This window comes from Pistacia vera, unplaced genomic scaffold (assembly GCF_008641045.1).
Source record: "Pistacia vera cultivar Batoury unplaced genomic scaffold, PisVer_v2 Contig435, whole genome shotgun sequence".
Classification (NCBI taxonomy): Eukaryota; Viridiplantae; Streptophyta; class Magnoliopsida; order Sapindales; family Anacardiaceae; genus Pistacia; species Pistacia vera.
The window spans coordinates 556184-619187 of record NW_022196263.1 but is presented as its reverse complement, the minus strand read 5'-3'; the positions used below and the strand labels follow the sequence as shown (position 1 = coordinate 619187).

The following is a 63004-nucleotide window of genomic DNA, read 5'->3' as shown; positions in this document are numbered from 1 at the left end:
GGGGTTTTGTCAAGTTACCGTCTTTAAGAGGAGTCAAGCACTCGTATGAGATTTCGAACTGAAAGGGGTTTAGGAAGGCGGCGGGGTTGTCCAAAACGGTGACGTTCGTGATGTTGACGGCGCTCATAGTAAAGAACCGCAGTGAAATGAAGCCGCTGAAGGGTTAGCTCTATTCCTGTACGGGTTATCGATATCCTTCATCGAAGATTAGAAAAACCCTAGAACGGGGATTTGAGAGAAACCACCGGTGACCGAGAATTGGCAGTGTGAGGAGACTGGAGAGGGAGAAGGAGGTTCGTTGGGGAAGAGGTTGAAGGTTCTTATAGCGGTGGGTTTACCGGCTGTAGCCGGTGGGTGATGTGGAGGGAAAAGGAATTGTAAGTTGGCGGGAGTTTTTAACATTTGATGTGAAGGTGTCTGTGTGATGTTGAGATTGAATTCTTAAATTTGTCAAAACAAATTGAACGGTGGAGATTTGATTAAATCAGTTGAACAAAATTGGATTAACTTAATAAATTAAGATTTGATAGAGGAAATCACAAAGGTATATGGTTGATAAATTGTTGAACGAGAATATTATCCTATATATTTTCTTTGGTCAATTTGATGATTCTCGTAAATTGAATTAATCCAGTGATTATCGACATCGAAAGTTATATTGACCTAAAAACATAATGCTAGTATACCACATTGGGATCTCTCAGACTTACACCCACTAAGTATGGTACTTAAGGCTAATAACTCCCCCATCTATTAGATTTGTCTTTTGGGTTAAACTCTCTTTTGAGCTTAAATTCTAGCATTAGTGCTCTTGTTGAGAGTTCGTTTATAGAAGGGCCAATATCAAGTTTGTGTCAATAAAGTAAAAGTCGTCATGGACGTCGAATCTTAAAGGGAGATGGAATGTTAAAATCTCACATCAAGATCTCATACCCACCAAGTATGATACTTAAGTCTAAGAGCTCTCTCACCTATCAGACCGATCTTTTGGATTGAACTCTCCTTTGAGTTTGAGTTTAACATTGGTGCTCTCATTGAGAGTTAGACTGCGGAAAGGCTACCGTCAGGTCAGTGTCAATAATGTGAAAGTTGCCGCCTTGGACATCGGCTCTTGAAGGGGGGTACAACTTTAAGATCCCGCATCAAGATCTTACACCCTCTAAGTGTGGTACTTTAGCTTATAGGCTCTCCCACCAATCAAACATAACTTTTGGGTTGGGTTCTCCCTTGAACTTGAGTTATAACACAAATTTATAAGAATTCTTTATTCTCAAAATTGTTATAAATTTATCAATATCAAGAGTCATATTAAGGTATCAATGAATAAAACAACAAATTCACGATAATCATTAAATTGACCTAAAAAAATACAGTATTCTTGGTCAACAATTATCAATTCAATACCTTCGTAATCTCGCACGTATCAAACGTTAATTCATTGGATTAAATCTCATTCGGAGAATAGAATTTTGAGAATGTTTTGGGTGGTTTAGCATCCCCTTTATATGTAATGTTAGTATGATGTGGACAAAACAAATGTGTCCACTTTAGCATATTAAAGTTTCATTCTATTATTTTCATGTTCACTATATGAGGTTTGAGTGCATTGCTTATTACCAAACTATACTTTATGTTTATTTATCAAATAAATTTGATTGATCACTACCATATAAGGACAAAAATATTGTGTATACTATCAATTTTGTTTGTTTATGGCTTTAAGGTGGCTTATTTATCTTTGTGATTGATTGAGAATTATGTTAAGGATTTAACCTCTTTAATTTATCGAAATCTACTATACAAATTCTTCAATAAACGATATTTATTAACTCAAGCCTAGTTGTCTAGTTATAAGTTTGGGCTTGTTGGGTCTTTCCTGTAAATACAAGTAATATGGGCTTTTACGAGTTTCTTTTTGGGCCTACCAAATCATCATCCACTATTAATGAATCTTGATAAATGGTTAATAATGTTAATTAATTAATGAGTAATGTTATTGTTAGCTCTGTAACCTAATCTCATAACCCTTGACGTGGTAATGGGTCTCATTTACCTATTTACGAGCTAACCAATGACGAACTGCTATGTCGAGAGTTGTGAGAGAAGGTTGTGGATGTAACATTATTATTAATTAATAGATTAATTAAATAGTATGATATTGTTATAGAGTGATTAAGCATAACTTGAGGTTATATAATTTAAATGCTTCAATATTTTAGTATTTCTGATTTAAATTTAAAATTTATTTTTTCTTTAAGTTTGGACTTTTCATTGAGTGATTAGAGAAAATATAGGCTGAAGCTTAATTCTTCATTTAAGAATAAATGATGGCAAGAAATTTATTATATGGTTCCACAACTAGGTTTATATCTTATATAAATCCTTCATCAATTTACCCCTTAATATATTTAGATATTTACATATGTAGTTTAATACGAAAAAAAAAATTTTTTAAATTTCAAAAACCTATTTTTTTATTGATAAAATTAATCAAATCACTAAATTAACAAACAATTTTAGAGGATATTTAATCTAATTATTGAACGTAATATGTGACAAAAAAAAAATTAACAAATAACGATCATACTTTCAAGTTTTAAAATTTTATATTAAAATGTCTTTTCTCATAAATTTATTTTATTCCCAATATTAAAAAATTATCTTCATAATTCATAATTTAAAAGAAAATTCAAAATTTCAAAAAACACCAAACGACGCCGTTCCCAACAGAAAAGCAAACCAAACTAACCTGAACTAAAGCAGCATATTCCTCCTATAATCCTATTCCTATTAAAACAGTTAAACAGTAAAAACAAATATTTTATCTTTTTACGTTTTTACCAATTTACCTCACTATTTCTCAGCTTGTACATAAAGCCACTTTTCACACAAAAAACCAAACCCTAGAACTTCACTCTTTCTCTCTCTCTTTCTCTATCTCCATTGAAGCCCTACCAGATGGCTTCTCGCAGGCTCGCCTCCACGATTCTCCGCCGATCTTACTCCAAATCCCCCTTCTCTCACTCCTCCCTCACTTCACCTATCACCACGCGCCGCGCCGCTGCTCCCGTCTCTAACTTCATCCGCTCGCGCGTGGCCGAATACGCGACCTCCTCTGCTGCCGCGGCAGCTCCGGCTCCCCCCAAGCCCGACGTCAAGAAGGGCGGTGGTGGTAAGATTACCGATGAGTTCACTGGGAAGGGCGCGATCGGACAGGTGTGTCAGGTCATTGGTGCCGTTGTCGATGTGAGGTTCGATGAGGGAATTCCGCCGATTATGACGGCGCTTGAAGTCGTGGACCACTCCGTTAGGTTGGTGCTTGAAGTGGCGCAGCACATGGGTGGAGGGACTGTTCGGACCATTGCTATGGATGGAACTGAAGGGTTGGTCAGAGGCCAGAGCGTACTCAACACCGGCTCTCCTATCACTGTGAGTACTGTAGATTTTGCTGGCGATTGTAGATCTGAGTGATGTGTTTTGTTTTATGCGATTTCCCAGTTTTTTAGGTTTTTAGGACTGAAAGTTTTTATTTTTGGATATTGTTGATAATGAGTTGGAGAACACTAAAAGGGAATGGCTATTCTGTCTATATGATCGCAGGAATTTTTTTTTTCCCATTATTTTCAAGATCTGATTTTTAACGACTCTTTTATGTTTAGGTTAAATTTGATGAATGTATCGGCGATTAGTTTTCGACGTAATTTGATTTCCAGATTTTTGGGTATTTTTGAGGTATAGCTAGAAAACACTGAAACTGAAGTCCTTGAATGATATTTTTGCCTGTTTTCTCAGACGGGTCTATCCGCAAATTTATTATTTTCAAAATTGGATTTTAACGATTTTTTTTTTATTTAAAACTGTTTGTTGCTGATAAGTGATAAGTGGTTATTGATTTTTGTTAGGGTCTGGTTCTCTCCAGATGACGAGCTTATATGGTTTTGGTTATTTGAATGGCTTGATATCTCATTTATTTAGCGTTTGTAGAATATTAAGTTTCTTTTTTGTATTGGTTTCATGGGTGAAAAAGGTAGAAACTTCTACTTTTTAATATAAGTTGTAATTTGAATTTGATTTATAATTGGTTTTTATATGCATTTTAGGTACCTGTCGGTAGGGCTACCCTTGGCCGTATCATGAATGTCCTTGGAGAGCCTATTGATGAGAGAGGCGAAATCAGTAAGATTCTAAAAGCTTGTTATTACTTATAGCATTGTTCTAGAATTAGAAACAAGGACTTTTCTGACTTTTATAAGGTTTTTATTTCCAACAGAAACCGACCACTACTTGCCCATCCACAGAGAAGCTCCTTCATTTGCTGAGCAAGCAACTGAACAACAGATCCTTGTTACTGGTATCAAGGTACTTAATTCATTTGAAATTTATGTGATAAATGTATTTGAATTTCCACTACTTTTACCTAATTTTTTATAAAAAGAAAGGTGTGCTTCTATTGTTATGTTTGATGAACTTTCATGTACGGAAGTGCGATACAGACTCAAATTTTATCAAGTTGCTTCTCTCCACAGGTTGTTGATCTCCTAGCTCCATACCAAAAAGGAGGAAAGATTGGGCTTTTTGGTGGTGCTGGTGTCGGAAAAACTGTGCTTATCATGGAACTTATCAACAACGTTGCTAAAGCTCATGGTTTGTTTTTACAAATGCATTTGCCAATGTGCTCATATGAATATTCCTCTCCATGTTTTATTGAATTTTACTTGGTTTCTTTGATCAGGTGGTTTCTCAGTGTTTGCCGGTGTTGGAGAACGTACTCGCGAGGGTAATGACTTGTACAGAGAAATGATGGAAAGTGGTGTCATTAAGCTAGGGGATAAGCAGGTCAAGTTTATACTACTTATATTTACTATTTATATATACTTATTTATCTTGTTTGTATTTTGTTCGTCACACTTAAATCTTAAAATCTTATGTTTTTTTGATTCATTAGGCTGAAAGCAAATGTGCTCTTGTCTATGGTCAAATGAATGAGCCCCCTGGTGCTCGTGCCCGTGTTGGTCTCACTGGGCTTACTGTTGCTGAGCACTTCCGTGATGCTGAGGGGCAGGATGTGCTTCTCTTCATTGACAATATTTTCCGTTTCACCCAGGTAAGAAGCTCGTTTGTCATGGAGTTTTTGGAGGACCCTTATTGTGCACTGCATGTTGATAATTTTCTAAAATTTGTTCTTTCTGTCGACCTGCAGGCTAACTCTGAGGTGTCTGCTTTGCTGGGACGTATCCCATCTGCTGTCGGTTACCAACCAACTTTGGCTACAGATCTTGGAGGTCTTCAGGAGCGTATTACAACCACCAGGAAAGGTTCCATCACTTCTGTCCAAGCTATCTATGTGCCTGCTGATGACTTGACAGATCCTGCTCCTGCTACCACTTTTGCTCACTTGGATGCCACAACTGTGTTGTCTCGTCAGGTGTGAATACATCAGTATCAAGTGGTCGTGGGAACAATATTGTCATCTTTCATCTAATTTACTGCGCTTTTGCTTTGACAGATCTCTGAGCTCGGTATCTATCCTGCTGTCGATCCTCTTGATTCTACATCTCGTATGCTTTCCCCTCACATTTTGGGTGAGGACCACTACAACACTGCTCGTGGTGTGCAGAAGGTTCTTCAGAACTACAAGAATCTGCAAGATATTATTGCCATTTTGGGTATGGATGAGCTCAGTGAAGATGACAAGTTGACCGTCGCTCGTGCTCGTAAGATTCAACGGTTCTTGAGTCAGCCTTTCCATGTGGCAGAAGTTTTCACGGGTGCCCCTGGCAAGTATGTTGAGTTGAAGGAGAGCATTGTCAGTTTCCAGGTACTCTCTTCGTTCCTATGCTTACATTCATAATAGACCATAAGTACACAGTGACTCATTTCTATAACAGGGTATGCATTACATAGTGTTATGCACTATATATCCTGTTCAAATAGTTTCTCTGAAGCTGAAACTACATCTTCAGTATTTGATCATAATTTCATGTAATTTTTATTGGTGACACAATTAGTAACTAGGATAATGAAATTCTTTTTTCATGTGGGTCTAACCTTCACCTTCTGGTCGAGTGTTGAAATCTTTGTCACTGAGCCACTGTGTTCTTGAGGAATCACCGTCTCAGTTCCATACACTATCTGGGGCTTGGCTTGATGGCATTGTGATGATCTTTGATTCATCGATTAATTTTGTTTGTTGCTTTTCTCACAGGGAGTGTTGGATGGAAAATACGATGACCTCCCAGAACAGTCATTTTACATGGTTGGAGGCATTGAAGAGGTGATTGCCAAGGCTGAAAAGATTGCCAAGGAATCTGCCGCCTAAACGAAGCACCCTTCTTCCTTCACACCCCCACATTTCCATTTTGTTGATTGTTGCGAAAAATCAAATAATTTTAAGTAGGTGGTGCTGGGTGATGTTCCAGCAACAGGATGATGATGATGTTCATTTTTTGATGAGACCAAACTGTTTCTTCTTCTTCAGGAGCTACAGTTTCATATTTCTTGTTTTGAATGTTGATGTTATTGCCAAAAGGGGTGAAAGAGGAATAGAACTTTGAGGCCCTGTCCTTGCCCTTCTCCCTGCCTTCTTTCTTCTTATCATTTAATAAGGGAAACAACAAAAGATAGAAGGCAGACATGTATATTTCTTTTTGGATAATTTCAGAGAACAATCGGAAGCTTTTTTAATTTCAAATGATCTCTGTTTAGCTTCCTTGCCCTCACTAATTTGTTTTTTTCGTTAGAGGTTTGATTTGTGTTCTTGCATTAATCAGTTTGTTACTGATAATAAGCTGAGGTTTATAAGAAGGGTAATTTTATCAGAAGGATAACGCTTTTCCACTTTTGGAAACTGAACAGTGAACACCAATACCAAATGTAGTTCTTTTACTTGAATGTGCTAAACGCAATTCAAGGGTGAAAGTGTTAAAAGTCTTTATGTAGCTTTATCCTAATTTCTGCAGACTCCATTGATGAATCATGAGATTGACGATCGGTGGGAAAATGTGTTTTTCGAAGTTTATAGGTGGAAAAATGTCATTACGGTAAACCGTGGGTGAGAAATTGTTACTGGCTCTATTAAAAATGATCATTTTCAAATATAAAAAAATTATACTAAATGCTACATAATTCCCATTTTCTGTGACTCTAACCTAGTATAATGTTTATCTTTATGGACCTCACTCACTCTCTCTCTCTCTCTCTCTCTCTCTCTCTCCAATTCCATGCACCCTTATTCCTTTAACATCATCCGATTGGAATATGTTATCTTTATGAACTTAAACTTGCTTAGCTTCTAATAATTTGCTGTTTATTGATTTTTATTTATTTATTTGTGGGTATTAGTTGAATTAAAGAAATAGTAAATGACATGTTCCACCCAAGGTTTAGCGGAATCAAAGGTTCCCACCCTTAGTTTCATACATTGTTTTAAAACCCGGACCGGATCAGCTGATTCGACTGGGGCTCAGACAGATGTCCGGTTTGAATTAATATAAAAAAAAAATGCTATCCTTACAAAGATCCATACAAAGAAGGTTACAAAGTGACATCATCTAAAAGAAAAAAACAAAGAAAAAACGGAAAAAGAGAGAGAGAGAAATCATAAAAATCAAGGGTGGAGATTGTCTTTGTATACCCCCTTTGTATGTGTCTTTATAAAACTAGCATTGCTCTAATATAAAACCTGCTTATATATAAAAAACCGTTTTGACCTGCTATAAAACCAGATAAAAAGTAAAAACCATCTGATCCAACCGGTTGAACAAAACCGGTTCTCTATTTCAAAAAGAAAAAAAAAAAAAAAAAAAAATCTTTCTTTGCTAAAGTGAAGAAGAAGAAGTGAGGAGAGGGGAAGGAAAAAGTGGCCAATTTGGACCTCATTTTTCTAGATTGTGACAGCCAAGGCTTTCTTGGCCGTCAAGTGTGATGCAATATGGAAAGAAGATCATGCAAATATGGAATGAAAATTATTGACTGCTGGAATTATGCATCCTGAAATTAAGCAATTAACATGATATTCATGAGTGACTCAAAGATATTCTTCATTGAAATACTTTGTAATTACACCATTTGATTACATTCTTGTATTGACTTTACATTTTCGGTATAAATTCACACTGCTATGCAAAACTAAAATATACAAGAAATAGACTCTTTCTTCTCTCATTTTTGGCATTCTTCAGCACTCCGTTTGCTTCTTTTTGCCTCTCATTGCTCAATTTTGACATGGTATGAGAGCATTCTTCCTAATCTCTTGCTTCCGCATTACTGATCCTCTCTAGCCAGCTTTCCAAATTCTGAGAAACAAGGCACTTGGGTCTCTTTCATCCAATAAATTTCCTTTAGCCAATCTACCAAATCCTGCACAAAAAAGGCACATTGAGTCAGCCATGTTTTTCCAAATTTCCACAGCAAATTCCCTTTAGGTAATCTGCCAAAACCTGCAACAAACACATGGAATCAGCCACGGTTTTACCAATTTCCAGAATTCACCAAATCAAATTTAGTTGAGTCAAAACTTCCCTCATGGATCCAAAAGACAACAGCCATTCCACAACATCGCCAACTTCAAACCAGTCCACCCAACAAAACCAAGATCAGAATTCGGGTCAAACTCAACCTGGCTCAAACCCATTCGGGTTCATGGGTTAGGCAACCAACCCAACAGGCCAAAATCCCCAACCGCTGTTCCAAATCATCCAAAACAACCCCAATCGACCAAAACCTTGCGACCCTCTTTACTCACCAGCGTCCGATAGAGCAGAGCTAGTCCTTGTCAAGCAATCACTTGTCGGATCAAAGAATTATGCCACTTAGGCCCGTGACTTCTGGTGGTCTTTGATCACAAAAGACAAGGAAGGGTTCATTGATGGAACCTTCCCTCCACCGGTTGAACCTCACCTCCTCAAGCACTGGAAACGCTGCAACAATCAGCAATCCCTGACCCAGGAGATTGCCGCTGGACTACCACAGACAGAAAATGCCCAAGAAATGTGGGTAAACATACATGAGATGTATGGCCAACTTGATTTGGCCAAGATGTTCACTCTACGACAATCTCTTGCTGAAATCAAACAAAATAGCTTACCGATGACATCCTACTTTAACAGATTATCAACAATTTGGAACAAATTAGACGCTGTCGTTGAACCACTTGGAAGGTCGACAACTGTGATTCAACAAGTTAAAAGGGTAAAAGATCAGGATCGATTGATCCACTTTTTAATGGGTTTAAATGACAATTTCTTACCTTTCAAAACTCAGATGTTGGCCACTACGCCAGCGCCGACGCACTTACCAGTTGGCTGTGCAAGATGAGAGCCAACGTATGAACTCACACGATGGCTTCCACACCGGTGACATCGCTGCTTTCAACATTGCACAAAAGGGATTATGTGATGGAGTGAAGAGTGACAGCGACGGTGGCGCAAAAGGAGTTCTTGATCTGGCAGAAAATTAGAGAAGTGTGTTATATAGGGCATAAACCGACGGTGCAAATAAATTCTCCTCATCCAATGGCCTGAATAATTCCAAGCCCAATTCATTAGCTACATCTCATGGGCCAGGTTACTCTACATCTAATGGGCAAAGTTCTTTTAATTCTCATGGGCCATATCAAAGGTCCAATGGCTCTAGGTCAAATAAGTCTGGTAGAAGTGCACGTTATTGTGATTACTGCAGAAGAAGAAATCACGATCGTGACACTTGTTGGAAGTTGCATGGACATCCATCACATCAGAAATCTGGATTCTGGATCCATTGTCAACCAAACAAATACAACTGGGAATTCAGTACCCACATTTAGTCCTAAACAATATCAGCAAATAATTTAGATGATTAATCAGCTTTCCCAGGCTAATACGACATCCTATGTGGGTACATCTTATTGTTTCAATTTAATTAAAGATGATATCTATATAATTGATTCAGGGGCAAGTGACCACATCATTTGCAACTCTAAGCATTTCACTTAGACACCCACAAAATCAACCACACCTGTCCGTATGCCCAATGGAACCATGGCTCTAGCCACTCAAATACGGATCGTTCGACTTACCAAAACTTTAGTCCTTCATAATGTTTTATTTGTCCCAGCCTTTAGATTTAACCTGATTTCTGTATCCAAAATCTGTCAAGATAACAATTGCTGTTTAAAGTTTTTTCCTAACATATGTGAATTTTAGGACCCTTTGACTAGAAAACTGATGGGTTCGAGTTAGGTTCACAACGGTCTTTATTATTGGATAATTGATTCCATAGAAAAATCTCAAAATCTTTTGTCTTGTATTACAAATAATAAATTCTCTGATTGTAATACAAATTTTAATAAAAGTTCATTGATTTTGTACCAAAGATTGGGTCATAGTGCTTCTTTTCCACAACCCCGATGTCCAATTTGTCCTTTTGCCAAGCAATCCCGACCTACTTTTCCACACAACACATCAAACACTACCTATCCTTTCTCTCTTATTCATATTGATATTTAGGGGCCCTATCACACCCTTAACCATGATGGCTCCGGATTTTTCCTTGCCATTGTTGATGACTTCTCCCGAGGGACATGGGTTTATCTCATGAATTCAAAAATCCAAACACTTACCAAAATTCGAACATACATCTCCATGATTAAAACACAATTCAATCTATTAGTTCAAAGAATCCGAACAGATAATGCTTGTGATTTCTTTAATCACCATTGTTCATAATATTTTTCATCTCTAGGCATTATACATGAAAGTTCTTGTGTCTACACCCCCCAACAAAATGATATAGTTGAACGAAAATATAGACACCTCTTAGAAGTAGCCAGAGCCCTTAAACACCAAGCTAACATACTTGTTTCCTTTTGGGCCGAATGTGTGGTCATAGCCACTTACTTGATCAATCGGATGCCTACTAGAGTTCTGCTTGGTAAGACACCTTATGAGCTTCTCTTTGGGAAACTCCCAGACATTAGTCATCTTCAAGTGTTTAGTTGTTTATGCATTGCTACTAATCTTGGTACTCATGAGAAATTTGGTCCTCGAGCCACTCGTTGTGTTTTTATGGGATATGCATCAAAAAGGGTATCGTTTGTATCATCAGACAGAAAACAGATTCCTGATTTCCAGAGATGTGATTTTTCATGAGGATTCATTCCCTTTTATGGATACTCTGATCAATCCAACATTGCTTCCAGCGGCCATCTTTCCTGGATGATCACCAATCTCCTTCAGGGCCATTCATTTTGGTACCACCTATAGCAGATATGGGTACTTCTTCAACAGCCCCTGACTCCGCTACAGTTCCCACAGATCCTCCTACAGAGCCTTCCCCATCAGTAGATTCTTCCCCTCATTCTCCCGCCAGTCACACTGATCATTTAGAATCAGCCCTTCGTCGATCCACACGGTCCACCAGACCACCTGTTTGGACGGTTGATTATATTTGTCTTATTGTTCAGACAACTTCATGTATCCTTTATCTTACTACTAATTATGTCAGTTATGATCGCATTTCTTCTGCCCACAAGATCTGTATCAGTCAGATCTCTGTAGATCAAGAACCTTCTTGCTATTTAGAAGTTGTTCCTCATTCACAGTGGTGGCAGGCCATGGCTGATGAATTCAATGCTCTGGCCCAAAATCATACTTGGGACATTGTACCTAGACCCTCCCATCGGAAACCTATTGGCTGCAAATGGATGTATAAGATCAAACATCGTGCAGATGGGTCCATTGAACGCTACAAAGCTCGTCTGGTTGCCAAAGGCTTTACTCAAAGGGAAGGCTTTGACTACCAAGAAACCTTTTACCCTGTTGCTAAACATGTTATCGGTTGAGCCTTTCTGCCTGTTGCTGCTATCTGTGAGTCCCTTCACCAAATGGATGTTCACAATGCCTTTCTCTATGGCGACCTTCATGAAAAAATTTATATGGATCTTCCTCCGCGCCTTTTCCGCTTGGGGGAGAATATTGTATGTCGGCTACGAAAGTCCCTCTATGGTTTGAAGCAGACATCTCGCCAATGGAATGCAAAAATCACAGAAACACTTATAGACATAGGATTCGTTCAATCCAAAAATGACTATGCTCTATTCACATGGCATAAAGGTACCTCATTCATTGCTTTGATCATTTATGTAGATGATATCCTTATCACAGGTAAGGCTGTGCAAAACCGGGTACCTGAACCGGTTTTGCCTGAAATACTAGGTACCCGCAAACTGAACCGCTTTTTAGAGTACCCAGTTTTTTGGGTACCCGAATATTCGGGTAAAAAATCAGATACCTGTTTTATGACCCAAATTTGCATAACTTTGCATGAAATTTAAATTTAATTTTTTACATTTCAAATTTCAATTTGCAGATACAATTCCTTCCATATACTACATCAACTTTTAATTTAATAATTTAAATACTTAAGATTTAATATACACCAAACATCAAATGTTTCGCAAACAAATACAATTCATAATTTACAAAAAAAAAAAAAAAAAAAAAAAAAGAGTAATTAAAGTCTTTTACATTTGTTCCACCAAAAAGTGAATAGAAAATAAGAAATGAAAAATGTCTTTTACATTTAATCCACCAAACATAATACTGCAACAACAAACACTTGTAAAAAATGGCAAAATGCCCCAGAATTACACTAGCAAAGAGCAAACTTCTCCCATAAATCAATTTTCTTCTTGACATCTACATTCTACACAACTTATTATAATTAAAAGTAAAACAAAAATCCTCTCCAAAGTCCAGATTTAATCAACCGAACCCAATATATATAACTGACTCAGATCTTTACAATTTACATCATAACTAAGAACTTAAAACAACATAAGAAATTAAGAATAGTGATGAATAAAAGTATAAAACCAAACCTTGAATTAGAGACTGGAGAATGAAGAAGCCAAAAAGTGAAGAAGATGTCTGACTTGATCCCAAAAAAGTGAGAAGAAGGTCTCCAAAATGAAGAAGCCAAGCAAGAAGACTCTGACGTGATGGCAAAAGTGACTAAGTGAGAGGAAGATTTGAATTCTGAAGAGGAAATCAAGTAAGATGCAAAGTGCAATTGAAGATTTGGAGTATAGAATTTGAGAGAGATGTGCGGGGCATGCGAGTTATTGGGCTAAAATTTTAGGGCAAATAGATTTGGGGCTTTTGCCTCTTGCTCTTTGAAAGTTAAAGGAAAATAAGTTTAAAAACTAGGTTTTTTATTTTTTAATAAAACTGAGTACCGGTTACCCAGTTCTCTTAAAATAAATACGCGATACCCGAACCGAAAATTCGGGTATCACATAATAAATACCCGAAATCGACCTAAATTTTTGGGTACCCAAAAATTCAGGATCGGTTCGGTTCGGTTCGGTTAAATGTTTTTTTTGCACACCCCTAATCATAGGAAATGATGCACCTGCCATTCAAGCCTTAAAAGAACACCTTAACAGACACTTCCATATAAAAAGATCTAGGAGAACCTAAATATTTCTTGGGAATCGAGATTGTAAGGTCCCTCATCAGCATATCCTTTAGTCAGAGAAAATATGTGCTTGAGCTAGTATCAGATTCTAGATTACATGTAAACCAAGCATGATTCCGGTAGAACAAAACATCAAACTCACAAGTCAGCAATATGATAAAGAAATGTCATCCTCTTCTTCTACCTAGAGACGGAAACCTAGACATAACAGCCTTTTGTGATTCAGATTGAGGTACATGTCCAATAGCAAGGAAATCACTCATTGGTTACTGTATAAAGTTTGGGGGGTCCTTGATTTCTTGGAAGATGAAGAGGCAGTCAACAGTTTCATTATCTTCAGCAGAAGCTGAATACAGAGCGATGGCGAAAACTACATGTGAGATCGTTTGGATTCTCGAGTTACTAAATGATTTGAAGATACAAACAGGTAAACCCGTCATTCTACATTGTGACAACAAAGCTGCAAATGATATTGTGGCAAATCCTGTATTCCATGAGAGGACAAAGCATATTGAAATTGATTGTCACTTTGTTCGAGACAAAATTCAAGAAGGGGTGATCAAGACAAAGTATATTCGAACTTCAGAGCAACCAACAAGCATTTTCACAAAGTCATTATGTAGTCGACAACATTCATATTTGCTTCACAAGCTTGAAGTTTTTGATATCTATAAACCACCAGCTTAAGGGGGAGTGATGCAATATGGAAAGAAGATCATGCAAATATGGAATGAAGATTATTGACTGCTGAAATTATGCATCCTAAAATCAAGCAATTAACATGATATTCAGGAGTGACTCAAGGATATTCTTTATTGAAAATATTTTGTAATTACACAATTTGATTCCTTGTATTGACTTTACATTTTCTATATAAATTCACACTGTTATGTAAAACTAAATTATACAAGAAATATACTCTTTCTTTTCTCTTTTTTGGCATTCTTCAGCAACTCCGTTTGCTTCTTTTTGCCTATCATTGCTCATATTTTGACAAAGTGAAGTAAGGGGAAGGGGAAGGAAGAAGAAAGAGAAGAGGAGACGAAGAGAAAGAGGAAGGAAGAAGAATGAAAAAGAAAGAAAAAGAGGATGGAAGCATAAAGAAAAAGAGGAGACGAAGAGAAAGAGGAAGGAAGAAAAGAGGAGACGAAGAGAAAGAGGAAGGAAGAAAAAAGAGAAGAGGAAAGAAAAAAGTTGCATAGAGAATGAAAAGTGATAGAAAAAAGAAGAAAGTGATGGGGAGAGAGAAAAATAAATAATGAATAATAAATATAAGAATTGCGTTGTATCCTGGTCAAACTGACCAGTTCAACCGGTTGAATCGGGAACCAGTCTCTTGACTGGGTCAAAGAACGGTTTGGTTTTTAAAACAATAGTTTCATAGATTCCCGATTTTTACCCTTAAATTAACACTGTTGGTGATTTTTGGGTTTTGGCACAATATAAAGAGTGTTATTATCGAACTGTCCTTGAAAAAAAATTATAAAATTACTTTTTAACCCTTAGATTTTGGCCATTCTTGAAATCCTTTTCAAGCCGCGCGACTTTCTTTTCAGGTTGATTTGGCCGTTTTCTAGAGCTGGCGACCTTCACCAACACCACCCAAAGCACCCCTGTCCACCCACCACCAAAACCTCACCTTTTTCCCAGCAAATTAACCCACCATCACCCGACATCCTTCACCATCACCCACACACAAGCCCTACTCCCCCTCAACCAATATTATTCGAAGTGTACGAAATCGCACAAGTAATAATGGATAAGTATCTAGATATCGAACCCTAGGGAATCACTATTATCAATTATCAAAATTGACCATCTTATTACTATTTGATTAATGAAAACCTTGTGAAATTTTTTAAACTAAATTAAACAATGAAAAGCAAATTAAAAACTGGAAAATAAAGACAAACAAAACTCTAATTGTAATGCAAGATAACTAAACCTAGGGCATAAAATTCACACAAACTCTATTCCGCTCAATTGATAATTATTGCTAAACTTATTAAACTTCTTCTATAGGCCAAATTCCCTAAAATTATAATAATTTTCTCTCGAACAATTATCAAATTAACCTTCAATTACTACCCCATACTATCTCTAAATCAGATTTAAGTATTAGTAGGATCATTACGTTCTATGAAATTTACCGGAGCCTCATAGCTTGCGGTAACCTTTGTCTAGCATTTGCTCAACCTATGGTTTTATTACCCTAGACCAACTAGATATCATCTCTTGATCTCAATCTAGTTCATGAATCATTCAACTCTAGGGCACTTGAGAATTAAAAACATCACGCACAAATAATAAGACTTAGAATACTTGCTCAATAAAATTTACAACATACATCAATGCATATTCATAAAGATTGAGCTACACTCTAGCCCTAGTAAACTAAATTAGTTCGTAATCATCATGAATAAAACAATCATTATTATTGAAATAATAAACATGAGTTTAGAATAGAATAAAGATGAACCCCTTTATGATGAATCAAGCTCCAAACTTTGTTTGTCTTGATCTCCAAGTTGCGAATCCTCTCTCTAATTCTATCTATCTCCCTTAGGACAACTTAAAGACACCTCTTTGTATTGCTAGTGTACCAAGACTTTATTTAAAATAATCATATTTAGATTAGACTTCATAATCTTTTAAAAATAAACTTAATAAAGTCCTGCAGAAGTAGGAGTCGTCGTCATGCAGCAGCATGGGTTGACTTGGGCCACAACATGTGCACAATCTTCAATTTCATCTGTCGTTGTGCCGTGACATAGGTAGACTTGTGCTACGGCATGCGCACCCTTCGTCAATTCCATCTTTGTCATTAACTTTCCTGGTCGTGGCATGAGTAAACTTGTGCCGTGACACACAAAGATGCTATTTTTATTGTACGAAGTGTTATGAATTTGATGAAGTCTTCAACATACAAATTGTTTATCTTTTCATTAGCTTTCCAATGCTTCAAGAATCATCCTCAAACGAGGTCTACAGACTTTAATGAATTTTCAACGCCCTTTGTATTCAAAACTTCATAACTCCCCCGTTTCAACTCCGATTCCTGAACCATTCGTTTGCTCATGTTGCTCTTCACATACATGTCTTTTTAACGTCATTAACTTGAAAACATTCAAAACATACACATGATCACATAAAAGATAATAATGCAACAATTAAGCAAAATAAGTCTAATTCAAACAATTATTCCATAAATTATCTCCATAAATCACCAAATAAAAGTGTGTTTCCAAGCTCTTATCACAACCCCCAACTAGCTTTTTTGCTAGCCCCAACAAGCTAAGCGATAAAAAGTGTCTTTAACTCAAAAATTAAACGAAACAACCCTAAACCGAACTATCCTAAATCACTTTTGTAAATTGATACAGTTGCATTTAGCATATGCGATAAGCCTTTAAACCCCTAGGCAGCCCTAGTTGGTTGAGTTATAGGTTGTGAGGGTTTCCTGCAATGATACCCACAAAATCTACACTAACCCTATTCTAAACTCAAAAGAAAAGCAAAGATAATAATAAAAGAAAACTAAAACTTCTTGGATCACTATACAATTTTGTCTCAAAAATTGCCTGAACATAGACAAGCAGAAAAAAGTTAAACATTATGCGATTCTAAAAACAATGCAAACACCAACTCCATTTTCGTTTTACACTCTCTCATCTATCAAACCACAAACCGTTAATCCCAAGACCCGAATGTTTTTATACGCAACACTAATGGGCAAAAGAATTGATCCCTAAAGACTACAACTTTACTAGAAATCGTTAATTCAAACTCTATAAGCTCACTTTTCAATCCACTCTCCACTAGTGTAGAATCATAACACCATTTCGAATCAATAGGTCTTTCATAAGGTTGTAATGTCAGCCAAGGTATGGGGTCATGAAAGAAAAGAAAACAAATAAAAGAAAGTAAAGACTTACTCTTTTAGTTCAATTCCTTAACATTTCCCCAACTTTAATCAACTCTTCCCTCCACCATTAGCACACCCTGTTACATTTTCACACAGTCAACTAGACGTCTTCTATAATTACTTCTTCTAATAGAATATTTTTTATGATTTATATTATTATTTTTTTTTCATTTGGAAGAAAATAACACAGAATAATAATAATCCTTAATTTCCTATTCTCTCTACAACCCCCAACCTATTTACTTGTATAAATTTAGATTGTGACTTGCATTTCTGCTATATTCCTCCTTCTCACTTGTTTCCCTACCAAGACCACAATAATTCAAGTCTCTTAACACTCAAGGGTAGGTATGTGTTTATGGTTCATTGTTAAGGTAGGATAATATAAGTTTTTACCAAAGAAAAATAGGTTGTCAATGTGTGTATAACAGCTCAAAAGGGTTAACTAGAGACAAAATAAAATGGGTTGGCTTGATAAGCTTAATCGATCCAAAAATAACCTAAATTATATCCTAAGCAATGCAAATTCTAGGATTTTGCCTCAAGTGGTTCTCAAATGAGTGCTAGAGTTTTGTTGAGATCTAATATTCAAATGACCACAAGAAAATCACACATAAAATATCTCTAAGTGTTTAGATTAATCAACCAAACATTCCCAAACCATGAGAGTCATAAACTAGATGCAGTTGGCACTTTATAACATCCAACACAAACACAAAATAAAACAACATAGTAGGAATAGTAAAATAGTCAACCGTACAATGCTGAAACAAAACAAAAAGACCACTAAAAGCAAAGAAATAACAACAAAACAACAGTGGCCCAACCATCCACTCCTCCATGCTATCTTCAAAGTCTTTGTTAGGAACTTCATTGGCATTCGTAGAAGGTGTAAAGTGAAACTCATGCAAGGAAAAACCCGAAGCTTCTACCTGCTCATTCCCAAGATGTATTCGCAGCAACTCAAAGATGACATGAAACTGCTCTTGCAACTAGACTTGTTGTTGCCCTTGAAAGTCCATCAACTAATCAAGTTTTGCACTAATCATGTCAAACTTAGTTTGCTTGGGTGCTTTTGACATTGTAGCCCTACTCGAACTTGCACCTTCTGGTTTATGCCTGACGGAAAGGTTGTGCATAAATTGAGTAGTCAAGCCCGACCCTGGTTGAACCAACACCTCACCCAAACTATGAGCCATCCTTGCCTTTCGACATAATGCAGTAATGGGTTGTGGCAAGTGGTAATTAGTTTTGGGATTCCTTGTACAGTGCATAATTTGAGAAAAGATGATGTTGCCTACATTCATTTGCATCTTCTGAACAATATCATAAATCAGGATAGCCCTTGCTTTCTCTAAACTACTAAGATGGGTCGTGGGCATCAATCTCGATTGGACAAAGTATTGACATATGTGAGCAAACTCGTAAAGATATTTGCCATCAAACTTCTTTTATTCCCCATGAGTGATTAACCATTTTGCTTTGTTATATGCTAATGCCCTAATTACCTTATCATGGTTCACATGTTGCAAATACTCAACATAGGCATCATTCTCCACATGTGGTAATTCATAAAATCTATTAATCATCGTAGCATCTGTTGGTTCAGGGAAGAAAAGTTCAGAGTAAAAATGAGAGGTTGCAATGAAGGAGACGGCAAGAAATTGAGAGTTTTTCTCTCTACATTTTTCATTCATAAAATAGAGATAAATATACAAGTTGTATCACTGTTTTTACCTATTGCAGTATATTAAAATATTACAATGAACTTCAGCAAAAAGTATACACCAAACCAAGTCTAAATCTCAACTAAACAAATCATAACATCTTAACTTGATGGCCTAATATCTGCTCCACAACCACTACAGTCTTAACAAAATATTAACTGAAACTTTGGCTCCAAAAATCCAATTTGAATCTTCAATCGGAATTTGTCCCATTTCTAGCAGGTTATCACCTACATCATCAGCATCGAACTTAACTTCCCTTCTCCTAACCATAGTCCATCCATTGTAACTCTCCTATGCATTGGCATAAAACTCCATTACAATGGGTGCAATTGTCGTTTTGACTTTTGGGTTCCTTACAAAATTGGGACCATCCTAGTGCTCTAATTGATTATGTAATTCCATATACCTCTGTATCTCCAAAACACATCCCGCGCTCCTCAACAAAATTTCTCATTCTTTGGGATTGTTTCTCATATCTTTCTTTGGCTTCAATACTTACAAATCGATAAATGTTCAACCTGATTCCTGTGGTACTCTTGCCTTTTGTCTTTCAGTCACTCCTTGATCTTTTAGGACCCATTGTTTTTCCTGCACCCAAACTACAAGAACTTCACTTCACTTCACAATGTGGATGCACACAACACAACTCAACCAAACTACAAGAAATTGCAGTAATATATGCAAATATTCACAATGTGGACCCACTGTTTTGTTGTTATTTTTTTTTTTTTTTATCTGTATCTTGTGAGCATCTGTTATATGATAGTCAGTCACTTAATTGGTCCCAAAGAAAAGGAAATTCGTCACTTATTTTTTAACTCGGATTACTGGTATGACAATGGTGTCTCTAGTAGAAGACAAAGAAACTTCGTTCGTGTATTGGTTTACACGGGAAAAAATTGTTTACAATAATTAATTTATTAGAAAAAATAAAAGAAAAATTGTATCTTTTGTGGTAAAAAAAGGAAAATAATTTAAATAATGAATCCTAACCATTGAATAATATAATTGACGTGTTAGATTATAATTGTAAGAATTAATATGAAAAATCAATTTAATAAATGATATGGCAATGCATGAGTAGTTTCATATTACTTTGTATAAAGTCTTTTGTAAAACAAACTGATAGGTGATTAAGTCTAATATTCACCGGAAAATTCTAAGGGTAGGGGGTGTACTTGGTATTTTCTGCAGTTATGGGTGACACAGGTTATTTTAGAAGTTAAAGGGGGTGTAATTGTCTTAAGCCTATTGCCAAAATTATACCACTACCTAATTTGAATGATAGGCTGCCGTTTCAGTGGGACCAGAGATAAATACTTTAGGTCTGCCTGCAATTCTGAACTTACCAGGGTTTTACCTTCACGGCTTCAGCTGTCCAAGATTTCAAGTTTAATGGCGAGATTTTAAAGAAATTTTCTCAACTCTCAAGCATAGGTGAGTTTATTGAATCACTTTTGCAACTATGATGTTTAATTTTCTCTTCAGAAATTTACTTCATAGTCATGGAAGATACGCTAACTTAGCTTTATTAAACACTAATAAATTTCAAGATTTTTCGTGTCCAATTTTTGTCAAATACATCTCAACCAACTCAAATCAACAATCTTTTACCGTCTCATACCTTATTAATTCATGTGGGTTGTCTTCTGAATCTGCTTTAAAGGCATCCAAAGAAGTTGAATTTGATACTTCAGAAAAACCAGACCTAGTGGTAAACGTTTTCAAGAGCAGTGGCTTCTCACAAACCCAAATCTCAGACCTCATCAGAAAACGCCCAAATCTGCTTTTGTGCAATCCTGAGAAAACCCTTTTGCCAAAACTTGAGTTTTTTCACTCCAAAGGCATTTCAAGTCAATGACCTTGCGAAACTTTTATGTCGGTGCCCTAATATCTTACAAGGAGCTTAAAAAACCATATAATCCCTTCCTTTGATTACCTCAGTAACTTGCTTCAATCTAGTGAAAAGGCTATTACTTCTATTAAAAGCTCTCCAAGCATTCTTGAAACTTATATAGCCACTAAGATTGACATTTTGCGTTTATTGTGTGCCTGAGGCCAAGATTTCCACGTTTTGTGTGTCATTGGCCTCACTCATTCTTAGTGAAATCAGATCAGTTTAAAGAAATTGTGAAGGAAGTCAAGGAATGGGTATCAGTCCTTTGAAGATACGTTTGTTCTAGCCGTTGTCGCGAAAAGAATAATGAGCAAGTCGCTGTGGAAAGAGCTTGATGTTTATAAGACATGGGTGTGTCTGACAAAGAGGTTTTAGCAGCATTTTCAAAGTGCCCATGGTGTATGATTGCATCTGTGGATAAGATTACGCGGCAATGGACTTTTTTGTGAACAAGATGGGTTGGGATTCCTCCATTATCTCGGTACGCCCAGTACTTATTACAATGAGTTGGGAGAAGAGGCTTATACCTAGGGCTGCTGTATTCAGTTTCTGTTATCGAAAGGTTTGATCATAAGAAGATAATAGTTTGACTTATATGTTTGAGTGCCCTGAACACCTTCCTGCAGAAATCTGTGAATTCTTATGATGAAGCTCCCCAGTTATTGAAGCGTTACCAAGAGAAGTTGAATCTTTAAGAAAAGGCAAAATGATCATTGTGTAGAAACACGGATGCATTTTGTAGAATCCTTACATTGTAAAATCCAAATGTGCAATTTTCTATAGAAAAATGGGGTTTGCCTGAGGAAAGGTTTTTGAAGCATTTGGGAGATCCATGGTTTATGATGGCATCTGAGGATAAGATTATGGCAGTAATGGATTTTTGTCACTAAAATGGGTTCAGAGCCTTCATTTATTGTCAAACGCCTAGGACTTATTACATTGAGCCTGGAAAGAGAATTGTTCTAAGGGCACCTGTTTTCTAGTTTCTGTTGTCAAAAGATTTGGTAAAGGAAACCTTCACTTGCCTAAATTGTTTGAGACTCGAGAAGTTGTTCCGGGAGAAGTTTGTGGACTGTTATAAAGAGGAAGCTCCTGAGTGTTGAAGCTGTATAAGTATAAATAGAACTTCACAAGATGACTAAAATGGGGGTTGTAAGCATGGTTTAGAGTGATGCAAGTATAGATCCATACGTTATGATTTTGGTTTTCATTTTTTTTTCTTAAATGTTCTGTGGTTTGATTCCAGAACACACACCACAAACACTTTTTTTTTTTTTTTTTTTAATTAGTAAATGGTCATTTCTTTTTCTTTTTTTTTGGCAAATGAGTTAAACTACTGCTCATGATCATTTCTTACTGCTATCATAACTTATTTTGTTTTATTGTGTGTACGACTGCACAATGTGTTCTTGAATTCTGATGTTGACAAAGTCCTTTTAAGTGCCAGATCATTGTTCTATTTTACTGAATCTGAATATTGCTCCGTGTTTCCTTTAATCTTGTTTATTATTGCAAGACATTAAATTTCCATATGTTATTCCTTTTTGTCATTTTTTAAATGTATTTAGACCGCGAACAAAATCATCCGATGGTTCTCTGCCACCATGAGATTTGATTGTTCAGGTATGCTCCTAGCATTTTGCTGCAAGTCAGTGATGTTTACTGCTGAATACACCCAGAAATTCATTGGGATGTTCATAAGTTTGATTCACAATGCTTCAACAACATCATTAAGCTAAAAGTAACTGAACAGCAAATATATCAATTTGAATTTGCGCAGAATGAGGCGGCAGTATTTTCCTTATTCCATCCCATAAAGTTCCATCGACGGTAGACACACTTAGCAACAAACACAAGTTTGTTATGAAAGTTTAGCAGTAAGATCTAATACTATTATATTTGGTTAACAATGGCAGATTGGAATGGTGCTGGAGTGGTTCTCGGTTTAATTCAACTGATCATATATTCATACTCCAGATCTGAGACGTGTGCCTGAGGATATGAAACGCCTATCTAAGTAAGGGCATTTGACAGAAAAGTGAAAGGGAAAGTGAAACAGAGACCACTGGGGATATTGTTATGAAAGTTTCTGATCACATTCGAGCGAACATGTCCAGTTCAAATAAAGCTCCATATTATGAAGATGAATTGGCTCTGATTTATAAAATGGTTAAATATAAAGGGATGAGTGTTATGTATGTTTCTTGTCAGTTGTTGAATTTATGCCTCTACAAGAGCGGTAATTGTACGTACACTCAACCGTGACAACGGCCGAGTTCGAACTGGAGAGCCGTCTCATAGGAGAATAAGAAATTGGTGACAATCGATGACATTTGGGTGTTAGGAGAATAAGAAATTGGTGAGGATGGATGACAAGGCATATTGGGTTTTAGATGTAGTTGCCGTTGTTGTTGTGGGGTTGTAGATGTGGCGTTTTATGCAGTAGTGGTGGTGGTGGTTGATTTTGTGGAGGCCGAGACAATTCCAATGAGATCCATGGAGCAATTCTTAAATAGCAAGCTCTAGCTCCCGGTGGGACTTCATAAAAAGCAAACAAAGATAAGATTGAAGAGAATGAAACGCACGTAGTGGCCATTATAGTGGAGGATTTTGGGGCGTGCATGGCCGAGGTTAGGGCACAGAAAGAAAATTGGGGGTGGAGGATTTTGGGGCGTTGGGAATTTGGGATGGGGAAGAAAGATAAAAGGGTATAAAAGGCCGTTTGGGAACTTTTTAGGGTTTAAAAATTATTCTATACTTTTTCAGTTAAATAATAAAGCGAATTAATCTTTCAAAATTGAGGGGGAAAGTGATATCACGCTAAACCTCTGGGTGGTAGTGAAACATGATTTTTTTTAGATTTGATTAAACTACTTTGAACAGATTACCCATAAAATTTATCGATCCAACGGCTACGATCAACTCAAACCAAATCCTCAATCAACCATTGATCAAAACCAACTTATCCTCCAGATTAACTGGATCGAACCTCAACACGACACGTGGATCTCATCTAAAAACGTCCACTCAACCCATTATTTTGACCAAAACCCGCCACCTCATCACCCAAAACTCTCCCGACCACCTTTGCCGCCGCCACCAAACACTCAGTTCGTCATATAATCTTTCTCTTCCAACCGACCCAAACATGTCCTTAACTCTCTCTCTATCACCCTCCCTCCCCCATGCGCACCTTAGCCCCTCCCGCCATCCCATGTCTATCCTGCGCCGCCTCCCGACCTTCCCTCACCACCTAAAACCTCTACACCTTAAACCTCGCCGTCGTTACTTCGCCACAGTCGCTGCCGCAGCCGTACGGCAGGACACCACCGTCTGGACTCCAGTCCCGCTCTCCGAAGTCTCCCCTGCCGCCGAGTCGCTGTTCCACATATCGATAGACGTATCTGGTGCGCCGGATCTCGCGGAAGGTCACACGCACGCGGGACAGTACCTCCAGCTCCGTCTCGCCGACGTAGCCAAGCCGACCTTTCTCGCAATCGCCTCTCCACCGTCATTTGCGTCCGCGAGTGGCTCGTTTGAGTTCCTTGTGAAGAGTATAACTGGTTCGACGGCGGAGGTGCTGTGTGGATTGAAGAAGGGAGATGTTGTTGAGATTAGTCAGGTCATGGGAAGAGGTTTCGATATCGATCGAATCCAGCGGCCTGATGCGTATCCAACGGTTGTAATTTTCGCTACCGGATCGGGAATTAGGTCAGATTCGTAATTTCAGTTTGTTCGAAAATGAAAATTGTGGATTTTTCAGTAATATTACCGCTTAATTACTTAATTACATGATATCTATGCTAGAACTTTGCTTAAAAATATATATATATATTTTTTTTAATTTAGATTATTTGCTACTAAACGTTTGTAAATTACTAAAACCCTGTATAGGGTAAATGAAACTCGTTGATTCAACTAAATATAGTTAATTTATAGATATTCGGTTATTGTCAAACGCTAGGACTTATACATTGAGCCTGGAAAAGAGAATTGTTCTAAGGGGCACCTGTTTCTAGTTTCTGTTGTCAAAAGATTTGGTAAAGGAAACCTTCACTTGCCTAAATTGTTTGAGAATCGAGAGAAGTTGTTCCGGGAGAAGTTGTGGACGTTATAAAGAGGAAGCTCCTGAGGTGTTGAAGCTGTATAAGATATAAATAGAACTTCACAAGATGACTAAAATGGGGTTGAAGCATGGTTTAGAGTGATGCAAGAATAGAATCCATTCATTATGATTTTTGGTTTTCTTTTTTTTTTTTAAAATGTTCTGTAGTTTGATTCCAGAACACACACCACACCACTTTTTTTTTTTTTTTAATTAGTAAATGGTCATTTCTTTTTTTTTTTTTGGCAAATGAGTTAAACTACTGCTCATGAATTTCTTACGCTATCATAACTTATTTGTTTTATTGTGTGTACGACTGCACAATGTGTTCTTGAATTCTGATGTTGACAAAGTCCTTTAAGCGTTTTGACTTTTGGGTTCCTTACAAAATTGGGACCATCCTAGTGCTCTAATTGATTATGTAATTCCATATACCTGTGTATCTCCAAAACACATCCCGCGCTCCTCAACAAAATTTCTCATTCTTTGGGATTGTTTCTCGTATCTTTCTTTGGCTTCAATACTTACAAATCGATAAATGTTCAACCTGACTCCTGTGGTACTCTTGCCTTTTGTCTTTCAGTCACTCCTTGATCTTTTAGGACCCATTGTTTTTCCTACACCCAAACTACAAGAACTTCACTTCACAATGTGGATGCACACAGCACAACTCAACCAAACTACAAGAAATTGCAGTAATATATGCAAATATTCACAATGTGGACCCAGTATTTTGTTGTTATTATTATTTTTTTTTTATCTGTATCTTGTGAGCATCTGTTATATGATAGTCAGTCACTTAATTGGTCCCAAAGAAAAGGAAATTCGTCACTTATTTTTTAACTCGGATTACTGTATGACAATGGCGTCTCTAGTAGAAGACAAAGAAATTTCGTTCGTGTATTGGTTTACACGGGAAGCAATTGTTTACAATAATTAATTTATTAGAAAAAATAAAAGAAAAATTGTATCTTTTGTGGTAAAAAAAGGAAAATAATTTAAATAATGAATCCTAACCATTGAATAATATAATTGACGTGTTAGATTATAATTGTAAGAATTAATATAAAAAATCAATTTAATAAATGATATGGCAATGCATGAGTAGTTTCATATTACTTTGTATAAAGTCTTTTGTAAAACTCACTGATAGGTGATTGAAGTCTAATATTTACCGGAAAATTCTAAGGGTCGGGGGTGTACTTGGTATTTTCTGCAGTTATGGGTGACACAAGTTATTTTAGAAGTTAAAGGGGGTGTAATTTTCTTAAGTCTATTGCCAAAATTATACCACTACCTAATTTGAATGATAGGCTGCCGTTTCAGTGGGACCACAGATAAATACTTTAGGTCTGCCTGCAATTCTGAACTTACCAGGGTTTTACCTTCACGGCTTCAGCTGTCCAAGATTTCAAGTTTAATGGTGAGATTTTAAAGAAATTTTCTCAACTCTCAAGCATAGGTGAGTTTATTGAGTCACTTTTGCAACTATGATGTTTAATTTTCTCTTCAGAAATTTACTTCATAGTCATGGAAGATACGCTAACTTAGCTTTATTAAACACTAATAAATTTCAAGATTTTTCGTGTCCAATTTTTGTCAAATACATCTCAACCAACTCAAATCAACAATCTTTTACCGTCTCATACCTTATTAATTCATGTGGGTTGTCTTCTGAATCTGCTTTAAAGGCATCCAAAGAAGTTGAATTTGATACTTCAGAAAAACCAGACCTAGTGGTAAACGTTTTCAAGAGCAGTGGCTTCTCACAAACCCAAATCTCAGACCTCATCAGAAAACGCCCAAATCTGCTTTTGTGCAATCCTGAGAAAACCCTTTTGCCAAAACTTGAGTTTTTTCACTCCAAAGGCATTTCAAGTCATGACCTTGCAAAACTTTTATGTCGGTGCCCTAATATCTTACAAAGGAGCTTAAAAAACCATATAATCCCTTCCTTTGATTACCTCAGTAACTTGCTTCAATCTAGTGAAAAGGCTATTACTTCTATTAAAAGCTCTCCAAGCATTCTTGAAACTTATATAGCACCTAAGATTGACATTTTGCGATATTATGGTGTGCCTGAGGCCAAGATTTCCACGTTTTTGTGTCATTGGCCTCACTCATTCTTAGTGAAATCAGATCAGTTTAAAGAAATTGTGAAGGAAGTCAAGGAAATGGGTATCAGTCCTTTGAAGATACAGTTTGTTCTAGCCATTGTCGCGAAAAGAATAATGAGCAAGTCGCTGTGGGAAAGGAAGCTCGATGTTTATAAGACATGGGGTTGGTCTGACAAAGAGGTTTTAGCAGCATTTTCAAAGTGCCCATGGTGTATGATTGCATCTGTGGATAAGATTACGGCGGCAATGAACTTTTTTGTGAACAAGATGGGTTGGGATTCCTCCATTATCTCGGTACACCCAGTACTTATTACAATGAGTTTGGAGAAGAGGCTTATACCTAGGGCTGCTGTAATTCAGTTTCTGTTATCGAAAGGTTTGATCAATAAGAAGATAAATAGTTTGACTTATATGTTTGAGTGCCCTGAAAACACCTTCCTGCAGAAATCTGTGAATTCTTATGATGAAGCTCCCCAGTTATTGAAGCTGTACCAAGAGAAGTTGAATCTTTCAGAAAAGGCAAAATGATCATTGTGTAGAAACACGGATGCATTATTTGTAGAATCCTTACATTGTAAAATCCAAATTGCAATTTTCTATAAGAAATGGAGTTTGCCTGAGGAAAAGGTTTTTGAAGCATTTGGGAGGAATCCATGGTTTATGATGGCATCTGAGGATAAGATTATGGCAGTAATGGATTTTTGTCAGTAAAATGGGTTCAGAGCCTTCAGTTATTGTCAAACGCCTAGGACTTATTACATTGAGCCTGGAAAAGAGAATTGTTCTAAGGGGCACCTGTTTTCTAGTTTCTGTTGTCAAAAGATTTGGTAAAGGAAACCTTCACTTGCCTAAATTGTTTGAGAATCGAGAGAAGTTGTTCCGGGAGAAGTTTGTGGACTGTTATAAAGAGGAAGCTCCTGAGGTGTTGAAGCTGTATAAGATATAAATAGAACTTCACAAGATGACTAAAATGTGGGTTGTAAGCATGGTTTAGAGTGATGCAAGAATAGAATCCATTCATTATGATTTTTGGTTTTCTTTTTTTTTTTTAAAATGTTCTGTAGTTTGATTCCAGAACACACACCACAACCACTTTTTTTTTTTTTTTTTAATTAGTAAATGGTCATTTCTTTTTCTTTTTTTTTGGCAAATGAGTTAAACTACTGCTCATGATCATTTCTTACTGCTATCATAACTTATTTTGTTTTATTGTGTGTACGACTGCACAATGTGTTCTTGAATTCTGATGTTGACAAAGTCCTTTTAAGTGCCAGATCATTGTTCTATTTTTCTGAATCTGAATATTGCTCCGTGTTTCCTTTAATCTTGTTTATTATTGCAAGACATTAAATTTCCATATGTTATTCTTTTTTGTCATTTGTTGAATGTATTTAGATTGAGAACAAAATCATCCGATGGTTCTCTGCCACCATGAGATTTGATTGTTCAGGTATGCTCCTAGCATTTTGCTGCAAGTCAGTGATGTTTACTGCTGAATACACCCAGAAATTCATTGGGATGTTCATAAGTTTGATTCACAATGCTTCAACAACATCATTAAGCTAAAAGTAACTGAACAGCAAATATATCAATTTGAATTTGCGCAGAATGAGGCGGCAGTATTTTCCTTATTCCATCCCATAAAGTTCCATCGACGGTAGACACACTTAGCAACAAACACAAGTTTGTTATGAAAGTTTAGCAGTAAGATCTAATACTATTATATTTGGTTAACAATGGCAGATTGGAATGGTGCTGGAGTGGTTCTCGGTTTAATTCAACTGATCATATATTCAGACTCCAGATCTGAGACGTGTGCCTGAGGATATGAAACGCCTATCTAAGTAAGGGCATTTGACAGAAAAGTGAAAGGGAAAGTGAAACAGAGACCACTGGGGATATTGTTATGAAAGTTTCTGATCACATTCGAGCGAACATGTCCAGTTCAAATAAAGCTCCATATTATGAAGATGAATTGGCTCTGATTTATAAAATGGTTAAATATAAAGGGATGAGTGTTATGTATGTTTCTTGTCAGTTGTTGAATTTATGCCTCTACAAGAGCGGTAATTGTACGTACACTCAACCGTGACAACGGCCGAGTTCGAACTGGAGAGCCGTCTCATAGGAGAATAAGAAATTGGTGACTATCGATAACAATTGGGTGTTAGGAGAATAAGAAATTGGTGAGGATGGATGACAAGGCATATTGGGTTTTAGATGTAGTTGCCGTTGTTGTGGGGTTGTAGATGTGGCGTTTTATGCAGTAGCGGTGGTGGTGGTTGATTTTGTGGAGGCCGAGACAATTCCAATGAGATCCATGGAGCAATTCTTAGATAGCAAGCTCTAGCTCCCGGTGGGACTTCATAAAAAGCAAACAAAGATAAGAGTGAAGAGAATGAAACGCACGTAGTGGTGATTATAGTGGAGGATTTTGGGGCGTGCATAGCCAAGGTTACGGCACAGAAAGAAAATTGGGGCCGGAGGATTTTGGGATGGGGAAGAAAGATAAAAGGCGGTTTGGGAATTTTTTAGGGTTTAAAAAATTATTCTATACTTTTTCAGTTAAATAATAAAGCTAATTAATCTTTCAAAATTGAGGGGGAAAGTGATATCACGCTAAACCTCTGGGTGGTAGTGAAACATGATTTTTTTTAGATTTGATTAAACTACTTTGAACAGATTACCCATAAAATTTATCGATCCAACGGCTACGATCAACTCAAACCAAATCCTCAATCAATCATCGATCAAAACCAACTTATCCTCCAGATTAACTGGATCGAACCTCAACACGACACGTGGATCTCATCTAAAAAGGTCCACTCAACCCATTATTTTGACCAAAACCCGCCACCTCATCACCCAAAACTCTCCCGACCACCTTTGCCGCCGCCACCAAACACTCAGTTCGTCATATAATCTTTCTCTTCCAACCGACCCAAACATGTCCTTAACTCTCTCTCTATCACCCTCCCTCCCCCATGCGCACCTTAGCCCCTCCCGCCATCCCATGTCTATCCTGCGCCGCCTCCCCACCTTCCCCCACCACCTAAAACCTCTACACCTTAAACCTCGCCGTCGGTACTTCGCCACAGTCGCTGCCGCAGCCGTACGGCAGGACACCACCGTCTGGACTCCAGTCCCGCTCTCCGAAGTCTCCCCTGCCGCCGAGTCGCTGTTCCACATATCGATAGACGTCTCTGGTGCGCCGGATCTCGTGGAAGGTCACACGCACGCGGGACAGTACCTCCAGCTCCGTCTCGCCGACGTAGCCAAGCCGACCTTTCTCGCTATCGCCTCTCCGCCGTCATTTGCGTCCGCGAGTGGCTCGTTTGAGTTCCTTGTGAAGAGTATAACTGGTTCGACGGCGGAGGTGCTGTGTGGGTTGAAGAAGGGAGATGTTGTTGAGATTAGTCAAGTCATGGGAAGAGGTTTCGATATCGATCGAATCCAGCCGCCTGATGCGTATCCAACGGTTGTAATTTTCGCTACCGGATCGGGAATTAGGTCAGATTCGTAATTTCAGTTTGTTCGAAAATGAAAATTGTGGATTTTTCAGTAATATTACCGCTTAATTACTTAATTACATGATATCTATGCTAGAACTTTGCTTAAAAATATATATATATATTTTTTTTAATTTAGATTATTTGCTACTAAACGTTTGTAAATTACTAAAACCCTGTATAGGGTAAATGAAACTCGTTGATTCAACTAAATATAGTTAATTTATAGATAGTATGAAATCGTATGAAGTTTTTGGTTGTTTAAGTTGAATTTCGAAGTGCATTTGTGCTTCCTAAAGCGTTTGATAAATTTCCCGAGAAAAAAAATGAGCTTTTGACAGTAGAGTAGGACTGCCAATTGTACCATTGATATATGGCTATTTTGTGAATTTGCTCATGACTTGTTATTTTGTATGTGCAGTCCAATCCGGTCGCTTATAGAAGCAGGATTTAGTGCGAATGACAGACCTGATGTGAGACTCTATTATGGAGCTAGAAGCCTCAAGAGAATGGCTTATCAGGTTTGTTCACTACGCTGTTAGAATTATGTTTCTTGTGTGAGTTGAGTTGGGTTTATGACCTTTTGTTTGTTTGTTTTATAGGATAGGTTTAAAGAATGGGAAGCTTCTGGTGTTAAGATTGTGCCTGTTTTATCGCAACCTGATGGGAATTGGTCTGGTGAAACTGGCTATGTACAGGTAGATTCTGTGTGTGCTTGTGTACACTTTCATGTTGTTATACAAGCAGCTTTTAGAATTATGAGCTGCTAACACCTCGGTTTTTATAGGCTGCTTTTGCTAGAGCCAAGCAGATTTATAGCCCTGAGGGCACTGGTGCTATTCTATGTGGGCAAAAACAGATGGCTGAGGTATGCTTCCGTTTGTGTTGAAATCTCTCACTATTTTTTCATGTCAATTCTTGATTGAACTTGGTTTTTGAGCTGCTGTGAGGGAGTGAGACTTTTCCTATGGCAAATTTGTTGCAAACAGCATGACTTGTTTACTGAGAATACTAGGTTTTTAAATGGGGATTCTGGCACCTTTCGGAAATTTTAGAAGGATTATGTGATAATTTCATAAGCTCACAGATTAAACAACAATACAAAGTTCATGGATTAGGTTTTTATTTGGAGATGTTGGTTGCTTCGTAAGCCACTACTGACTGTCTAGTTGAGAATAATGGAACAGTTTTTGCTAAGAAATAATCATCTAGATAAATCATATATGCTAGCTGGGTCAGTTTTCCTCCAATGGTTCTGCCCATTACATGAAATTCTGATAAATAATTCGCTTGTTATCTTTATATAGTAAGTTTTGTGTTCAATTGGTTAATGTAAGTATTAGAATTGTTAAATTCTGGAAGAAGTAATATCCAAGTTGTTTGTCGTCTACTTTGCAGGAAGTAACTTCAATTCTTGTAGAGGAAGGAGTGTCGAGTGAGAAGATATTGAAGAACTTCTAACAGAAATTCATAGGGGATTACTATAAATTGTTGTATTATTGTTGAGCTACAGTTGGTAGTGATTCTTTCTTCCAAGTGCTGCTGAGGATCAAATTTCTCTCCCAGCTAATAAAATCCAATTTTGCAGTTTTTGAGCATCATTGTATATATATGTTGTAATCGTCAAACCAGAGCTGTCTCCAGCAACTAAATTATAAAATTATATTATATACAAGTATGTTAGAACATACCTTTTTATGTATTAAAAGCTTATTTCATGTAATGTTTTCACATCTTATAGATAATGTTTCAGAAACCAAAACCCATATACCCACACAAAATGAAGGATAAACATTTAAATTTACAGCACACCATAATGTGAAATAATATGGAATGACGACCATATACAAAAAACCTACTCAATAAATAGACGAATTATGCTTGAAGCCACATTGCCACAACAATCTATATATGAGATATAGAGCCATAAAATTCAATAAGATAAACAAATATGAGATGATTTCATTTTGGATCATCACAGGAAGCACAAACTGTTCAGAATTTATGAACCCTACTAAGAGTAAATGCTAAAAATTTAATCTAGATAATAAATGGCATCAGGCCTCCACAAGTTGCAGTAACAATCATATAAATACTTTGTCCAAATCAATGTTTTACGATACAAACAAAGGAAAAGGTAACAATCCAGTAACATGATGAGCCATGACAATGAATATCCCTACATGGTTTAACATTCAGAAGCACCATTATTACTGCTTTTGTACGTGTGTTCTGTTTGGTGCTTTCCATTGGATTCTGCAGAATTGGAGAGCAACTGAATTTTCTTGTCATCTGAGTTGTTATGTGGACTTTTGTCGGTATCTGAGTGATGGTGATGGTGATGGTTACCCTCATCTAAGTGACTGTGACGGTGTTTGTGATGGTGGTGGTGATGATGCTGGCTGCTTCTGTGTCTTGTTTGTTTATCTGCTTCTCCATTGTTATCATCTGATGACCTCCCTAGGGATCTGCTTCTGCAGTCATGCTTGTTGCCATCAGAATCAGATGATTTGGAGTCCACACTGTGTGACCGTCGGTGACGCTTATGATGTTTTGTATGATTTCTCCTTCTCACCGAGCGAGTGTCCTCATCTGCCAAAGAATCTGTAGCACTAGACTCAGATCTGTGATGCCGTTTGTGTTGCCTTGGACGACTTCTCCTTCGGATTCTACCATCCTCACTAGAAGAATCAGAAGCATCAGAATCTGAACTCGAATCATTATGTCTGTGTCTTCTATGGTTTTGCTTCTTTCTCCTCTCTTCTTCAGATTCACTCTCAGAATCTGACCTTGAATCATTATGCCTGTGTCTTCTATGGCTTCGTTTTCTCCTCCTCTCTTCTTTAGATCCACTCTCATATTCATCGCTGCTATCATCACTTGAGCTTGAGGATCGTCGCTTTGGCTTTCTTTTCGATTTCTTCTCCCTCCTCTTCTCATTGTCACCTGAATCAGAGTGGGCATGCTTTCTGTGCTTCCTGTGGTCTCTTCTTCTTCTCCTTCTACCCTCATCACTGCTATCACTATCACTGTCAGTATCAGAATCAGACACAGATCTTTTATGCTTTGCAGTCTTTGACTTCTTTTCCTTGGCTTCAGCATCAGCCTTCGCCTTTGCAGCAGCTTCTAGCTTCTGCTCCCATTTTAGAGGGGCCTCTTTCCTCTCCAAAGCTCTCTTCTTTTTCTCCTCAACCAACTGGATGAACTTCTTGCAGTCCATTTATATATAAAAACCAGCTCAATTCCTGCATGTTGGTATGATGATGATTGAATGTACATCTCACAGAAGAGAAAAAACAATGTTAGCTCTTCTATCATCAAATTAAATCATAATAAAATTGACAGCTGTATGTAATTAGTAAGAGTACACATTTATACATGTCAAAAACAATCTTGTGATCATTATGAGATACTAGGATCAAACCAAAATTAAAATTAACATGAAGCTACACTACCAGCCATTAGGAATACTTCCAAAATACATGACAAAGATTATGAAAACAAAAGGCATTTAAAAATTCAGACATAAAATAACCAAGTTAGACTATTTCATCTCATAAAATGCCAAACACTAACCATTCCGTCAAATTCAAACAAAAGTCTCAGTGATTAACACAACTTAGGATTAACGTTTTCTCTATTCCACAAGTTCTATCCTCCATAATACTCCACTATGATCGTGTCCAAAGCTCAGATGAAAGAGAAAATAATCTAGAAGTTTCATACAATCTTGTCGCTTCATGAGTAACTATTTCAAACTTAAAGAGAAACTGAAAGAACTCTAGCTCCAATTTAAAAAAAAGAATTCACCCATGTTTTCTGTTATAAAAAATTGAATCACATATATCTTCTATAAAATTAAAACATGTGATGTATTCCACTTATCAAAAAGAAAAAGCTAAACAACTCATTGCATGAAAATACTATGCATATCTACGGTATTTAGATAATTAATTAGCAAACTACAAGAAGGAAAGAAAAAATAAAAATAAAAAAAGAAAAACAGATATCTAATTAACAAACAAGATTAAACAAATTTGATTCAACTTTCTTACCTTATATGAACTGGCACAATCTTGAAACGGAAGACCTAGCTCAAATGCCCAAACTCAGAATGTTCCAGACCAACGAAACAGATCTGCAAACAATGAAATAAAATTTTTATGGTCCGGTCCCGAATCTTGCTGATCTAAGCTAAATAACAATTATACACCTTAAAGATCAAGACAATCGAAACAACAGAAGAATACGAATTTAAGAGGCTCTAAATGTCCAAAGTTAAATTGTAAATCAAAACATAAATTCGATCAAAATGCCCTGAAACTAAAAGTAAAAAAAGTTTATCAAAATCCTTTCTTCACACTAGAAATCAAAACTACACAAAACCCTAACGAGTAAAACACAATCAACAAACTAAATAAATGTTTTTAACAGCAACAAGCAAAAAGAAGAGTCATGACAGAATAAAGCGATGATCTCTGATAACAGCCTAAAAAGGGAGTTTTCTTTGTTAAACCCATGAACCGCATAAACCCTAATGGCAAAACCGATTGAAATTGACACCTTCAAATAACAAGAATAACAAATCAAACCATATATAACAATTATAAAGGAAAAAAAAAAAAAAAAAAAACCCTTAAAGATTGGGCTTTTATCACCCAACTCATTAACACAATAAACCACGAAATCAAAAGAAAAAAAATAAAGCTAGAAGAAGCTCTAACATATAAAAAGCAACTAAAATAAAAAATCTAGAGATTACAAAATATATTAAGCTAAAGCCAAGAACTTTGCAAAAAATATAACAAAGAAACCATAAAACCTATCTTTCTATCACAAACCCATTAAACAATAAAGCTTAAAATCACAAATTAAACCCAAAAGGACGCAAAAAATTAGCTTCCACTAAAAAAAAAAAAAAAACCCTAAACGGCATCAATTGACAAGCAAACAAACACTACAAATTACAATTTAAATTCAAATCAAAACCCTTAAAGGCGAATCGAAAACGAAAAGTACCTTAATTGGAGATCAACAGAAGAGCTAGAAAGATCTGGCCAGTCGGGGGCTTCTTTGCTTTAAAACTAGGGCTTGACTTCGCTCCCTTCCAGAAACGTCTATGGTTTGGTCACTAATTTATTAATTTCTTATTAAAATTTACACGCGCACATGGTTATGTTGGCGCGTTTTTTTCTGGTACTTAGTCCTGGGCCTGGGCCAGGCCTTGTTGTTTACGCTCAGGCCCAGCACGCGTTTAGTCAACTGCCGTGGTCTTCATTCTAAACGTGGTCGTTTCGTATTGTGAGCTTCGGTCACAATATATTAAAAAAATTAAACTTAAAAAAGAAATATTAAATAATCTTTATATTATATTATATTGTATTGTTTTTAGTTTACTTCGCTAATAAGAAAAATCAAATAAATAAAACCCAAAAACAAAATTAAAAAAAAAAAAAAAAAAACCCCGAGTCAATACACTCTTTACCTATACATCATCTTCCTCTTTCAATCTTTCTCCTTCAACTTCCGATTTTACTATCTTCAATCATGTCCACGTCATCGCCTACCACCGGCTCCTCGGCCGGCTCCCCAGCCACCACCAACATCATGCTCGCCATCTTCGAAAAGAAGACCTCATCAATCGACCTCTACCGTCCCTTACGCAACTTCATTTCCCTCACTTACTCCGAGCGCGAAGCCATCAATCTAGAGGACGATCTCCTCACGCTCAAGCAACTCCGCTCCGACATCGAGCGCGTCACCGACCCCACGCCTTCCACGCGCCGCGATCTCTTCATAAATTACTTCAAAGCCCTCTGCCTCGTAGAGACGCGCTTCCCCATCTCCCCCGACAAGGACCATATCAATACGCTGACGTTTTTGTGGTACGACGCGTTTAAGACCAAGCAGAAGGCCAGTCAGCAGAACATTCATCTGGAGAAGGCGGCGGTGTTGTTTAATTTGGGGGCAGTGTATAGTCAGATTGGTTTGTCGTTTGATCGCACGACCGTGGAGGGGCGGCGTCAAGCCTCGCACGCGTTCATCACGGCGGCTGGGGCGTTTGCCTATTTGAGAGATAATGCGTCGACGAAGGCTAGCATGGGGAGCTCCACGACGGTGGACGTCGGCCTCGAGTGCGCGGGAATGTTGGAGAGGTTGATGTTGGCTCAAGCTCAAGAGTGTGTGTTTGAGAATACGATTGCTAAAGGGAGTACGCCTGGTGTTTGCGCTAAAATTTCTAGACAAGTTAGTGCCTTTTATTTAGCTTTGATTGATTGATTGGTTAATTAATTAATTTAATAATTTTTTTTATATTGTGAATTGTCGTGAATTATGGAACAGTTTGACGAAAGTTTAGATGTTGTAAATATATAGATTAAAAGTTTTATTAGTTTATTGATTTGTTTGTTTTAATGGTGAATTGTGTGTAATGTTAGAAGTGTGATTGCTGTGATGATTTAGTGGTGAATTGTCGATTTCTTTTTTTGAAAGGAATAGATTTAGGAAGATTAAGGGTTATTTTTTATATGGTGATTTTCTATGTAAATTTAGATATTAAGATTGTATATTTATTTGGAATTTGTAGTGCATGACTTGTGAGGTTTAAGGTTTTATTAGTTTATTGATTTGTTTGTTTTAATAGTAAATTTTGAGTAATTTTAGAAGTGTGATGATTTAGCTATAAATTGTGGAAGTTTTTGTTGAATTAGGACTAGTGTGGTTATGAAGTTAGATAGAAGTTTTGATGGTGTTTGTTGATCTAAGAATGAAAGTTTTCTAGGAAGGATGAGGGGATATTGGTGTTGGGTTTTTGCAGTGTGATTTTGTATGTAATTGCTATTAGAAGGATTACAAATTTCATGTGGATTTTTGTGATGTATAACCTTGTTAGTTTTAGTATGTTAAGATGAGAGGTAATGATAAACAGTAGTATATGTAGAATGTGAAATTCTGCGTTTAGCCTTGCGATGTCAGGGCTTTTTTGGTTAAATAATTTGTTATATACTGTCATTTTTTAATAGTGTGATGGTTTAGCTATGAATTGTGGAACTTTTTTGTTGAACCGGCATTGCTTGGGCATGAAGTTGACTTAAATTTAGATGGCCTTTTTGGTGATTTAAGAAGGAAAAATTTTAGCAAGGGTGGGGGATATTGGTGTTTGGTTTTTTATGTTGTAATTTTTATCTAAATTTATTTACAAAAATTGCATATTTATGTGGATTTTGTAGTTAATAACTTGTGAGATTTAGTATATTAAGATGCTATGGAATGTAAAGCGAATTTGAAATTCTCAATAACTAGTTATCCAAGCTTACTTGTGGTCCAAAACTTCTTATTTTTTATTTTGATTTTTATTGACTCATGTTTGAGACTGGGGCCTCTAGAAAAGGAATGGATTTTAATCTGTATGTGATCTTTAGGAATTGAATCTAGAACTTGTGAGAGCAAACCATGGGCCTGAATGATTGAGTAAACTCCCATATTTATGCGACTCCTAAACTGTTGTTAAAATTGTTGATCACTTTGAATTTTATCAAATTTGAGGTGATGTTTTTTGTTGATTGTGTCGCCATAAATATTGTAAGACTGTCTCTACTCAGGGTTTACTGGTTTGATCACTTGTTTAACTTGTTTTATGATGTGTTTAATTGCAGGCTGGGCTATACTATGAGGAAGCTTTAGCAGCATTGATTGTTGCACCCCTGAAGGATCATTTTGATAAGGGATGGATTTCTCATGTACAGCTTAAAGCTGCTCTTTTCTATGCTGAAGCTTGCTATAGGTATAGTTTAGAGCTGCATGAGAAAGAAGAGATTGCAGAAGAAATTGCACGGTTGAAGAGTGGCATTAGTGCTTTAACTGAGGCGAAGAAGTCCTCGAGGGGTGCTGCAGCGCAACTTTTGGATGCAATGACCAAGTTAGAGGCCAATCTTAATCGCAATCTTGAGAGAGCTATGAAGGAAAATGATAGAGTTTACCTCATGAGGGTACCCTCCCCCAGTTCTTTACCACCTCTTCCAGCATTTTCCATGGTGAAGCCAATGTCAATGAATGAGGTGCTCGATGCGAGCAAGGAGAAGATGTTTGCAAGTCTTGTTCCAGATAGTAGTGCAAAGGCACTTTCCAGGTATACTGAAATGGTTGACAATGTCATCAGGACACAAGCTGAGAGATTGCAGCAAGGGAGCGAACTAACTCGAGTGAGGCTGAAGGAAATGGACCTGCCAGATTCTATTCTTGCCTTGGAAGGGAATATGACTCTCCCTACGGATCTTAAAGAGGATGTGGAAGCTGTGCAGATCAGTGGTGGTCCGGCTGGTTTGGAAGCTGAGTTACAGCAACTTAGGGATCTGAAGAGGGTGAACCAGGAATTGCTTGTCCAAACTGAGGAACTTTTGCAGAAAGAAGCAACTGAAGATGCTCAATTTAGAAGCCAGTTTGGAACAAGATGGACTAGGCCGCAGTCCAGCACTCTGACGAAGAATTTGCTGGATAGGTTAAATAGATTTGCAGGTAACTTAAAGCAGGCTGCAGAAAGTGATGCTCGAATTGAGCGTTCAGTCAGAGATAATGCTGCACTCATGTCAATCCTTGATCGTCGTCCAGTATGTGTCTCTAACCATTTGCTGTAGTTCTAATGTGCGTAATTAAGGTTATTTAGTTCTGTTCCATCCTTATACTATAGGTCTTGCAGGGTGCAAATAATCATTTGGCAATATTTTTGTTTCAATCTTCATTTTTATTTAATTTAAAATTTTGAACAGTGTTAGTGCATATGATGAAATTTGCATGCTAATAAGAACCTTGAAAGCAGTTACTCTCTGTCTTTCTTGGTTACTCACTAACCATTTTCAAATATTATGCTTCAATTGGATATTTGATCAGCTTAAGGGTTTTCGAGTTGGCTGTTTTAATTGGACATTTTCTTTATAGGTTTAAAATTAAATACAATAAATTTTCTTCCTGTGGCTTTATTACGTGTGTCCTGACATATTTGGATTTCTCTCTTTTCAGATAGAATCTGCTCTTCCAACTCTGGCTAAGCCAATAATGTCTTTGGATGCGACTGAGGATGCTATTGTGGGGGGATTGAAGCAGAGCTTGGTAATTTCTAATTTCCATCATAAATCTTGGGCTCATGTTCTAAATTTGTTATGACTTCTGTATTATTAATATTACATACCATATTTGTAGTTTTCCTCCCATCTTTCCCACCTCAACCAAAAAAGAATAGGGTAAAAAGATTAATCACTGGGCCCATTAATTTTGATTGTAGAAACCATTCATTTTAGTCCACTAGCAATGAGTGATATTAAGATTTCTCTGTTTACTACAATTAACTTCAGGACTGTGCTTGATGTTTGCAGAGGCAATTGGAGACTCTTGGGGCTCAAAGGGCAGGTCTTGAAGACATGCTCAAAGAGATGAAAAGAAAGGTCTGCTTAATTTATTTGGCAATAATGTTGTTGCTAACTTCTTGATTGAATGTAACCTTCCTCTTTTTTTTTCTCCTGAAGTTCCTTAAACATCGGCATACTCAGTAAATCTGCATGAACCTGTAATCTTCGAGTCAATGGCTTAATATCTATTCTTTTGTAACATTGAACATTAATTTTGTTGTATCTTGGTGACTTGGGTAATACTTGCAACTGCTTGGAGATTATGTGTAACTTGCTGGTAGAATTGTTCTCTAAATTTTAATTTATTAAAGTGAGACTCCTTGATTCTAATGCTCCCTTAGTCCAACATGCCATATGGGTAGGATTGTCTTATTGTTCATTTTCTATTAGTAAATTCATGTGGCGTGCCTTCCTTCATGATACTTGATCATGGGTGATTATTTCTTTGTTGCAAATTAATTGTTGCATTTGTTTCTATAGTACATTTCAGAGGCTTCTTTACATGTATGAAGCGAAAATATCATACGTTGATTTCTCTTTTTATTAACATCTCTGTGCCAGTGATGTTACTTCTAGTGTATACTTGGCTTGGCTTATGTTATTTATATATATGGTGGCTTCAGGATGACATACTAACAAAGTTGATGACAATCACTGGATCATATGAGGATCTCTTCAGGAAGGAGATATCGAAGTATGATCGTATTTGTGAAGACATTGCCCATAATATCGAGGCACAAGAGCAATTGTTGTATCAAATTCAGGTTATTTCTGGCTTCTACCATGGTTTTCTAAACTTGCTTTGCACTCATTTCAAAAGTTCAAAAAACCTCTACATTTGCCTAGATTTATATCTGATGTTTTCATGGGAATCAATGCCTGTTGACGTAAAAGATTTTAATGGTGGCTAGAATATATAATCTGGAAAAGCGTGATCTGTAGACATAATAAGTGGCTAACTGCAGGGACTGTCTTTTCCATGTCATAATTTTCTTCATGTATTGGTAGATGTTAGAGCTTCCTCATTTGTATCCTTCGAATCAATCATCCTACAACAAGTGAATGGCATTCTATTCCCTTTCTATTTGCAAATGTGGAATTTCTGTTTCGCATCTTTATTTTTTAGTAGACCTAATTCTAGAATCAGCATGTGTAAACAAATGGTTTTTGTATTTTTTGTCCAGGCTCAAAATGAGGAGTTTTCTGCCATTTTTAATCTTGAAGACTACAAAGGTAGGTTTCCTTTGCTTCTTATTTGGCACTGTGCTTATTTATATCCTGATTGAGAATTCTGTGAGCTTCTTTTTAATATTCATCAGCTTGTGTGTTAATACGATATTGCCAAAAATCACCTTTATATCTCCTTCTTTCAAATGTTTGAGGTTTTTTTTGCCTCCCTAGACGTCAGTGATATACTTAGAAGGTCTTTATAGTTTGGTTTATATCCGAAATTGTATTTTCCTTGTCTTACTTATGCTGTTAGTTTGCGTTTTCTCATTCAAGTGCTGTATTCATCTATAGCGTAAGTACTGTTATTTTCTTTTGATTTTGTTCATTTCTCTCTTTTTGTCTCAGCATCCCGAGAGAAGTGTTATAAGCAAATTCAAGCTGCCATAGCCAAGTATCGTGAAATTAAGGAGAACATTAACGAGGGATTAAAGTTTTATGTTACCCTTCAGGTAAGAAATTGCTTATTGCTTGCTTAAGGTTGTAATATTTGGAGTCATTGTATCCTCAAATTGTTGAAGTGGATGTTATTTTACTTCCTCTTTTCACTGTTGATGAAAATAATCGGGTGTTGTGTGAACCCGCTTACTTTTGTGGATATTTCACATGTCTTCACTTGATGAGCAGGACGCAATTACAAATGTCAAGCAACAATGCAGCGATTTTGTTATGACCAGAAATATCCAGTGTCGAGAAATGATCGATGACGTACAGAGACACATGGCAGGTCTCAGTTTCCAGGACCGCAAGACCTCTGTTTCTTACGATGGCAGCTACCCTTCAGTAGGACCACCTCCTCATCAAATTCCGAGGTCGACTGCACCGCCGCAAACAGAACCTCCAAACACACCACCCATGCCTCATCCCCAAAGTCCTTACTACCGGCCTCCAGAGCAGCCAACTATGCCCGGGTATGGCCACCCCCCTCCCCCTTATGGCACCCCACAGCAATCCCATCCTTACCATGCACCCCCTGCACCTGCTGCTCCCTACCCGCCTCAACATCCACAACAACAGCCACCGCCAAGCCACGACTATGGCCAACCTGCCTACCCAGGGTGGCGGGGGCCTTACTACAATGCCCATGGACAACAACCCGGATCTCAGCCACGACCTCCTTATACAATTCCATCTCCATACACGTATCCTAACCAAGGTGGGTACTATAAGCAATAATTGTGTAGCATCTATTATTATTTTTCTTTTTCTTTTTCTTTTTCGGAGATATAATGTTTAATTTTTGGACGATGAACTTAGTTCCACCACCAGTGGAATGATTCGGGTACAGCACTACAGCTAGGTTCTACATTTGTGTATGGTGTTGTTTCTTTTTTGGCTGTTGATATTGCTTTTGTATAGCCTGAGGAGTGAGGACTTCATAATATTCAGATTTATGCATGATACAGATTTTTATTTTCTGTGAATGAAATACTGTTTTTTTCTCAATCATTTTGTACATTCAGCAGCAAAAACCCAATTCATATTAAGTAATATTACGTCAACAACCCATTCTTACAAATTTCTCTTACAATTCCGCTCTCTTATAACCTCGATATAACCTCGATATGACACTTGACCTAATACTGTCACAGCAGTCCTATCACATCTAAGAAACAGTCGTTCTTTCATAGAGAATGATCGTTCTTTATAAAAGAATGATCGTTCTTAAAGAAATTACCTTTTCTTATAAAAGAATAATCGTTCTTTTAATAAAGAATGACTATTTCTGAAGAAACAATATTCCTTCAAAAACAAAATTGTCTGTAGAAGAAGAGAAAACAAAATTGTTCGTAGAAGAAGAAGAACCATGTTCCACAACAGCTGTTCCTTATGGATGAAATAAATACATCTTCAACTTCCATAGTCCTCCATCTAATAAATCAGAAAACCAAAAATCAAAGAGTTATGCAATATTCCTTTGGATGGGCATAAAATGATGATTATGGCATACAATTGAAGATCTGGGTAATTTGAATATTCCATTGAACAAGACATGTTCTTGATTTACAAAACCGAATACTCCGTCAACAAGTTTTGATGACATCTAATTCTAAGTAAGAATTAAATCTCTAACCTTGTAAGTAACCTAAATTTCACTAACGAGGGACCTTCTCACTTCCTAGAAGGTCCCTCTCACAAAATCTACGCCCCATCATCTCCTCAAGTGATGAAGCCATATTGTCTCTCAACTCCTCCATACAAGCCCTCCTTCTCTCTAGTTCCTCCAACTCCAAGCCTTCTATGTCCTCCTCCCACCAATACTCCTCCTCCTCCTCTTCGTCTTCTTCTTCTTCGGCGGAATTCTCTGATACACAATCAAAATTCTCTTCTTCGTGTGATAAGGAAATGATAGACCCTCTTTCATCACCCACATTGTATTGATTTTGATCTTCTGGTTGTTGTTGTTGTTCTTCATCTTCTTCACTCAGAAACTGGTCAATAACACGGTCAACAGACGGGTAGCCACAACTATAAACTCTCCCTTTCGGAGAAAACACAATTATAGCGATCATCACATCACATAACTGGCAAAGTTCACTACCCTTTTTGAATAAACCTTTTCGTCGCTTCGAGAATGCAACTTTTCGACTTGAATTCTTCTCTATTTTCTTCATCTCAATCTTCTTCCGTCCTGTACCATTAGGTTTCTTCTTTACTCCAGTCTGCTCTGGCTCCCGCTCCGGGGAAGACGAGGACATTGTAATAGACTTATAGTACAACTGTTAAAAAGAAAAGTATGTAGCGAGGTTTGTTTGCAGAGAGAAACATGCACAAAAATGAAAAGCGCACCTTTTGGAGAGTGGAGATTCTCTAAATGTATTTAGATATAGAAATTGTGAGCCTTTATGGGAATTGGTTTAGTATATAAGAATAGGGAAGTTCGAGAACATTAAGATAAAGAGTTTTTTGAGAACAAGGAAATAAGGATTAATTGAAAAAAAAAATGGAAAAAGAAAAAGAAAAACAACTCGTTAAATGTTGCCACTTTTGTTATCAAATATCAGTTAGGAAAAAAATTCTATTGATTTCCCTTTTTTAAACCCTTTTAAATTAATCGCCGCAGCCGTCGCCGCTGCTGTCCTCGCTTCGCGATCATCTGTTTTGCGGGTTTCGTCTTCGCCAACCACCCAGATTCAGTTACGCCGACGCTGTTTTCAGCCGCCCGCTCTCTTCCAGTCACCGCCGCTGCTAATTGCCGCGCCTGTTTTTGTATCGCTGTTCTCTCTAACAGCCGCCCCATCTCACCTTTTTCCGTGGGTACCAGCTCTGCCAACACATAGCTGCCTTTCTTCCGTGAAAATGGGGAAAACAACGTACAAGAGGCTAAAGGGAAGCCAGAGCTTCAGACAGAGACTGGTATTGGCTACGCTCACCAGCACTCCCGTTCTTATAGAGGACATCCGCGCCCAGGAGAGGTGGCCTGGCCTTCGCCCTCATGAGGTCTCCCTCCTCTGCCTCCTCGAGAAAGTCTGTGACGACTGTGTTGTTGAAATCAATGAAACGGGTAATTATTAATTTGCACTGCGAAGTCTGTTGGATTTTTTTTTTTTTTTGGTATTATAGAGTGGCTTGATATGATTGAATGTTTATGGGCAGGTTCAAAAATGAAGTACAAACCGGGAACAGTGATGGGAGGGGGAAATTTAGTGCATGACTGTAGTGTTAGTAGGTCTGTTGGGTATTTCTTGGAGCCCTGATTGTAATTGGGTTGTTTGCTAAGAAACCGATTTTGCCTATTTTGTTTTTGAATGTTTGTTATGCTTATGATTTAATCGCTAAATATTAGAATGAATGCAAAGGTTACTTTGGAGATGGGAACTTTTGCTTTGACTTATACGGTGATAGAGAACAAAAGGAAAAACTAATTTACTTCCATATATTTGTGTATGACGAACTATATATTGCTTTCCATGCTTTTTACTCTAACTGATGTCCTCAAGTTCCAGACATGGTGAAGTTACTTGCTGCCTAGGAGGAAGAAGTTCAATTATGATCGAATTTTTCGCAGACAATTTTTTTTTTTTAAAGTTTAAACTCTATTCTTTTCTTTGTTGTGAAATTTTACAATTTAGTGATTATTTGTGTAAAATATAATGAGTGAAAGAGATAGATTATGCATTAAATTAGATAAATTCTGTGGATAGCAGATTGTTCCATGATTTTTTAAGACATTGATTCCATGTAATTTTTCATGATCTTTTAACAATCCTAAGGCATTTAAGAACTATAAACACATGCTCTTTAATGAAATTAGAGATTTTGCAGGTGTCTATATTGTTTTTTTTTTTCTTTGTATTTTTCATTGAACAAATTTGTAGATGTTGCTTCATATATCAAGGTTAACTTACAAATACATCCACCCTAGACTTTATCTCATTTATGGATGCAGTAATCATATCTCTTTAACTCGATATTCTAACACAAATAATCAAACACTTCAAAGTTTGTCAAAAAGTAAGGGGTAGAGTTTAAACTTATAGAAATTTCAAGACCTAAAGCACCATTTATATTAGAAGCTTCTGCTCTTAGCCTTTAAATGGAACTTGAATCAATGTATGTGGATATATATCTCTTGTTGTAAATCACTTGTAGAGTGATATTTGTCACTAAAAGGGTGTTTCTTCAAGTATTATTATTTTTTGTTTCAGGAATCACAAATGATTCTAAGGACCCATGTGTGGATACTTTCCATTCAACTACCTTACCCATGTTGAAGCGCTTTGGAGTTCCTTGTGAAGGATTGGGGCTGAAAATAGAGAGTCGTGGATCTCCACCTCATGGTGAGGGACCAGTTATTGTGACTATTCCAGTTATTGATAAGTTAATGGTGAGCCTTTGAATTTTAATGTAGTACACTGTAAATAGAATGTTTTCCAAAAGATTACAAGGTATAACCTTGGTGCACAGTACATTGAAAACAGTAACAGCAAAAGACAAGATAGAAGAGGGTAAAGGAAAGTGCATGAAATTAAAAAAAGACTGACAAAAAAAGATAAGAATCTATGGGAGGCTATCTATTTTGTATATTTTTCTTATGCTTTTTCTTTGTACAGGCAGTTAATTGGCTTGATGAAGGAATGGTTTAAAGGATTAGAGGGGTCACCTACTCAACCAGAGTGTCTTCTCAGTTTGAAAATAACATGATTCATGCTGCTCGTGGAATCTTCAATCGTGCGCTTCCAGATGTTCACATCTTTACTGATCATAAAGCTGGTCCTGAAGCTGGAAAGTATGGTCTCATTTGGCTTTAGATATTATCCTTTTTTCTTTTAGGGTATACATATATTTATTTATTGTGCTAAGTACAACTTATCTCATCAAGAGGAGCAATTTGATGGCAGGTCACCTGGTTATGGAATTTCACTGGTTGCAGAAACTACTTCTGGTTGCTTCATTTCTGCTGATACTGCAGTATCTTATGCACAAGGAGAAGTAGGTGAAATTGATAATGATGAGAAGGAGGAGTTGATGCCGCCGGAGAATGTTGGTGAGGACATTGCTTCATTTCTTCTTGAAGAGATTCAGAAAGATGGAGTCATAGACTCGACACACCAGGTTGTGTTATATAAATTACTCCCGTATCTTTACATCTTTTGACTTTTCTCATTATTTTGATGAAATATTCTGAAGGATCTCTTTCCATTTCTCTATTGATCGGAATTGAATGATTTGAATTATAAGTTGACTTAGGAATTTAGCACTTTAAGTCATCATTTGTGACTTTAGGCTAATTCTCAACTTCTTCCATCCCTCCAGTCCTGTGGTCTTTTGATGGAAACCATTTGGTTTACATACCTTTTTAACTCTAATTTATGTTGTCTCCCCTTAACCTTTATAACTAGTTGTTTTTTTCCAAATTTTGGCTCCATAGCATTCCAAGAAGCAAGGCTAATGTGATGTAACCCCCCTTTCTTTTTTCTAATAATTTTTCAGCCTGTCTTGAATTGTTTTTATTATTGGAGGACTTCTCTTGAAGGATGCCATAGTAAGAACATAAACCTTATTTTCCCTTCTTTCTCATTATATAATGTGGAATAGCTTTATCCTCTCAAAATATTGGGAATAGCCATATTGCAAAACTATTATCCTCTCAAAATACTGGGAATAGCCATAATGCCAAACTACCTACCTTTGTAGTAGAAGTGCACCCTTTTTTCGGACGCAATACAAAGGTTTTTCCCTCAGCTCCTTTTTTCATAAACTGGGTTCTTTCATAAAAATATATACCTTAAAAACATTGTGTTCAGCTTGACAATTACTATGGCTATTAGTATAAAGTGGGGTTCTCATATATATCTTCAGCAGTGCTTATCATTTGCAAAATAAAGCTGAAATATTATCTAGTTAAGCCAGCATTTTAATACTTATGTGGTGCCTTCAACATCATAGCAACGTGATATAAGGCTTGCATTAATTTGTAGGATTAGCTCACATTTTAGCTTTGATTCCTGTTATTGACACAAAGGAGAGAGAAAAAGAGAAACCGGACGAAAAAGAAATGAAATGCTGTCAGTGATGTGTTCTGTTAGTTATATTTCCGTTACAACACCTGACCATAATAGTTGTTATATTCTGTTTGTAGGGTTTGTTATTTCTTCTCTGTGCGTTGTGTGAACCAGATGTTTCGAAGGTTCGTGTTGGAAAGCTGTCACCATATGGAATAGAAACACTTAAAAGCATCAGTGATTTTCTTGATGTTACATTTGACATTAGGCCAGATCCATCAACAGGGACAGTTATACTTAGATGTGTGGTATGCGGATATAAGAACCTAGCTAGAAAGGTTTCATGATTATTTCACATAGCAGAAGATGTTATTGATTTTACAGTTGATGGTATGCTTCTTGCTGTGGATAGTTATTTTCAACAGTCGTCTTAGATGCTTCAATTGGTGAGATTAGGATGCTTCATTGGCTTGAAATTTTGATGTGATCACGTCAGAAGAGTAATGAAGATAAATTTTAGAATGATGGAGCTCCTAATATGATTGGTGTTCCAGTCCTACATTACTATCAAATTTTGATTCGATAAAATTGTATTATAGAATCATGTTCTGAGAAAATTAAGTTAACCAAATTCTTTTATGGGCTGTTAAAGGGTGTGACATGATAACTATTCTTGTTTATGAATTTGCCTTCTGCGAAAAATTTGACAATATTACCTCTACCCTTGTGGTTGGATGACAAATCCTTTAATCAGTGAGATTAATTATACTCAGAGGTTTTGTGTTCAAGTCCCAGGAAAGGTATGCACTATATTTGTGTAATTATCTTAGTCTATTAGGCTTGCAAAGTATTCCATGGCTCTGAGGATTAGGCAGACTTCAATATAAGGTTGGATACCTCAAATACCCATAAAAAAAAATTTGATAATATCCATGCGAGGAAGAAAAATTTTCAATGATTTTTAAGATTTAATATAAGTGGAACGATAACATTTGAACGGAGAGAAAGTGAAGAGAAAATTAAAAAAAAAAAAAAATTGAGGGAATTATTTTAACCAAAATGAATTAGATCCAATTTAAATAGATCGATCTATTTTTATAATCTTCAGGGCCGTGCAGGGAAAATCTCAAAAAGGTTCATTACATATCTTATTTTTAAGGTCACACTTCCTCCTCAATAATTAAATCTCCTTCTCATGTCTAATATATAGTTCCTCAATTATTTATTGTATATGAACCCTTTTTTTGTTTAATTTCACTTGAATAACCTTATTTGTTTTCTCAGTTTACCTTGTGTCACGGGTTGAGAGTTTCACAGGATTGGGTGGGGAAGAATATCACGGATCTCATATCGGAAGTGCATTGAGAAAGTCTTGAGCTTATAAGAAGGAAGTCTCTCCACCTAACGAGTTAGCGTTTTGAATGTGAAACTCCCAATTCGTGACACTCAACTAACTTACTATATTAGGTCGAATCTTCGTCTCAAATCTAGCTTCTATACATATCAATTAAGTATACGTATATTTCTCATTGTTTTCTCTCTCGAACAAGAAACAAGAGACAAAAGGAGATTAATTAAACAAAGAAATAAGTTTCTATCATGGAGGTGGTGGGAAATTGATGTGAAATATTATAAACAAATGGATTCTCTTTCATTAATATAGTGGAAGAGGACAAACATTATTCTTTGATTTGAAGATCCACAAATTAAGATGGGCATAATCCCTGCCATGTTGGGACTTGGCTCGGCCCAACCCGAACGGGACGGAGATTCCCCGAATTGTTCAGTTTGGGTCGGGCCTAGGCTGAAAAACAGTCGACGAATTCGAGGACGGGATTAGTCTCGCCCCGACCCCCACCTGTTTTGTCCCGTCACCGAATTATCCTTGCCTTGACTTCCCCGACTTCCCCGGCCCTATATATATATTGTAGTAAGGTTTAATTTTAACCATTTAATCCTATATTAATTTGAATAGCTGAAAATCAATCAATGAAGTCATAAATTATACAAGAACAAATTATAATTGTATGAGTATTTTATGAAACCATTTACAAATGAGTAATAAATAATAATAGATTAAAAAAAATATATTTTTAATACATAATAAATATGTTATATATGTATAATGTATCTTTTCATATATATAATATATGTGTTATATATATGTAATGTATTATTTAATATACATAATACATATATGTTATATATGTATAATGTAAAACAAAAGTTATACATTATACATTATACATTATATATAATATGTTATTATCTGTACAGATGTGGGGTCCTTTTGGCTTCTTATGTTTTGATTATAAATTTGTAATATAATGTAATATATTATAAATTTATTATGATGGTCTTCATGTTTAATATATACATTATAAATTTAATTTCTTTTTGGATGATATACATTATAATTCGAAGAAAATGATAAGATAGGCTTAAGATGCAAAATCCCCAAACGGGGAATTTGGGGATCGGGCCTAATTCAGGGATTTCTCGAATTTTCTGTTTGAACTTCGAGCCGAGACCAGAGAATCCCCTTGGACTTTTGAGTTGAGGTCGGAAATAGGGATCCCCGACCCCAACCTGGCCCGTGGCCATCCCTATCCACAAAGCACCTTTTGTTTTGTTTTCAAGATATTATTCAACTTATAATATCATAAATATAAATCCATAAATTTGCTTTTTAGAAAGTATTGTATTTCGATTGGTATTTGGTTGTAATATCAATATAATATTGATGGTAATGATTAATTAATTACATATTTAAATCCTTAAATTACGTGCTTCAATTTAATTGTCCACAAGCACGTTTAACAACCAAGAAAAGCTTTATGGTTAAATTATTTAATTAATCGTTTAACAACCAAGAAAAGCTTTATTGTTAAATTATTTAATTAAACGTATTACATGTGTTGAGATTGTGGAGTCAAATTCAATCTAAATTAATATTATATTAGGACATGAATTTTTCTAATATATTTCTATGTAAAATTGTTTTTCTTTAGAAATACAATTAGGATTATGAATATAATTGTATTAGGGATTAAAATACAATTCTTATTAGGATATGAGTTTTAAGTTCTATTAGGAATAGTATCTCATGTATTATCTATGAAAAGTGTTTAAATCCTAGAATTAGATAATTGAATAGAATAGAAGGTAAAACCACAATTAAAAAATAAGAGTTAGTAAAAAGATGTTTAGTGAGAGAGAGTCAATTTATGAGGCTTGCGAGAAACTTTTGTAATTTTTCTTCTTCACAACAACAACAAAGTGGATCGTAACTCTTATATAAATCTTGTGTTTGTGTGTATTATTTTTTTATTTGTTTTATTTTCGTTTTTATGTGAATTTACAATTTGTTAGCATCTTATTAAATCCCCATAACAACACGGCGTGGTATTATCTATTTTTGCAAAAGAAAAAAATAATTAGCCCTGACTCAAGGAACACAAAACAAGACTACGGAAAAAGATTATAAACTGATAATAATAACTGCTCTATATTTACTTGACAGTAATTCACCCAATCGAGCGAGCTAACGTTCTTGCATACTTAAAGAGAGTGGATTACAATGGAATTAATATACAATACTTATTAAATAAGCATTAATTATATGAAAGCTAATTATAGATGTCAAAAGAAAAAGTTGCTTATGGCCCAAATTAAAGATCTTGATTGACCATCAAATCGAAGTATTTTGTCCTTTTCATGAATGCGAATCCAATTGGTGTAAATTAAATATTTCACGTCTCCATGATTGAAGCTTAATTTATCTCTAAATTAGTTGAACTTTAGGGTCTTAATTATTAAAAGAGCTCGCTAGAGAAGAAGAGATTAAGTAAGAGAAATATGGAAGCTAATTACAAAGAGACAAACTCCATTTCAGCTTCACTTAAATCTTACCCCATGAATGGTGGAGAAGGCCCTTATAGCTATGCCAATAATTCCAGCTTATATCAGGTATCAATCTCTCTATGAAAAACGTTTTTACACTAAACTTAAGACGAATAATATCTACTATTTTCAATTTTGTAGAAAAGAGGACTGGATATAGCCAAGACATTTTTATACGAAGAGATCACCAAGAAGCTTGACGTGAAGCTGCTTTGTTCTTCTTCAAATTCCTTCAACATTGCAGATTTGGGATGTTCGGTTGGACCCAACACATTTCTGACCATCCAAAATATTATAGAAGCCATAAAATTCAATTTCCAATCCCAGAACTTGAACCCTAACACCATAGAATTTCAAGTCTTTTTCAATGACCATACTTTGAATGATTTCAACACTCTCTTCAAGTCTCTTCCTTCTGACAGAAACTATTTTGCTGCTGGTGTGCCTGGCACGTTTCATGGAAGCTTATTTCCCAAGGCCTCATTGCATTTTGTACACTCTTCTTATTCGATTCAATGGCTCTCTAAAGCTCCGGATGAAGTTCAAGACCAAGGCTCTCTTGCATGGAACAAAGGGAGGATTCTTCAAGATGGAAGTGAGGATGTTGAAAAGGCTTATGCATCTCAGTTTGCTGATGATATGGTGTCGTTTTTGAGAGCTAGAGCAATGGAGATTGTCCCTGGAGGTTTCATGGCTCTTCTCCTTCCATGCATACCACATGGAGCAAATCCTTCAAATTGTTCTTTGATTGCAAATTTGGAACTTATGGGCTCTTGCCTAATGGACCTCGCCAAGAGGGTATGGATATATAATTAGTTGTTCAATAATTCTACTCATGAAACTTGTTTCATCTTCAATTGCATGGCCTGGAAGTATTTATTAAACAAATCATTTGAGAAGTTTCAAAACCTTTTTTCATTACATATAATGATAAGTGATTAAAGAATAACGATTTGTCTGAGGGATCTCAAATTTTCACCCAAGAAAAAATAAATTTTATGAACTTTACATTATTTTTGGGCAGGGTTTTGTGGAAGAAGCAAAAGTGGACTCCTTCAACCTGCCCTTCTACTTTGCAACTAAGCAGGAGATGGAGCTATTGATACAGAGAAATGGGTGCTTCAAGATTGAGAGAATGGAGCAAATGGAACGCCCCATGGGAGACATAACAAGACCAACTGTCGAGAAGTTTGCGTTGCTTATGAGAGCTGGATTTGAAGGGATTATTAAGCAACATTTCGGAAGCCATGAGTTCATTGAAGAGCTCTTCAACCATTACACAGACAAACTCATCGACCATGGCCTCTTCTTGGATTCTAGTTACATGCCGATGCTTGACTTATTTGTCTTTCTCAACCGCATTAAATGATCATTGAGTATTTTGTACAAATATCTATAATAAATTTTTATGTAAAATAATATTACAACTACCAAGTTACCAAAATGACTCTAGAAATAACTAATCCAGAATCAAACAACTCACAAACTCACACAAATCAACAGATCACACACAAAAACACCAAGGTTCACCCTAGTTCACTTGCTCAAGATTTGAGCAAGTTACATCCACGTTGAGCTTTGGAAATGGGAGAGCTTATTGCACTAATATTAAGAGTGTATCAATGATTACAAATCTTACAAGAACTCACACAAGAATCTTTCTCTTCAATTTGAAGCTACCTGTAACTTGACCCTTAGAGAGACTAAAACTCGGAATCCCTAGAATAAGAGAAATTACACCCTTATCGAATGACTAATGCCTAATCACTCAAGATCCTCACAAGTTACAACCAAATTTTAGAACACAATTGCAAGTAGAGAGCAACTGAGACAATAAGAGAAAAGCTTCGAATGAGAAATTGGGTGATTCTGATATTTGTCTCTTTTTATACTGTTAACATGAAGGTGAGATTTCAGCCATTGGATTGGTGTTGGATCAATGGTCAGGATCCAATTCAGCTAAGCCCCCAAAACGACAACGTTCCACTAACTCTCCAATGCGAGCCTTTACTTCAACAATTTCCACCTTGAAGGCTTGAGACTCCTTTAATGCAGCAAGCTCATAACCAAGTCTCTCATAGCTCCTGCCACCCCTGCCTACTTCATAAACAATAAGTTCAAGCAGTGCTTGAACTTGGCAAGAGTGACAATCTTTGTGCCCCTATCTACAGGATTGTCTTCGGTGGCAACCTTTTTCAAATCAATCACTCATTGAGTGACTAAATCCCTTACAAAATGAAAGCGAACATCTACATGCTTTGTCTTTTCATGATAAACTAGATTCTTAAATGGATTGCGCTTTGGCTGTCAAAGTAGATGATTACCTTCCCCTCAATCAAACTTACCTCTGATAATATCCCTTGCAACCACAAGGCCTCTTTGAACACATCGGCAATGGAAATATACTCTGCTTCAGTCGATGAGAGGGCTACTACTGGTTGTAGCTGAGACATCCAGCTTATGCAGTTTCCACTGATAGTGAAATAATAGGAGGTAGATGATTTTCTTGAGTCTTTATCACCTGCAAAATTTGAATCTACAAACCCAACCAAATCAAGTGAAGCATGTCTTTTATAGAATTCTAACCCAACATCAAGTGAATTATTAATATATCTTAAAACCCAATTTAGAGCAGGCCAATGCTCACTACCAGGGTTAGCCATAAATTGGCTCAGCATAGAAATGGCAAATGATAAATCTGGCATAGTGCTTATCATAATATACATCACAGATCCAACTACATTAGCATATGGGACAGATTCTATTCTTATCAATTCATCTTCAGTTTCGGGGCATTGGGTTTTACTCAACACAAAGTGGTTGGCTAGAGGTATAGAAACCAGTTTGGAATCAACCATTCCAAACTTTTCTACCAGTTTCTTAAGTTATGAATGTTGACTAATTTTTAGCTCACATTTTTTCCTATCTCTGGTTGTAACAATTCCTAGGATTTCTTAAAATTTCCTAAATCTTTTATGTCAAATTCATACCTGAGTTTATTTTTCAGTTCATATATTCTAGACTTAGACTTACTAACCAGCAACATATCATCCACATACAGTAATAGATATATAGGCATGTTCTCATTCAAGGCAAAATAAAAACAACTATCATATCTACTTCTAGCAAACCCTATGCTCACAATAAATGTGTCAAACCTCTTGTACCACTGCCTAGGGGCCGGACTGTTTCAACCCATATAAGGATTTATGCAAGAGGCAAACATGGTTAGGCACTTTATAATCTATAAAACCAATTGACTAGCACATGTAAATCTCTTCTTCTAGGTTTCCATGTAAGAAAGCAGTTGTCACATCCAATTGTTCTAGTTCTAGGTTGTGGTGGGCAACAATAGAAAGCATTAGTCTAATGGTCTTATATTTTACTGCTGGAAAAAAGACTTCATTGAAGTCTATTCCCTCTCTTCGGGTATACCCCTTAGCAACTAGCCTACCTAGAGGGATCAGTAGATAAAATACCTTCTTTTACCTTAAACAGCCACTTACACTAGATCAATTTCTGGTCCTTTGGTTTGGGAACCAAAGACCATGTCCTGTTTACCTCTTACAACCTCATTTCCTCTTCCATTGCTGCCCTCCACTTGTCTTTCTCCTTGGACCTCATAGCTTTTTCATATGAGTATGGTTCTGTTCACTACACCTCTATACCTTCAAGCAAAGCAGTGTAAATTAGTTCAACATATGGAAATCTAACAAGGGGTCTTACCTCTCTCCTAGTTCTGTCCCCTGCAAGTTGGTAATGCTTCAATTCATCTTGTTGGGGTTCTAGTGTGTCTTATGCAGCTTCTTCATCTTCTTGTTCAGGACCATTTGGTCCTAGTTCGGCTTCTGGAGGTTGCTCAACTTCTAGTTGAGGTGGATCAGCTTGCTATGCCACAGGCTCTACCTCAATTTGTGTAATTTCAATGGAGTTAATAGGATTTTCAAAGATATTAGGGTTGCCTACATCATGGTTAGTAGCTTTGCAAGGGAAAAGCCCTTCATTAAATACAACATCCCTACTTACAATGATTTTAACACTTGGTGATTCTCTATCCCATAATCTATAGCCTTTGATCCCTTCTTGATATCCTAAAAATACACAATTAGTGGACCTAGGTTCTAATTTTCTTCCTATTGTGTGTGCATAGGCTGCACACCCAAAAACCCTTAAATGGCTAAATTAAGGCCTTCTACTAGACCATATCTCTTTTGGGCATTTAAAGTCTATGGCAGTAGATGGACTTCTGTTTATTAAGTAGGCTACAATAGCCAAGGCCTCTCCCTAGAAAGTGTTTGGTAGTCCTCAGGTGAATAACAAGCATCTTACCTTTTCCAGCAAGGTCCTATTTATCCTCTCAACAACCCCATTTTATTGAGGAATTTTCCTTACCGTTCTATGCCTTAGGATACCCTGCTCACTACAAAATTTGTCAAATTCAGCATTGCAAAACTCTAACCTATTGTTAGTCCTTAAGGCTTTTACTCTCATGTCTAATTGCTTCTCTACAAGCAGTTTCCATTCTTTAAACCTAGACAGGGCTTGGACCTTAGTTTTTAGAAGGTAGACCCACACTTTCTTGCTATAATCATACACAATAGACAGAAAATAGCTATTACCACCATGGGACCTTATCTTCTCAAGCCCCTATAGGTCAGAATGAAGATACTCTAGACAGCTAATGGCTAAGTGAATTCCCTTTGAGAAACTCACCCTATGTTGCTTACCTAAGACACAATTCTCAGATAATTCTAAAGTGGAAACTGAATCCTTACCAAACATTCCTTGGTTACTAAGGATGTTCATCCTTTTCTGACTCATATGACCCATTTTGAGGTGCCATTTTTTAGCCACAGATAGGTTAGCAAAGAATAAAGCAGTGTTAAAACATTCAGAGCAGAAATCACCACATAGGATATAAAGACAATTCCTTTTTTCTCCTTTTAGAACTAAGTTTTGGTTTCTATACACATTCAACCACCCATTTTCAGCCCTGTAGCAACAACCAACTTCATCTAAAGTTCCAAATGAGATAAGTTTCCTTTTTAGTTTAGGGATAAACCTAACCTTAGTCAATTTTATCAGTTTCCCCCCACTAAGCCTTAGAGTTATACTGCCTATGTATTGTGTATAAAGGTCCGTCTAAGGGATCAGAGTGTCATATGTGAGTAGAATAAGGTTAGGAAGAACTTTGCCAATATGCTGCGTTTTACTAAAAATGCAGTATATATGTGCTTTGTACTGTAGCTTTCGTCTTTAAGCAAAACAGAAATACCCAGATTACTTGACTGAATTTGTTACTCTCTTAACCACTTTCTCTTCTTCTTTTCTCAAAGATTTTTGCTGAGATTCTTTTCTCTTCATGGTATCAGAGTTATAGACAAACGTCTTTGGTTCAATTTTCTCAGATTTTTCTTCTTTTTCTTTAAGAATTTGTAGCTCAATTTCTGAAATTAGTAAACATGGAAGCTGGATCCAGTACCTTGACAGCTTCAGGAACTCCACCTACTCTACCTACAATCTCTATAAAGCTTCTTGACAGGAATTACTCATTTTGGCGTTCACAAATTCTTCCAGCCTTAATTTCGCATGGTCTTGATGGATATGTGACTGGGGAAAAAGAATGCCCTCCAATGTTTGTAATGGAGTCCGACAAGGAGTCTGGCAAATTGGTTAAGAAAGGAAACCCTAGCTACTACAATTGGAAGAAAATTGATCAATTCTTGGTAAGTTGGCTCTTATCTTCACTTTCAGAGTCCATGTTCCATCATGTAGCTAAGTGTGGCACTTCATATGAAATATGGAACACTGTTGAACTTCATTTCCAATCACTGTCCAGAGCTAGAACTTTACACTTGCGAAACTTATTACAAACCATTAAGAAGAATGCACTTAGTATTAGTGAATATGTCTTGACTATGAAAGGTTTAGGTGATGAATTGATTGCCAGTGGAGTGTTGATTAGTGATGAAGAGTTGTTGTACATTTTAGATGGATTAGGTCCTGAGTATGACGCTATAGTGGCTTCATTGACTACCAATAGTAATAACATGACCTTGCAAGAAGTGCAATTCTTCTTACATAAACATGAAATGAGGCTTGAAAGACAGAATAGTGCTCTGAATATGTTTCCTGATCAACTAGCCTCTGCTTTGGTAGCCTTTAAACAGAACTCTAGCGATGGCAGCTCTGATCCTAATTCTGGAATGAGTTATCATAATTCTGGTTTAAGCTCTGAAAATCTTAGTTTCCAAAAATATGTGAATCCACAGACTTTGTCACAAACAAGTCAAGGTTCTATTCAACCTCAGTTTAGTCAGGGGGCTGTTCAATCAGGTTCTGTTTCACCTCAGTTTTCTGGTTTTTCACAATTCCAGTCTTTGAGTAGCATTCCTGGTCAATTTACTCAATTTCAGCCACAATACTCTACTTCGCTGGATATGCAAAATCAGTTCCTCCATCCTGGGATGATGATGTTTCACCCTCATATAAGACCTAGAGGAAAAGGTAGAGGTTCTTTTAAGCCTAAATTGATATGCCAAGTATGTGGCAAAGTTGGACACTCAGCATTGCAATGCTACCATAGGTTTAATCATGCATATCTAGGATTTACGGATTCTTCTGATGTGGTTGCTTCTCAAGCTCAGTTTCCAAATCAAGCTACTAAACCTGCTGCTCAAGCTTTTCTTGCAACAAAACTAACGCATGCACCACAGCAGTAGTCAGCCAATTATTCTCACACTGGTTTCAATCAAGAGCTTCCATTGTATCCTCAATCACTTCAGTCTGGAGGTTTACAATAGATTCAATATTCCCAGCCATCTTTGCAATAGTTTCAACACTCTTACCCATCCTCGCAAGTGAATTCATCACAACCTCAACAGACTGTGTTTAAAGGATCAAATGTGTTTGCACCTATGTCTACTCAGCATCTACTTGTTGCTGCTCTTCAAACAGTAACAGATCAGACTTGGTACATTGATTCTGGAGCTACGAATCATATGACAGCTGACAATAGTAATCTGATGGTTAAAAGTGATTATCAAGGTGATTCTCAGGTGCAAGTTGGAAATGGGCAGGTAGTTCCCATCACTCACATAAGTATGTCTTATGTTCCATCTAACTAAACTAAGAGACTTTTGGAATTAAAGAATATGCTTTGTGTTCCTCATATTAAAAAGAATTTACTTAGTATTTCTCAAATAACTAAGGACAATGATGTTATTGTTGAATTTCACTCCAATTGCTGTTTAATAAAGGATAAAACCACCAAGGAAGTCTTGCTACAAAGAGGCTTGCGAGATGGACTTTATCAACTGTAGATTTTACCTAGTCTGCTTTAGTTTTCTACCTTCAACAATAACTCAGATTCTGTTCTCAGATCTGTATCAAGTGGTATCAGTACAAATTTAGGTCCAGGAGCTAATATTGCTTTAGCTACTACAATGTCAGCATGTAATAAAAATGTTTCTGCTAATTCTGATGTTAGTACTACTATGTTGTGGCATGCTAGACTTGGTCACCCCAATGTTAAAACCTTAGATAATGTACTAAATAAACTGCATATACGTAGTGTTTCAAGCAATAATATGACATTTTGTGAAGCATGCCAATTTGGAAAATTGCAACGGTGTGGTTTTCCTAGTTCAAATTCTGTTTCAACTGCTACACTTGAATTGATTCATGCTGATTTGTGGGGCCCTACACCAGTGGTATCCTCTGAAGGGTAGAGATATTATAGTGCATTTGTGGATGATTATAGTCATTACACATGGGTTTATCCTCTGAAGTTGAAATCTGATTCCTATGGTATTTTTACATAGTTTCACCGTTTTGTTGAGAAGCAGTTTGATTTTAAAATTAAGTTTTTGCAAACTGATTGGGGAGGTGAGTTTAGATCATTCTCCAGATATCTTCAGCAACATGGAATCAATTTTAGGCACCCTTGCCCTTATCTCCATCAACAGAATGGTAGGATAGAGAGAAAGCACAGGGCCACTACTGAATTTGGTTTAACTATGCTAGCTCATGCTGAAATGCCCTTATGCTTCTGGTGGCGAGCCTTCTCAACAGCAACCTTTCTTCTAAACAGGCTACCATCTACTGCCATAGGTTTTGCATCACCTTTTCAGAAACTGTTTAATAAAGATCCTGATTATACACAGCTGAAAGTTTTTGGTTGTAGTTGTTTTCCCTATATTCGGCCCGTCCAACAACACAAGTTCTCTTATCACACTGAGAAATGTGTGTTTCTAGGATATAGCTCAGAGCATAAGGGCTATAAATGCTTGTCTTCATCTAGAAAAGTTTATATAGCTAGACAGGTTAAGTTCAATGAATCTGAGATGGCTTTTAAGTCTGGTTTTCAGTGCTCTCTAGTCTCTAAAGTTGAAGAAGTTGTGGATCAAGTTAATAGCATCAATGGATCTTTAACTCCTTGGCAGTTGCCTATGCAGATTGGTAATTCTGTCACTCCTCAGTCCGTTCCTATTTCTTCAGTCTGGACCAGTAGAGATACCTCTACACCATTTCTTGTTCATACAACTCAGTCTGATCAATGCACAATAACAGCTCACTCCAATGCTCCATCTGCAACTAATGAGGTTCAACTTGAAGTAGTCTTACCTACTCAACCTCCTAAGCATCAGTTCTCTGAAACAAGTACTGAAAATGTCCAAACATCTCAACTTGATCAATGCCTAGTCACAGCTCAATCTAATGACCCATCTACACATAAAGGGATTCAACTTGAAGTAGTTTTACCTATTCAACCTCTTAAGCATTAGACTTCTGTCAAAGGTACTGAAAATGTCCATCCTATGTTAACAAGGTCAAAAAGCTTGGTATAACCTTATGCTCTTCTCTCCACAGAAACCATTCTGCCTGAGCCCAAAACTGTGACAGAAGCACTTCATTGTCCAGAATGGAAGTCAACTATGGAAACAAAATTTCAAGCTCTCATCCGAAACCATACTTGGGAATTAACTCCTTATAGTTCAGATATGCATTTAGTTGGTAGTAAACAGGTGTTTAAGACTAAACTAAATGCTGATGGATCTCTTCAAAAATATAAAGCAAGGTTGGTAGCTAAGGGTTTTCAACAAACACCAGGATTAGATTATTTTGATACCTTTGCTCCTGTGGTTAAAGCTGCCACCATCAGGATTATTCTCTCATTAGCTGTTCATCATGATTAGCCTATTCAACAGCTAGATATAAATAATGCTTTTCTAAATGGGGATCTCACTGAAAATGTGTTTATGGTTCAGCCTACAGGTTTTGAAGTTGAATCTAATCCTAGGCTTGTTTGCAAATTAAAAAAGGCCTTTGTATGGCCTAAAATAGGCTCCTCGAGCCTGGTTTGACAAATTGAAGAAAGCTTTGCTGACTTGGGGATTTGTCAATTCTGCATCAGATATCAGCCTCTTCTTTTACAAAAAAGGTAGTCAAGTAGTGTACCTATTAGTATATGTTGACGATATTCTTGTGACTGGTAATGATCCTGAGTTAATTTCTCAAGTTGTGCATGATTTGAATCAGCAATTTGCTTTAAAAGATATGGGGGCTGTAAATTATTTTCTTGGCTTTGAGGTACATAGGAATGATTCTGGTTTGCTGGTAACACAATCTAAATATGCTCAAAAGCTTCTTCACAAAGCTGGGATGTCTGATTCTAAACCTTGTCTTACACCCATGTCAACTGGTGTTAAACTTAGCAAAGAGGATATTGCCATCTTTGATCAGCCATCTCTCTACAGGAGTATTATTGGGGGCTTACAATACCTTACATTATCCAGGCCTGATTTAGCATTTGCAGTTAATAAGTTGAGTCAGTTTTTGCAGCTCCCAACGATGTCTCACTGGACTGCTTGCAAAAGAATGCTGAGATATATTAAAGGCACCCTTCAACATGGGCTATATTTCAAGAAACATCAGCATTTGGTGCTTGAAGGGTACACAGATGCTGACTGGGCCAGTGATACCAGTGACCGAAAGTCTACTACAGGTTATTGCATCTATCTTGGAGGAAATCTGGTACAATGGTGTTCAAGAAAATAGAGGTCTGTAGCATTGTCATCCACCGAAGCAAAATATCGAGCACTAAGTCAAGCAGCTACTGAACTGGTCTGGATTCAGAACCTATTTCAAGAGCTTGGTATAAGGGTTAATGTAACACCTGTCCTTTGGTGTGACAACATGAGTGCCGGTGCTTTGTCATCCAATCCTGTCTTTCATGCAAGGACCAAGCACATTGAAATTGATGTGCATTACGTGAGGGAACTTGCAGCAGAAAAAAGACTTAGTGTTCAGTATGTTACATCAGAATATCAGATTGCTGATATTCTAACAAAACCTCTTCCAAGTCACAGACATCAGCTTCTGCGTGACAGATTGAATGTGTCCAGCGGCTTGGTTGCCTCTTCAGAATTACTAAAGGTTAATCAAGATGTTTTAGCTGATGAGTACAAGAAAGATGGCTATGCTGAGAAGGAAGATGATAATGCTGCAGTTTGTGATTGAATGTAGTTTTGTGAAGAAATGCAGTTTTTGTGATGATGAGTCTGCAGAAATGCAGTTGGTGAAACTGTTGTTTGAATGTAGTTTTGTGAAGAAATGCAGTTGGTGAAGCTGTTGATTGAATGTAGTTTTGTGAAAAAAAAAATATTGGAGTTTTTTGTGGTTGAATGTAGTTTGTGAGCTGTTTTTTTTTTAGTCTGCAGATTTGTGAAGATCCTGTCATGAAACTGCAGTAGGTTGTGAAAAAAAAAATGTTGAAGCTTTTTGTGGTTGAATGCAGTTTGTGAAGAAATGCAGTTTGTAAGTTTTTTTTTAGTTTGCAGATTTGTGAAGATTCTATCATGAGACTGTAGCAGTTTGTTAGAGTGTCATATTGTGTATAAAGGTCTAAGGACCAGAGTGTCATATGTGAGTATAGTTCAGTTTCAGGGAGAATATTGTGTATAAAGGTCCGTCTAAGGGATCAGAGTGTCATATGCAAGTAGAATAGGGTCAGGAAGAACTTTGCCAATACGCTGCGTTTTACTAAAAATGCAGTATATATGAGCTTTGTACTATAGCTTTCGTCTTTAAGCAAAACAGAAATACCCAGATTACTTGACTGAATCTGTTACTCTCTTAACCACTTTCTCTTCTTCTTTTCTCAAAGATTTTTGTTGGGATTCTTTTCTCTTCACTATGCCTTTCACCTTACAAGCATGGTTGTTCCCCATAAACATAGTTTCATTTTCATAGTTTTCAAACTCTTGAAACCAGTCTCTATTTGGGCTC

General features: G+C 36.8%; 7 protein-coding genes and 1 pseudogene across 11 annotated transcripts; 5 read left to right on the top strand and 3 right to left on the bottom strand.

Moving 5' to 3' along the window:
- Nucleotides 1–2902: 2902 nt before the first annotated feature.
- LOC116143946 (ATP synthase subunit beta, mitochondrial-like) lies at nucleotides 2903–6715 on the top strand. The gene is made up of 9 exons (XM_031429390.1): nucleotides 2903–3429; nucleotides 4101–4176; nucleotides 4271–4359; nucleotides 4527–4644; nucleotides 4733–4836; nucleotides 4946–5104; nucleotides 5201–5425; nucleotides 5507–5818; nucleotides 6206–6715. The coding sequence occupies exons 1-9, from the start codon at nucleotides 2959–2961 to the stop codon at nucleotides 6317–6319; spliced, it is 1668 nt and encodes a 555-aa protein (XP_031285250.1). The 5' UTR covers nucleotides 2903–2958; the 3' UTR covers nucleotides 6320–6715.
- Nucleotides 6716–24055: 17340 nt separating this feature from the next.
- LOC116143944 (fruit protein pKIWI502) lies at nucleotides 24056–32325 on the top strand. Of its 2 annotated transcripts, none has more exons than XM_031429389.1 (5): nucleotides 24056–24718; nucleotides 31160–31259; nucleotides 31341–31436; nucleotides 31526–31606; nucleotides 32137–32325. In XM_031429389.1, exons 1-5 carry the CDS (start codon nucleotides 24156–24158, stop codon nucleotides 32197–32199), a joined length of 903 nt encoding a protein of 300 aa, XP_031285249.1. In that variant the 5' UTR covers nucleotides 24056–24155; the 3' UTR covers nucleotides 32200–32325. The 2 variants fall into 2 exon arrangements, with proteins under 2 accessions (XP_031285249.1, XP_031285248.1); XM_031429388.1 differs by lacking the exon at nucleotides 24056–24718 and adding an exon at nucleotides 30028–30739.
- A 345-nt stretch (nucleotides 32326–32670) lies between these two features.
- On the bottom strand, nucleotides 32671–35869 carry LOC116143949 (sarcoplasmic reticulum histidine-rich calcium-binding protein). Of its 2 annotated transcripts, none has more exons than XM_031429394.1 (3): nucleotides 35758–35869; nucleotides 34794–34876; nucleotides 32671–34017 (listed from the first exon to the last, which is right to left on the bottom strand). In XM_031429394.1, the coding sequence occupies exon 3, from the start codon at nucleotides 33956–33958 to the stop codon at nucleotides 32927–32929; it is 1032 nt and encodes a 343-aa protein (XP_031285254.1). In that variant the 5' UTR covers nucleotides 33959–34017; nucleotides 34794–34876; nucleotides 35758–35869; the 3' UTR covers nucleotides 32671–32926. The 2 variants fall into 2 exon arrangements, with proteins under 2 accessions (XP_031285254.1, XP_031285255.1); XM_031429395.1 differs by having other exon boundaries at nucleotides 32671–33983.
- Nucleotides 35870–36173: 304 nt separating this feature from the next.
- Nucleotides 36174–42812, top strand: LOC116143939 (vacuolar-sorting protein BRO1). The gene is made up of 8 exons (XM_031429382.1): nucleotides 36174–36984; nucleotides 38394–39344; nucleotides 39754–39843; nucleotides 40107–40175; nucleotides 40763–40903; nucleotides 41324–41372; nucleotides 41715–41818; nucleotides 41994–42812. The coding sequence occupies exons 1-8, from the start codon at nucleotides 36286–36288 to the stop codon at nucleotides 42540–42542; spliced, it is 2652 nt and encodes an 883-aa protein (XP_031285242.1). The 5' UTR covers nucleotides 36174–36285; the 3' UTR covers nucleotides 42543–42812.
- A 650-nt stretch (nucleotides 42813–43462) lies between these two features.
- On the bottom strand, nucleotides 43463–44278 carry LOC116143997 (agamous-like MADS-box protein AGL61). Its single transcript, XM_031429445.1, has one exon. The coding sequence runs from the start codon at nucleotides 44063–44065 to the stop codon at nucleotides 43463–43465; it is 603 nt and encodes a 200-aa protein (XP_031285305.1). The 5' UTR covers nucleotides 44066–44278.
- A 252-nt stretch (nucleotides 44279–44530) lies between these two features.
- On the top strand, nucleotides 44531–48190 carry LOC116143980 (annotated as a pseudogene).
- Nucleotides 48191–51648: 3458 nt separating this feature from the next.
- Nucleotides 51649–53144, top strand: LOC116143975 (loganic acid O-methyltransferase-like). Of its 3 annotated transcripts, none has more exons than XM_031429424.1 (3): nucleotides 51649–51781; nucleotides 51857–52513; nucleotides 52824–53144. In XM_031429424.1, the coding sequence occupies exons 1-3, from the start codon at nucleotides 51671–51673 to the stop codon at nucleotides 53082–53084; spliced, it is 1029 nt and encodes a 342-aa protein (XP_031285284.1). In that variant the 5' UTR covers nucleotides 51649–51670; the 3' UTR covers nucleotides 53085–53144. The 3 variants fall into 3 exon arrangements, with proteins under 3 accessions (XP_031285284.1, XP_031285283.1, XP_031285285.1); XM_031429423.1 differs by having other exon boundaries at nucleotides 52803–53144; XM_031429425.1 differs by having other exon boundaries at nucleotides 51662–51781; nucleotides 51862–52513; nucleotides 52803–53144.
- Nucleotides 53145–53651: 507 nt separating this feature from the next.
- LOC116143996 (secreted RxLR effector protein 161-like) lies at nucleotides 53652–54573 on the bottom strand. The gene is made up of 3 exons (XM_031429443.1): nucleotides 54061–54573; nucleotides 53850–53905; nucleotides 53652–53808 (listed from the first exon to the last, which is right to left on the bottom strand). The coding sequence occupies exons 1-3, from the start codon at nucleotides 54571–54573 to the stop codon at nucleotides 53652–53654; spliced, it is 726 nt and encodes a 241-aa protein (XP_031285303.1).
- Nucleotides 54574–63004: the final 8431 nt, after the last annotated feature.

Bases quoted from the DNA above. Each gene is read 5' to 3' on its own strand.
- LOC116143946 (XM_031429390.1), top strand. From the start codon at position 2,959: ATGGCTTCTCGCAGGCTCGCCTCCACGATTCTCCGCCGATCTTACTCC. The intron at 4,177-4,270 runs GTAAGATTCTAA...TATTTCCAACAG, and splicing joins TGATGAGAGAGGCGAAATCA to AAACCGACCACTACTTGCCC. The intron at 4,837-4,945 runs GTCAAGTTTATA...TTGATTCATTAG, and splicing joins TTAAGCTAGGGGATAAGCAG to GCTGAAAGCAAATGTGCTCT.
- LOC116143944 (XM_031429389.1), top strand. From the start codon at position 24,156: ATGTCCTTAACTCTCTCTCTATCACCCTCCCTCCCCCATGCGCACCTT. The intron at 24,719-31,159 runs GTCAGATTCGTA...TTGTATGTGCAG, and splicing joins GCTACCGGATCGGGAATTAG to TCCAATCCGGTCGCTTATAG. The intron at 31,607-32,136 runs GTATGCTTCCGT...TCTACTTTGCAG, and splicing joins GGCAAAAACAGATGGCTGAG to GAAGTAACTTCAATTCTTGT.
- LOC116143949 (XM_031429394.1), bottom strand. From the start codon at position 33,958: ATGGACTGCAAGAAGTTCATCCAGTTGGTTGAGGAGAAAAAGAAGAGA.
- LOC116143939 (XM_031429382.1), top strand. From the start codon at position 36,286: ATGTCCACGTCATCGCCTACCACCGGCTCCTCGGCCGGCTCCCCAGCC. The intron at 39,345-39,753 runs GTATGTGTCTCT...CTCTCTTTTCAG, and splicing joins CAATCCTTGATCGTCGTCCA to ATAGAATCTGCTCTTCCAAC. The intron at 39,844-40,106 runs GTAATTTCTAAT...TGATGTTTGCAG, and splicing joins GGGGATTGAAGCAGAGCTTG to AGGCAATTGGAGACTCTTGG.
- LOC116143997 (XM_031429445.1), bottom strand. From the start codon at position 44,065: ATGTCCTCGTCTTCCCCGGAGCGGGAGCCAGAGCAGACTGGAGTAAAG.
- LOC116143975 (XM_031429423.1), top strand. From the start codon at position 51,671: ATGGAAGCTAATTACAAAGAGACAAACTCCATTTCAGCTTCACTTAAA. The intron at 51,782-51,856 runs GTATCAATCTCT...TCAATTTTGTAG, and splicing joins ATAATTCCAGCTTATATCAG to AAAAGAGGACTGGATATAGC. The intron at 52,514-52,802 runs GTATGGATATAT...GCAACTAAGCAG, and splicing joins TAATGGACCTCGCCAAGAGG to GAGATGGAGCTATTGATACA.
- LOC116143996 (XM_031429443.1), bottom strand. From the start codon at position 54,573: ATGGTTGATTCCAAACTGGTTTCTATACCTCTAGCCAACCACTTTGTG. The intron at 53,906-54,060 runs GTAAGTTTGATT...GATTTGAAAAAG, and splicing joins TGCAAGGGATATTATCAGAG to GTTGCCACCGAAGACAATCC. The intron at 53,809-53,849 runs GTTCAAGCACTG...TGAAGTAGGCAG, and splicing joins AAGATTGTCACTCTTGCCAA to GGGTGGCAGGAGCTATGAGA.